The 72,089-nt window shown below is 41.4% G+C and overlaps 1 protein-coding gene and 1 non-coding gene across 7 annotated transcripts; both read right to left on the bottom strand.

Moving 5' to 3' along the window:
* Window positions 1-13,618: 13,618 nt before the first annotated feature.
* Window positions 13,619-36,239, bottom strand: EIF4G2 (eukaryotic translation initiation factor 4 gamma 2). 6 transcript variants are annotated; one of them, XM_070763125.1, is made up of 22 exons: window positions 35,937-36,234; window positions 34,410-34,517; window positions 33,896-33,961; window positions 32,014-32,139; window positions 30,635-30,737; window positions 29,797-29,928; window positions 29,642-29,708; window positions 29,404-29,555; window positions 28,699-28,809; window positions 25,186-25,269; window positions 25,012-25,110; window positions 24,758-24,899; window positions 24,494-24,654; window positions 21,263-21,373; window positions 20,663-20,788; window positions 16,599-16,703; window positions 16,290-16,505; window positions 15,928-16,186; window positions 15,551-15,755; window positions 15,132-15,343; window positions 14,740-14,861; window positions 13,619-14,431 (listed from the first exon to the last, which is right to left on the bottom strand). In XM_070763125.1, exons 8-22 carry the CDS (start codon window positions 29,485-29,487, stop codon window positions 14,366-14,368), a joined length of 2,103 nt encoding a protein of 700 aa, XP_070619226.1. In that variant the 5' UTR covers window positions 29,488-29,555; window positions 29,642-29,708; window positions 29,797-29,928; window positions 30,635-30,737; window positions 32,014-32,139; window positions 33,896-33,961; window positions 34,410-34,517; window positions 35,937-36,234; the 3' UTR covers window positions 13,619-14,365. The 6 variants fall into 6 exon arrangements, with proteins under 6 accessions (XP_070619226.1, XP_070619241.1, XP_070619235.1 ...); XM_070763140.1 differs by having other exon boundaries at window positions 32,014-32,082; window positions 35,937-36,213; XM_070763134.1 differs by having other exon boundaries at window positions 35,892-36,149.
* On the bottom strand, window positions 21,004-21,224 carry LOC139158244 (small nucleolar RNA SNORD97). The gene has a single exon (XR_011557642.1). It is a non-coding gene; the product is annotated as a small nucleolar RNA SNORD97 (small nucleolar RNA).
* Window positions 36,240-72,089: the final 35,850 nt, after the last annotated feature.

Genomic DNA, 72,089 nt, shown 5'->3' with positions numbered 1-72,089 from the left:
AATTACCATATTTTTCAGAGTATAAGATAGATTCCCCTATTTTTCTCCCAAAAAACTAATGTGCATCTTATACTCCGGTGCATCTTATACTCTAAAAACTATGGTATTTCCCTTCAAACTCCAGGTGCCAAGAATAATATTTAACAGAAACAGCAAAGACATAAAGTCTGCTGTCTGACTATTTTAGTAGCTTGTATGTTTTGATTTGTAATTTGGAAACGCTGCAGAAATGATAACAGAACAGGTTTTGGTATTGCTATCTTAAATGAAAAAAGAAAAATTTGGCATGTAGCATTCTTGTATTTTCACTCTTGAATAATTTTAAGGAGCTCTAAAAGAAGTAATTTCCATTTGTTGTTAGCAATAGGTAAACCAGAAATATGGGAAGGATCTGATCAAATGGACTAAGAGATAAAGAAATGAGTAAACACAATGTAAAAATAGATATAATAGTATTACTTGGTTCAAATTTTCCTTAATGTGATGACTGATACGATATGTTCCAGCTAGTCTCTGCAGAGAGTTGGACATCTGATATTTATAAGGATGTTGTAAGATTAAAAAGTCATGATTGGCCATGCCAATTATGGCTGTTAGGAATTGTGGTGCAGCAAAATCTTGAGTTAGAAACAGAAACAGAAGACTGACAGCAAAAAAGACCTCATGGTCCATCTAGTCTGCCCTTATACTGTTTCCTGTATTTTATCTTAGGATGGATCTATGTTTATCTACTACTCTTTCAGTAAAATAATATTTTCTCATGTTGCTTTTGATCATTCCCCCAACTAACTTCAGATTGTGCCCCTTTGTTCTTGTGTTCACTTACCTAAACACTTCCCTCTTGAACCTTATTTAACCCTTTAACATATTTAAATGTTTCGATCATGTCCCCCCTTTTCCTTCTGTCCTCCAGACTATACAGATTGAGTTCATTAAGTCTTTCCTGATACGTTTTATGCTTAAGACCTTCCACCATTCTTGTAGCCCGTCTTTGGACCTGTTTAATTTTGTCAATATCTTTTTTGTAGGTGAGGTCTCCAGAACTGAACACAGTATTCCAAATGTGGTTTCACCAGCGCTCTATATAGCGGGACCACAGTCTCCCTCTTCCTGCTTGTTATACCTCTAGCTATGCAGCCAAGCATCCTACTTGCTTTTCCTACTGCCCGACCACACTGCTCACCCATTTTGAGACTGTCAGAAATCACTCCCCCTAAATCCTTCTCTTCTGGTTGGAGTTGGAGATTTTTCATTCTCATTCCATAAAGTTAACCTACAAAGCAAGTTATACCAAAGTCCACCAACAGAAAGGGAGAGGCCGTGACAAATGGAGCATTATAAAGAATGCCAAACTTATTGTTGAAATTCTTGCCACTTCATTTTTTCCCCTTCAAAATGTCCTTTCCTTTTCATACAAGAAGCCTGATTGAGAAGCTTGGATTGAAGTGAAAAAGTTTCTTGGAGATAAAAAGCAAAATATTTTCAAGCAAAAACTCCCCAAGAAAGTCCAGTTGCCTTTTGGAAAGCACTTTTGGGCTCTTTCATTGTTTTTCTTGTTTTAGTTCAAAGTCTTCATTCTTTGGGAGAGAATAGTTATTTTTGCTTAGGAAATGCTGCCAAGGGCTACACTGATCAACTTTCACCACCTTTACCTCTTGCCAGCTTCAGCTTCCTTAGTTCCTGTCCAACAGAACTATTGACTGTATTTAACAGAGAATTAAGGAAATGGAAGTTAACTTTATTACAACTGTATTGAGTGGAACAGGAACTTCCATGAAGCAGCAATTTTTAGACTGCAAAGTAGATGAAGATTCATGATATACAGTAACTTAGCTATCAAAATGAATTTGATGCTATATAAATTAAAGGTTCTGTCCATAATGCAATTCATTCTCAAATGAAATGAGTTATTCTGGAATCGGTTCCATTGAAATTAGCAGATTGCTCAAGGGCAGTGGTGAAATTCAATATTTTTTCCTACTGGTTCTGTGGATATGGCAGGGGAAGGATATTGCAAAATCTCCATTCCCACTCAGGGGCTAGACAGATGTGGTATTTGCCGACTCTCTGAACTAATCAAAATTTCTGCTATCAGTTCTCTGGAACATGTCAGAACCTGCTAAATTTCACCCCAGCTCAAGAGGAATATGGAATGCATTTTTCAGAGGACTATGAGCAAATGAACATTTTGTTAACTCTTGAGAGTAGTTGTGGCCCTTATGATGGCTCTATATAATATATCATTAGGAACCGTGATGGCACAATATTGCAGCAGGCTAACCACACTGTCAGGAGCTCAAGTCTCACTGACATAATAATAATAATAATAATAATAATAATAATAATAATAATAAAGCATAGACATGATGCTGTGGCACAGATGATCCACTGGAACTTGTGCCGGAACTACCATTTCCCAGTGGCAAAGAACTGGTGGGATCATAAGCCCGAAAAAATGGTTGAAAATGAGCAAGCAAAACTACTGTGGGACTTCCGACTTCAGACTGACCGAATTCTGAAGCATAACACACCAGACATCTTGATTGTGGAGAAAAAGAGAGTATGGATCATCGACATCGCAATCCCATGAGACAGCAGAATTGAGGAGAAGCAGCTAGAGAAATTAGTGAAATACGAAGATCTAAAAATCAAGCTGCAACGACTCTGGCATAAGCCAGTGAAAGTGGTCCCAGTGGTACTTGGCATGCAGGGCGCAGTGCCAAAGGATCTCAGCGGACATTTGAAAACCATCGGAATTGAGAAAATCTCCATCTGTCAATTGCAAAAGGCCGCTTTACTGGGATCGGCAAACATAATTCTCTACTACATCACGCAGTCCTAGGTGCTTGGGAAGCGCCCGACTGGTGATGAAATACGAAATCCAGCATATAGTGATCTCATTTGCTGTGTTGTATTGACATAATAATAATAATAATAATAATAATAATAATAATAATAATAATAATAATAATAATAATAGGTTCCATTGAAATTATTGTTATTGTTGTTGTTGTTATTATTATTATTATTATTAGGCTACATTATTATTATTATTATTATTATTATTATTATTATTATTATTATTATTAATTGGATTTGTATGCCGCCCCTCTCTGAAGACATTTTCTCTTGACTGTATACTACAGTAAACAGGCAAAAAAGCAATAATATAAAATACAGTAAAATAAAGAACAATAAAATACAGACCCTCCAAATACAGGAAGGTTCTATTGCTGATCATCTTCTTGTACCATATCCTTCATTGAATGTTGGTGATCCTATATCTATTAACAGCCGCATAAAAAAGTGCTGCCGTGTTTTGTCCAAACCAGTCCCTTAGTTTTTGAAGCCGTGATGTTCTTCTGCTGGGACCTGGTTTGCTTTCAGTCTTTCCTTGGAAGATTAAATGAAGCATGTGTTGTGGCCCACCAGCGGCCTGTGTAGCTGGCAACAAAGTCAGACAGCAAGGAGGCTGGGGAGGAACCTGGACAGGGCTGGAGTCTGGAGAAGACTTGGTGCTAGAAGCAGAGATCTGGGATTTCTGTGCTGACTCCAGAGCCTCCAGAGGCTGACATGAACAAGGCAGAGGAACAGGGGGAGCCTGTTCATAATGCCCAAATGCACAGAGCTTCCAGAAGGCAACAGTTATGGAAGAAAATGACTACTCAGGAATAAGGCTTGGAGATGATTGGGCCCTCTCATAGGCTATAAAAGTGAAGCAAATGAATGTGCTTGTTGCACGAAGCAACTTTGTTCAATTCATGTCTCAGCATTTCAGTTCTGACTCCATGTTTCTGTTTGGTCTTGCAATGTTCCTTGCAAATTAGGCCTTAGGCAGTGTGTCAAGAGCAGCCATGGGCCCCAGCCGGAACGTCCGTTCTGCCGGTGAAAATGGAGCACATAGGCTTGCTCTAGTTGCTGTCAGACGTGCACGCACTGGGCACGCGCAACAGAGCGATTCAAATAAAAAAATACTGGGTTCTGCGCATGCGCAGAAGCAAAGAAACCAGCAATTTTGGCTGCTGGAAGGACGTCCATGCGTGAGATTCCGGCTGCTGCACATGCGCAGCAGCTAAAATCTTGCTGCGGCGCCTAGAGAGGCAGCTGGTGAAAACAACCTGCCTGAGCTCTGCCTATGCGCCTGCTCTTTTGCACCGCAAGAGAGAAATGCACAAAGACGCCAAAAGCACAAAGCAGGCCGCGTGACCAGAGCTTGGGGCCACCTGGCCTGCATGCTTTTGGCGCCCTGCAGGAAGTCACTGGAGCAAGATAAGGTCCGGGCAGGCCGCTTGCAGGTGATTGGGGCGGCCAGGAGTGAGCGGGCAGTGGGGGGGGCTCACAGCAGAGTGGGCAGGCCCCTTGTGGGGGTGCCGGGGGGTGCCGGGGGCTCCCGGCATGGTGGGGGCTCCCGGCACGGTGGAGGGGCAAGCTGACAGAGCTGCTGCTCGCCGGCAGGGCAGGCCATTTGTGGGAGTGGTGGGGGCTCACAGGTCTGTCAGCTTGCCCCTCCACCATGCCATGAGCCCTACCCTGCCACGAGCCCCCATCACTGTCACACCACTGCCACGAGCGGACCAGGCAGCAGTCCTTACCTTATTTTGCCAGTTGTATGAGAGCGACCAGCAGCTGTTCTGTCTATTTTCTGGGTTTTTTTGCTTCTGTGCATGCGCAGAAGCAAAAAAAACCCCGGAAATCATGCACACATTTTTGCACAAGATTTGGCTTCTGTGCATGTGCAGAACCTGAATCTTGTGGCAGGTGTGCGCGTGCTCCCATCCAGTAGGTCCGGGATTGGTAGCCCGCCCCTGGTCAAGAAAGGTAAAAGTTGGGGAAATCAGCCTTCTGAAAGACTTTTGTTGAACTCATTAACATTGTTTGGGACTTATTACCATAATGACCATAATTCACAGCCGTTAAAATAAAAAGAGGTTTTTTGGGATTCCGTTTGTGTTTTATTATTGATCAGGCAGTTTACATTAGAACAATATGATGTATTTTTCTGGATGTCACGTCACATGTCCAAAATATTCTAACTGGCTTTTTTATGGTTTTGATTCTTTCCCTTGGCTTTCCCAGGTGGCTTATCACCTCATTTCTGATTTTTTTCAACCCAACTTATATGTAACAGCCACCTGTAAATCCACATTTCAAGCGCGTCTAGTCTCTTCAAATGGCTTTCTGTCAGAAACCAACTCTCCACTCCATAGCGCAGGATAGAAAAGATGTAGCATCTGACAAGCGATATTGCTGATGTAAATAAATCCAATAGGAAAATGTTCCTCTGTTGTTTACACAGATTGCAGTTACTTCTTAATTCTCTAACAACCAGGGACATTTCTTATGCCATCTGGCCACTGGCCAAGAAAAATATTATGGGTAAATTAGTGTCTCTTTAACAAGAAGCTCACTGCTCTAATAGACCTGCTAAATCCAGAGATTTGTTAATGCCAGTCAGGTCTTTACCACCATTTCCATGACCCTGATTCAGCTGTGCCTTCCCATTCATTTATCAGACAGATCAATAATAATTAGTTAGCCAAAGCAAGCAGGCTAATCAGAAAGATGGAAGATAGCAACATACTTCCTTCCTCCTCTGCACTTCTCACCAAACAATTGATTAGCAATAATGTATGCTTTAGTCTGTGTTTCACAGACTCTGTCTATAACTTGTTATCCAATTTACAGACATTTAAAAGGGAGCTGTCAGTTTCATTTGCTTCTTTCTAATACCCCTCTAGCTACAATTGTCCAAAAGTCCTTCTTAAGCAACTGAATGGGAGCTCAGATCTTCTCTGCTATTATTTACACATGTCCTTTTTATGCTGCTGCATTAACCCAGTTTCATGCTGTGAAATGAGGCAAGCAGCCCGTGCGAGAGAAAAGCTACACTCTGCTATTCGTTCATGCAACTATTATGAAGCTGAATTTATCATAAAATATTTGAGATTAAACAGAAAATGTTATTTTTAACGTGTTTTTATATTCTTAGAAACATAGAAGACTGACATCAGAAAAAGACCTCATGGTCCATCTAGTCTGCCCTTATACTATTTTCTGTATTTTATCTTAGGATGGATATATGTTTATCCCAGGCATGTTTAAATTCAGTTACTGTGGATTTATCTACCACGTCTGCTGGAAGTTTGTTCCAAGGATCTACTACTCTTTCAGAAAAATAATATTTTCTCACGTTGCTTTTGATCTTTCCCCCAACTAACTTCAGATTGTGTCCCCTTGTTCTTGTGTTCACTTTCCTATTAAAAACACTTCCCTCCTGGACCTTATTTAACCCTTTAACATATTTAAATGTTTCGATCATGTCGCCCCTTTTCCTTCTGTTCTCCAGACTATACAGATTAAGTTCATTAAGTCTTTCCTGATACGTTCTTATTAAACATTTATGACACGACTGCATTTGGGATAAATTAAAGAAAAGAAAAATATGCCGCTTTAATATTGTGATAAAAGGATTATGAAACACATGCACAACTACAGTATCATCCAATTTGATTGGCATCCAATTGACTCCAATTGGGATACAAGTCAAAAACATAAATAAACCCATCATAAATGCCCTTCTTTGATGGCCAAACATTACAATTGACATGGAAAATATAATTCCTCCTGAAAACAGAAAAGCCAGAGTGCTCATCTCAACACCTTCTAAAGAGCCCATTGCGAGGAGGTCAACTTAACCCCAGAGCAGAGGCTGTTCCAAGATATCAAGGTCATTCTTGATAAGGATAGCTTCTGGCCCCCTTTCATAGAAGGGGGCCTTAAGCATTACAATATGGGCTAGTTCTATTCAAGAGAGAGATCTTCATACTTTTGTTGCCACTTCCTTGGCTCAAATGTTTATTTCCCTAGGATTGCATGGCTATCATGTTAGGCCCAAAAAAGGCACATCAGAATAACAGAATCGGAAGGGACCTTGGAGGACATTTAGTCCAAGCAGGAGAACCCATACCAGTGATGGCAAACCTTTTTTCCCCCCAGGTGTCGAAAGAGCGTGGCTGCGTGCTATCACGCATGCGTGAGTGTCCACATCCATAATTCAATGCCTGGGTAGGGCGAAAATAGTTTCCTCCCTCCTCCTCCCCGCCAAGGCCCTCTGTAGGACGGAAATAGCTTGTTTCCCAACTTCTGGTGGGCCCAGTAGGCTCGTATTTCGCCCTCCTCAAGGCTCCAAAGACTTCCCTGGAGCTGTGGAAAGATAACAACGCCCTCCCCTATCCTCCCGGAGGCTCTCTGAAAACCCAAAACGCCCTCCCAGAGCCTCTGTGCAAGCCAAAAATCAGCTGGCCGGCACACACATGCACATTGGAGCTGAGCTAGGGCAACGGCTTGCATGCCAGCAGATATGGCCTCACGTGCCACCTGTGGTACCCGTGCCATAGGTTTGCCATCACTGACCTATACCATTTGAAACAAATGGTTGTCCAAGCTCGTCTTTCAAACTTCCAGTGTTGGAGTGTTCTTGCTTTGCTGGGAAATGTTCTCCATAGCAATGTAGGAGATACTTTATGGTCATGTAGAAAAACCTTGGTCCCTGGCTTCTGCAGAGGCATATGCCACTGTACCTTGCTTGACAGTGCATTCTATTGTACTTGTCGGTGCTTATGTGAGCATTTTAAACAACCTTTGAAAGAGTATGAACGCTGTGCTGTATATGTTCTGTCCCAGCAACAAGCCCCCCCCCCCCAAAGAAACAGGGCTACAAACGCCTGATTTTTCAAGATTTAAGCATGTAATTCTAACTTTTTAGGAGCATTGAGGTTTGGATTTAAAAAATTCAGCAAAAATCAGGAAATAAGTATTTTTGGTGCCAGCTGCTAATTAGAGTTCCCACAACGGGCCATAGTCCGAACAGAAACCAAAACAAACACATATTTTCTTTGATCACACACATCTCATTCACGGACTCACTGAGTTGCCAGGAAGCGTTACATGGCTAAGCCTTAAATAGCTTAAGGCAGTGATGGCGAACCTATAGCACGGGTGCCACAGGTGGTACGTGGAGCCATATCTCAGCTCAGCTATCGGTTGCCCTTGCTCAGCTATCAGACGTGAATGTGTGTACCAGCCAGCTGATTTTTGGCTTGCACAGAGGCTCTGGGAGGACGTTTTTGGCTTCCAGAGAGCCTCCAGGGGGATGTGGGTGGGTGTTTTTACCCTCCCCTGGCTCCAGGGAAGTCTTTGGAGCCCGGGGAGGGCAAAATACAAGCCTACTGGCCACACCAGAAGTTGGGAAACAGCCGTTTCCAGTCTCCAAAGGGCCTCCTGGATGAGTGGGGGAAGCTGTTTCCACCCTCCCCAGGCATTGAATGATGGGTGTGGGCATTGTGCATGTACGATAGCGCGCACATGCGCTCTTTCAGCACCCAAGGAAAAAAAGGTTCACCATCATTGGCTTAAGGGCATGGGCAATTGTTCTACAGATCCATTCGTGCAGAGATCTCTTCTTGCTTAGCCACTTGTGCCTTCTGGCAGCTCTCCGTGCCCTAGCATCACTCATGTGCACCTCAGGATGTGCAGAAGGCCCTGGTTGGCTTTCAGCCTTTGACACCACATTCTCTCCAACCTCCTGGTTATCAGACTCAGGTGCCAAGTACACAAGCCTAGGGTACCGCGACACAACCGTCTCTTGATTTTCCGGATCTATGACCAGCTGCGCAGGACGCGGTCAGGCCAAAACAGTATAGAAGATTGATTTAAGCCAGGACAAAGCTGTTGAGGTGTGTGCAGTTAGTTCTTTCACCAATATGTTCATTAGAAGTTTATTTGCTGTTTCTTCTAAATAAATATTTCTTCTGACATGTGTATGTACTGTATATATGTACGTACTAATCATATGTATATGACCACCCATCTCATGGAAGGTGACTCTGGGTGTCCTACAGCAACCCAATGAAACATCATTGCATAATAATCACTGAAAAAGCATTAAAACTGTAAAACAGGAATAGTGGGATATTAATAATAGTGGAGTCACTGCATGAGTGTATCTGTCCTCCTGGATTCTAAGACTGCTGCTTTAGGCAGATTTTAAGGCACTTTTGAGAACTTGGAAGTACTGTAATGATACTGACCATCTTTCTGTCAGGGCCACCACAGCAGAAAAGGCCCACTGTTTTAAGACTCACCTCCCTAGACCAGGGGTAGGCAAATTTGGCTCTTCTGTGACTTGTGGACTTCAACTCCCAGAATTCCTGAGCCAATCATGCTAGCTCAGGAATTCTGGGAGTTGAAGTCCACAGGTTATAAAAGAGCCAATTTTGCCTACCCCTGGTCTAGACAATGGAACTCAAGATTGACTAAGATTACCTTTATTGTGATTTTTGACAGTGAGCACACACATAGTGCTGCTGTAATGTACCCATAGTCCTTTTATTACTTCCAAGAACTTGTGCATAACATTAGTTATCACCTTGACTGATCAGACCTTCTAGAACAGATTTCAGTTGTTCTCTGCCAGCATCTTTCCCCCCTTGGAACAATGGAGTTAGATTGTTATTGATCTACCCATTACACCCCACACAATCTCTTTGGGCATTTCTTCAGCCAAGGCTATTTTTGAACATGTGTTTGGTGCAACTTTAGGAGTCTAGCGATAGTGTTCATTAAGTCCAACTGAAAGGTGGGGTAGGATGTTGAAACGGGATCATTGAGAGAGCTTCATCTAACTTCACCCATGTTTCCTAGAGCAATGATGGCGAACCTATGGCATGGGTGCCACGTGGAGCCATATCTGCTGGCATGCGAGCCATTGCCCTAGCTCAGCTCCAACATGCATGTGTGCTGGCCAGCTGATTTTTGGCTTCCAGAGGGCCCCGGCTCCAGGGAAGCCTTTGGAGCTTGGGGAGGGCAAAACATGAGTCTACTGGGCCCAGCAGAAGTTGGGAAACAGGCCATTTCTGGCCTCCAGAGTGGGGGAAGCTGTTTTCGCCCTCCCCAGCCATTGAATTATGGCTGTGGGCACTCGTGCATGCATGCTCTTTCGTCACCCAAGGAAAAAAAGCTCACTGCCTTAGAGCCTACAAACATCTACTGGACAACTCTTCTAAGCTTTATTCCAAATCCACACATTTTACTTCATAGAGCCAGTGATTGCTGGCAGCTCTCTGGCAGGGGATGCCTGGCACGAGTGAAACAAAAGCAGGGGCTATTCACTAATTATTTCCTTGATTGTCCTAGAATAAAGATGAAAAATACAGTTCACTGGCCTTGTTCCTGTGGCAAGATGTGCCATTGAGGGCAACGCAACTGGTACTTATTCAGTTCCAAGACTGGTGGATAGACAACACTCTTGGCAAAAGTCCTTAGACTTTTGGTGGTTTGCTAATACTTGACTGTAAACCATACAATACAGTAAAAATCTCACAATCCTGTGTCTTTACCAAGTTGGTTGTGTTTTCACATTGTAATTTTATGTTGCACACTAGTGCCGGGAGTTGCCTGACAGTATGCTTAAATCACCATAAGGTACCTGAAAGATAGGAATTGTGATTCAAAATACTTGAGGGAAATTAAAGTCTGTTTCTAACATTATTTCAAACGGAATATTTTTTCAGTCTTCACTGGAAACTCCATTGTGTAGTATATTCTAAATATATCTATACAATCCTATTGATTATCCTTTTAGATTGCTAGTTACTGTGCTTTTCTTTTAAATTGTTTTTTCTTTCAATTTATATTATTTCTTGCGATACTCGGTAATAGCATCCCATGGTTTTGCTCTTCTACAAATTACATATTTTGTGAATCTAATGTGAGATGTTTTAGTTAATTTCAATGGGCCAAAAACGTGGCCAAGTCCAATCTATTTAGCAATTAGTACTGCCAGATCTGACCTGAGCCAAATAGCAATTACCATTTTCAGTCGAAACATCTTAATTATAATTAAGGAAGTCACTGACATGAAGTTTAGATTTACTTTCAAAAGTATTATTCCCAATTCCAAATTACTAGATTGCAAATTGGCCATAGTAAATTTGTGTACAAATTGACATTCTGCACATCAAATGATGCATAGAAGGCGTCTTCTTCATGGATCAAAACTTGTTGGGCTTGGAAATGCTCCTGGAACGTGTTCTGGCTAAAAAGGTATTCTGGGTGGGGACAGCAGGGAAAATAAAAATGAGTGGGTGGGGGACAGGTAAATGGAACATGCTGGTCAGACGTGAGCAAGCAAGAAATCACTGCTGCTGTAAAGGTGATGGAATCAGTGATGGTTCAGTCATACATGTTGCTTTAATTCAGGAGTGGTATGGAGATGAGGTAGTCCTGGCTGACACTTAGACCAGACGGAAAGGAGGTCCATCAGCCTTGCCCTTTTTCCCCTGAAGATTCCTGCATTTTTCTCAGATGAAAGACAGAACCAAATTGTTGGATCATAATCTTCACTAAATAATCCTGCCCGAAACTCTAGCATGCATGTTTTGTGCAGGGACTTAAATCCATTTTCCAGTTTGTACACACCCCTATTCTAGTCTATTCAATAGCCACATGGGTACAATTCTTATTCTCAAACCTACAGTTCAAAAACACCTGTCAGATCTCTGAGATCTGACTGAATTACTTGTTATCATCAATACAACTGTTTATTTCATAGCCAATAATTACAAGCATATGAACCACAAAAATGGCAAAAACATGACAAAAACACACTATCTGGCATGTAAAAAAAATATAACTAATACCTTATATTATCGAAGTAATAGACAGGTTATTCTGCTTTTGTAAGGTTTCTACATATATTAGACCAGTCTGTAAAATGGAGCTGATAAAAGGCTTGGAAGAACAGGTTAACTACAGATAAAAGTACAGTAGATTGTGTTAATCCATTTTTTAGTTTGGATTTTATATATCAGCTCCAAACCTTTTTTTTAGGGTTGCTGAATAAACCATGGCTAAGTGTATAAACTAAGCCATAATGACCAACTACAGAACATTTAAGATAGTAACTTAATAGTGCCTGCAAAAATAAGAGGAAAAGCAGCATACACTAAACCAATTCCTCTTCGTTAATAACAAAATTTAAAGATGAGTTTCAACTGCCACCCAATTTTAGGTTATAGATGTAATTATTTTCTCCAGAGTATTTTGATGATAGCAACACTGAATCCAAGGTCAGTAAAGGCCAAAAATGGCATAAACTCTCCTTCCACCTTGATACCCATGAGCCTGGAATTTACGTACTGCAAGTGCAAGAGTATCAGTTGGACATAAATGGGTAATTGAAAAATACTGCTTTAATAATAAAGCCATTTGGAATATTGTGGGTGTATTGGACTCTGGAAAATGCTGTCCCGTTTATCTTTTTGATGGAGAATAGATCTAATCAAGCAGGTTGGCAAAGTAGTTTACGACAGGCAGTGTAGGGAAGTAATTGTATTCAGAAAAATATACTGGGATTATGCAATATTTGTCCATATAAAGTCAAATGGAGACAATAGCTAAGAATACATTTAGATCATTCAAGGCTAATACACTGCTGAAAAATAATAATAAAGGGAACAATTAAACAACAGAATATAACTCCAAGTAAATCAAACTTCTGTGAAAACAAACTGTTCACTTAGGAAGCAACACTGATTGACAATCAATTTCACATCCTGTTGTGCAAATGAAATATTCAATGAGAATATTTCATTCATTCAGATCTAGGATGTGTTGAGTGTTCCCTTTATTTTTTTTGAGCAGTATACTTAAGACAATGTTAAGTACACAATAATCTATGTAGTCCCTGCTCCATTTTGGCACTAACCGGTTCATTCCAGTGATGTAAAATACTGGAGCTATGAGGCAAATTTCCTAAATTTTAGGAAGATTCTATAACTTTACTTTGTCTTCTCCCAACTCCTTATCTATTAGAATAGGGAAAGACTTTTAACACATACATCATTTTAGCTTCCCTTTCTTTTGTAAATTTTTTCAGCAGAGTAACCGACACTCTCTCTTACTCTTTCAAATGTTGAAACACATGTAAAGGGAACCCAACACTTTTAAGGTAATATAAATGTAAACAAAACAATATGGCATTGAATGTTGACTATTTGGATCTGAAAATAGAAAGCTATTTAGGATTTCAAGCTAGTTCTTCAGATGCCATGTTAATGTTGCCTGAGGTTTACAATTCATACAATAATAATCATAGAATTGTAATGCCAAATTGTGCAGCCTTTTCCCCCCAGATGCATTGAACTTGAACTCCCAGAATGTTTAAAAAATTTAAAAAGTTTAAAGAATGTTTAAAAAATACATTTTTAGGACAATAGGAAACAACTAATCTTACCAATTTACCTTTTCAACACTTGGTTCTTTCAGTTGTCTTACCCTGGTTTAGAAGATGTCATAAAAAACTTTAAAAAAATATCAAGCACTTTCCAAATGTGTTAGTATTACATGGATCTCAAACAGCATCATGATTCTGACATACGAATCAATGACAAGAGATTTCATGATTCACAATTGGGAAATATTGAAACAGGGCTGTTCTCTCCAGAAACTTTACCATACAAGTTATACCTAATTAAATGGGATTGAGGGAAAGTCACATAATTCCTGCTTCAGAATCTATTTTCAAAGAATATATAAAGAGCAGCCATTTCAACAAACATTCAAGTATCACAATGTTTATTGATAGATACAAGTATATAAAATCAGGGCATGAACATGTCTTGATAAATTAAGTAGACTTAATTCCAATACTATCATAGGGACCAATTCTGTTTCTCACCATTTTATTTCATACCCACAAAGACCACTTCCAAGGGCATCTATCCACCTCTTCAAACTGATCATTTTTGTGCAAGTAAACCATGTTTCTTTTTAAAAGACTTGTGCACTTGCCCAGGCTCAAGGATATTAAAATCTAGCACATAAAGCCCATTACTAGAGGTAGAAATACAGGCAATATACTATTACGGCAACCACCATCAATTACAGTTAAGGATTCTCTGTAACAACCAAATGGATAATCAAATATTGCAACAACTCAAGTATTACACTGAGCAAAGTGCATTTCTACAGTATTCAGTGTTGCTATTCAGATTTCTAACGAACAGCCTATGGTAACTGGCATCAAAGAAGATCCTTACACAGACTGCTTCTGAACTTATGATGTAATTATTGCATGCTGCTAATACACTGTTATCTAAACATTAAAGATATTCTAAAATATTTTATGATAGACTATGATTAAGACATACTACAAAAACCCTTATGCAGAAACAAGTCCTACTGACCCGCTACTGCTTTAAATATTGTGAAAATATTACAGCGGAATGAGTTTTCGCAGTGGTTAGGTCAAATGCAGTTACATCATAGCAACAGTATGTTTGCACAATTTAAGGCTTTGGCTGGTTTAATCAGCATCTTCTTCAGATTCTTCTTCCTCTGCTGTTTCCAGCCAGGTCAACCACTGGTTTACCTGCAATTAAACCCAAATACTATTATTAGAATGAGAAAAAGGAAAAGTGAAATTAAAATGTATCTGGGGATTAACTACTTATACAAATTATTGAAAACAGGAGGCATAATCTCATGACTCTAATTTTAAACTTTATAGAAATCTGATTTTTTACAGTATATTCTGTTTTCCCTAATGCTGCAAGCCGCCCTGAGTCCCCTGGAGAAGGGTAGCCTAGAAATCCAAATAAATAAATAATTAAAAAAACTACTAGTACAATGAGGTGTTTTGCTTAAACCTTTTGTTAAAAATATAGTAAGATAATTCACCTGGAACAAAGCTTTGCCTTTCCCTGGAAACTCTTGAGTAATATCTTCTTTCCATGCCAGAAAAGCTTCTTCTTCAATGATTTCCATATCATAGAAATGCACAAAGAAGCGCAGCAACATGCCTGTAAGAAAGATGTTGAATTTTTTACTTAAGGTCTTTTAAAGCACAATTTTAAGCTATTTCTTTAGCATTAGTGGCACTAAAATTTACTATTGTTGTCATTTCACTTAGTCTCAAAAAAATGTGGTTAAGCAAACCTGACACCAACTTATACAAACCCCCTCCTCTAACTGCATGAATATAGGAACATCTCCTTGAAATCGCTCTCATCCTGATGTCATATCAAATGCTCATGAAACAAGTTTCATGAAGCCAAAGGTTTTATTCTTACCTTTTGGAAAATTGTTGTTGTAGCAGTGCACTTGGAGTGCATACAGGGCACTCACTTGTAGATCAACATGGTCATGAAGGAATTTCTGCATAACTGGCTTAAAAGAAAGAAGCAGCTGTTTTTCTTGCTCCAACTGTTCTTTAGAAGGAGTAGACGAAGAATCTGGTTCATCATTAGGTGGATTTACTTCACTAGAAATATACTGCAAGAAACTGAAAGAATTGGAAGGAAATTGTTTACCATACTCATCCATGTAAAGCAACAGAAAAGCAAGATTTTTCTTTGTTCAGCATATATAAATAGATAATAGAATAAAGAAACAATCCCACCATAAACAATCCCACCATTGCTATAATCAGCTTATACTATCTTTAGTTCATGCGTGACGTGCAAAAATTGGTTTTGGTTGAATTTCTCACCTGGTCATCAAAATATTAACAAATCCCTTATCTACATGTAGTTTTGGTGAAATGTTGTCTTTAATCCATTTATAGATTGCTTGAGGGGATGGGTCCAACTTAATTTGCTTCAGTAGCTCCTTTTCCAGTTTCAGAAGTGGAAATAAGAAGCTAAGTCCTTTCCCTTCCAATATCTCCAGCATACGATCCTTATTCTGATCAATCTCTGTAACATATAGATACAAAACTGTCCCAAATATTCTTTGTGCTTGTCAATTTAATATACTATACATTCATACTTTACCACACATTAAAAAAACATTTTCTAACTAGATGTTTATTATAGTTACCCATCTACTTCCTAATTCCCTCCCTATACTAGTGTACTCATTCCTTACCTGGCAGCATCTTTTGCATGTTCACTTTGCTCTGTTGGAAAAGATCAGTTAGCCATTCTCGATCCTGCAGCTTGGCTAACTGCTGAAGGCAAAGTAGGAAGAGGGGAAAATGGGTGCCACTTTCCAATGGTTGTGCTAGTTCAGAGATGCTCACGAGTTCTGAAATTATGGCACGAGCTGCAAACTGTGCTAGATAGGATTTTACCAGAGGGATGTCTACCTCTAGTTTAGGGCACTGGTCCAATACATTTAGGAATGCCTGAAAAAAAGTTTACTAGCATTAATTACCTTCTCTCATGTCTGGTTCTGACAACAAACAATGCAAAGACATTTCAAAGTGTACTTATGAATATATGCATTACCTGCATGAAGTTCTCACTAGTAGCTATCCCTTCCTGCTTAAGTAAATTGATTAATGCACTTGCTTTTTCTTTATCTTCATCTGATCGATCTAGTGATTGAAGTATTATTTTGCTCAGCATCTCAGATATAAAATGTTTTGGTGCCCTCATTTCTCTCACACTGTTAACAGCATCATTGGCATTTCCATTGTTCAAATATTCAGTTACAACAGTTTCCTAAAAAAGGAGGAAAAAGGTTTTTTTTTAATTTTCTCCAATTCTTTAGAATTATCATATACTGTAGTTTGAGAGCAGACTAAATGAACTTACTGTTAACTTGAGCAGCTCTTCCTTGGAAGGTGGTGGCTTTTTAGTTGTCTTTGCAGGCTTCTCCTGAATAAGTGGCGGATTTGTTTTGAGACCAAGTTGAGGTGGCTTAAAAAACAAAACACCAGAGGTTTACAGGTGTGTTTATTAACACTAATACATGAATCTTAAATACTTGCTAGTTTCAACCTGCAATTTTAAGCATTCTTTTACCAAATCTTAATTAGTAGAGCTCAATGACACTGTGGCAAAACAATCGAATCCTGGAAAGGCTAACAAAGGCTTTGACTTTCATGAATGTCCTTAAGCATATATATTGTGAAAAGACACTATTATTAGTTGTCCCAATTAAATCTCACTGTTTACCTGGATTTACTCCCAAATTAGCGAATATTGTGGAATTACCCCACTTGCCACTGATGCTGCTGAACCCTCGTGGGTCAGCCATCTTTGCTTTTTATCTCTCTCTTGGTCAAGGCAGTCTTGTTCCAAAGGAACCTTGCTGCGGCATCTTTATTTCTCTTTAAATTTCTCTGCTGCTTGGAGTATACCCAGCCTGAACTGGGCAGTGACTCTACCCCCCCCCCCCCCCCCCGGGCTGTCTGAGCATTTCTACTTGGGACCTCGACTCTGCCTGGAGTCAAGATATGTAGCTCTTTCGGAGCCCCAGAAATTTTAGCTTTAATATTGCTTCTGATATTATTTCATAGAAACATAGAAGTATGACGGCAGAAAAAGACCTCATGGTCCATCTAGTCTGCCCTTATACTATTTTCTGTATTTTATCTTACAATGGATATATGTTTATCCCAGGCATGTTTAAATTCAGTTACTACTACTCTTTCAGAAAAATAATATTTTCTCAGGTTGCTTTTGATCTTTCCCCCAACTAACTTCAGATTATTTAACCCTTTAATATATTTAAATGTTTTGATCATGTCCCCCCTTTTCCTTCTGTCCTCCAGACTACTGTATACAGATTGAGTTCATTAAGTCTTTCCTGATATGTTTTATGCTTAAGACCTTCCACCATTCTTGTAGCCCGTCTTTGGACCCGTTCAATTTTGTCAATATCTTTTTGTAGGTGAGGTCTCCAGAACTGAACACAGTACAGTGGTCCCCCGAGTTTCGCGACCTCGATCATTGCGAAACGCTATATCGCGATTTTTCAACCCGGAAGTAAAAACACCATCTGCGCATGCGCGCCCTTTTTTCTATGGCCACGCATGCTTAGATGGCGCCGGGCAGATCAGCTGCTGGGCGGCTTCCCTGGGTCTTCCCCCTCTTGCTGGCGGGAGGGCGAGCGGCGGGCATCAGCGAGGAGTTTGCGTGGGCGGCGGGGAAACCCCAGCGCCGCTTCGCAGCTGAGTCCTGAAGCCAAACGCGGAAGTTCGCTTCAGGACTCAGCTGGGAAGCGGTGCGAGCGAACGGCGTGGGTGGGCGAAGGGCGGGCGTGCAGGCAGGCGGCGGACAAGCGGCGGGCGCGGCAGCAGCGAGGAGTTTGCGTGGGCGGCGGGGAAACCCCAATCTTCGGCTCCTCGCTGCTGCGGCGGAAGTAAAAACATCATCTGCGCATGCGCACCGCTACTTCGCGAAAAACCGATCATTGCGAGGGGTCCTGGAACGGAACCCTTGTGATAATCGGGGGACCACTGTATTCCAAATGTGGTCTCACTAGCATTCTATACAGTAGAACCCCGACTTACGAGACTAATTGGTTCCGGAAGGAGGCTCGTAAATCGGAACGCTCGTATGACGAAACATTGTTTCCCATAGGAAACAATGTAAAGTCAATTAATCCGTGCAACAACAAAAAAAAACCGCTGCCGCCGAACGCGGAAGTTAGCGTTCGGCTTCAGGAGACAGCTGCGAAGGTGCGCGCGTGTTTTAAAACGTGGCAGCCGGCCTGGGGGGCTCGGGGGGAAGCCCCCGAACCCCCCAGGCCGGCTGCCACGTTTTAAAACACGCGGGATACGAGCGCCAAGGAGCTGTCTCCTGAAGCCGAACGCGGAAGTTAGCGTTCGGCTTCAGGAGACAGCTCCTTGGCGCTCGTATCCCGAATGTGAGCTCGGGAGGCGAACAAAAATGTCGCTCCCCTCCCAGCTCTTATCTCGAGTAGCTCGTAAGTAGAGCTGCGCGTATGTCGCGGTTCCACTGTATAGTGGGATCATAATCTTCCTCTTCCTGCTTGTTATACCTCTAGCTATGCAGCCAAGCATCCTACTTGCTTTCCCTACCGCCTGACTGCACTGTTCACCCATTTTGAGACTGTCAGAAATCACTACCCCTAAATCCTTTTCCTTTGAAGTATTTGCTAACACAGAACTGCCAATACAATACTCAGATTGAGGATTCCTTTTCCCCAAGTGCATTATTTTACATTTGGAAACATTAAACTGCAGTTTCCATTTCTTTGACCATTTATCTAGTAAAGCTAAATCATTTACCATATTACAGACGCCTCCAGGAATATCAACCCTATTGCACACTTTAGAGTCATCGGCAAATAGGCAAACCTTCCCCTATGTCACTCACAAACATATTAAAAAGAATAGGACCCAGAACAGACCCTTGTGGCACACCGCTTGTAACCTGACTCTGCTCAGAATACTCGCCATTAACAATAACTCTCTGATGTCTACGCTTCAGCCAGCTGCAAATCCATTGAACTATCCAGGGATTAAGTCCAATCTTCACTAATTTATCTATCAGCTCTTTATGTGGAACAGTATCAAAGGCTTTGCTGAAGTCCAGGTAGGCAATATCCACGGCACCACCTTCATCCAACACCTTTGTGACATAGTCAAAGAAATCAATGAGATTAGTCTGACATGATTTGCCTTCAGTAAAGCCATGCTGATTTGGGTCCAATAAGTTATTGTTTTTTAGGTGCTGATTTATCCTCTTTTTGAGTAGAGTCTCCATCATTTTAACTACAACGGATGTCAAGCTAACTGGCCTGTAGTTACCAGCTTCTTCTCTACTGCCCTTCTTGTGAATAGGCACAACACTGGCCATTCTCCAATCCTCAGGAACTTCTCATGTTAACAAGGATTGGTTAAACAAATCAGTCAGGGGGGAAGTAATGACAGATCTGAATTCTTTAAGAACTCTGGGGTGGATGCCATCTGGACCCATTGCCCTATTTATCTTTAATCGTTCAAGTTCTTCTAAGACATCGGCTTCTAAGATCACTGGAGCTGAATCCGTACAGCTGGAAGCAATGCTATATCCCTCTATAGTATTATTTTGTAAGGTGTCTTTTGAGAAAACTGAACAGAAGTAGCTATTGAAATGGTCAGCGATCTCCTTATTCCCATTAATGCATGTATTATTCCCGGTACTAAGCTTCGTGATGCCGCAGATTTTCTTCTTATCACTAATATATCTGAAGAAGGTTTTATCCCCCTTCTTTACAGATTTGGCAATTTCTTCCTCTTTTGAGGCTGTGGCTTTCTGTGGCTATTGGTGAGCCCGCCAAACAGCTGTAGCCCAGCAACCTATGCATTTGCATCAGGGATTTTTAAATCGCTAACCTGGCAATCAGTAATAGCTGTGCTGCTTTTTCGGAAGCTTGTCAGGCAGCTGTGGGGCTAAGTAGTAAGTCAGGCAGCTCCCTAGACTAGCAGAGCCTGCCTAGTCGTTAGCAAGTTGCGAAGTTTATTCACAGTGTTGGAGCTAACTGATCTGAAGAATCTAAGGAAATCTGCTCTTCTTTATCAGCACCGCTTCTGTACGTCATCTGCTGGAAGTCAGACTCAAAACTGGGGCCAAAGACCTGATTGAGTCAGATTCCAAGCAGAGGGAGCAGTTAACCCATTCCTTGAATTCTCAACTCAGCACACTGGAGAATGACTTAAGGGAGATGTGCTGCAATGCACTGAAGTGCCTCTAGAAGACACAATAGCCTCAGATATGCAATCATCACAATAGAAATTAGGCTGTAGTCTTAATTGTTCCCACAGCATTATTTTAATACGTTAAAAATGCATATGCTTCATAGAAAGCAACTGGTACAATGAATATATTCAATAAATCTTTGATTAAAATATTAGAGAAACATTTACCTGTCCCAGAGGTGGCGTCTGAGTACGTTGTGGCTGTGCACTGGGAGGAATCATAGTTATCTGGGGCTGAAGCTTTGGCACTTGGTTTTTGTTTACTACAAAACACTGAGCAGGTCTGAGACTAATCTGTGAAAAGAAGCTGGGTATTAGAAATATGGAGTATGGTTCTATTATGTTAGCAGTGAAAACTACCCATAGAAGAGTTGCTTGTTATTTACAAACACTGCTAAGTTATAGCAACAATATTTTTGAGAAAATAATTCATTACAAGTTTATAATGGCTTTTTGTATTTTCATCCAGCAACATAAATTACTTCAACAGCTCGTTTATGATTAACGCATTGCCCTCATATCTCATAATCTTGCTCATAGGATGCTGGAAACTCCAGGGGGGGGTGGCGGGGGGCGGAGAGGAAGAGTGAAACTCCAAGAAAGGGGGGTGAGAGCAAGAGGAATGAAGTAAAAAGATAAATAACTGGGGGGAGAAAGTGAATAGCAGGAAGGTAGGAGAGTTCCAGTATTGATCCTCGTAATAACGCGTCTTGTTATAATCATTGGGCATCTTTTAAAGACTGTGCCTATTCTTTTTCAAGGGCATACCTCATCTGCATTAAGCTGTCCCTTCTTAGAAAACCGTGGAGGCATATCCTTAGACTGTCCTTGTTGAGACAGAAGTCCCTGATTTTGATTATGGTATAGTTGGCTTTGCCCCTGTTTTCAAGACAATGAAAAGAAAAATAAAGACTATAACAGCGTAAACTTTTCCTTATCATAAAAATATGTTTTCATATATTCTATGTGTACTGCATTTTACATCTTGTTAGGATTTCTTCTACCATGATGAAAATATTACTGTCTTACCTTCCAATCAGTTCTAATTTCAAATTTTTCCTCACAACAATTCTGTCAGGTAGGTTGGATTTAAAAAACTTGCCCCCAGGTTGTTCCCTGATCTTCCCTGGCTAAGAGTGAATCTAGGTCTCACTAATTATAAGCTAGCATTTTAAATATCTCAACTGTTACAGATGGGTTGTTTTATAAACAAGTTGATTCAATTTAATCTAATTAAAAGAGAAAGTATTAATTTTCAGGTTTATGACTCAATTCCAACAATTACATCGGTGCTTCCCAAACCTGAATCAATTATCCCAAATTGGATAAAAATGGTTTTTCTTTTCTCATGAACCCATTATCCATAACAGGTATATTTAAATTGCCTTTAAAAGATTGCCACCATGTACTAGAATATATTTTAAAATCTCTCAATTTTTCCTATTAAGACAAAAATTGATGAAATCATCAATAGAAATTTGTTGAAATGACAAAAGATAATTTAATATTGTCTTTGTAACACAGGTAATCCTCAAATTATGACTATTCTTCCATTCACCATTCAAAGTTATGACATTACTCAAGGGAAGGGATTTAGTAGTGGTCCATTTAAGTTAGATTAAGACTTTCTGATAAGTGATTTTTAGGTCATGAAGGAAAATTATATTATAGAAACATTCATAAAGAAAATGCATGATATAATATCGGGACGCTATTAATTATGCTTTGGATTTCACATAAATAACGGAAAAATATGTTCTTTACTTTATTCTAAATTTTAGAAACTGTAGAAAAATATTCTAAATGGAAGTGTAGCTTGAGGAAAGAAGCAGAAAGACCTAGATCAATCCCACTTTATTCCTGTGTGCTCCTGACTGACACTGGGGGGATATTTTAAAAGCACACCAGACAGAATATGGAGACAAAGAGAAGTACTTTTGTTAAATACAAGGGGAGTTCCATGTTTTGTTTTTACCTTCTAGAAGATGGGAAGTATACAAACATCAGGTGCAGACATAATGCCTTTTTGGAGAAGCAGCTAGGGGTACTAGACACAAACTACCATATTTTTCAGAGTATAAGGCATACCTTTTCACCAGCCAAGAGGGTGAAAACCTGGGTGTGTCTTATACAGAGAACAATGTATATTGCAAGAAAGCCACATCAATTTTAACAGCATCTGTACAAATATAGTCTGAAATGTAACAGTGCCATGTTGTAGTATAAAGCAACTGAGTTAGACCTTGACTTAGCTATCTTGGAGAGTAGTGTGATTACATTTAAGAAAACTTTTTGGCATTAATATTCTGCCATAATGTGCATTTCTTCAATTCTTTGCTATTTCTATGGGTCTGGCAAACATGCTTAGAAATATATAGCAGTGTATATCATCTGTAGTTTACTGTGAGGCAAAGGCAGACTTTTTTTCTTTCCCCAAACTAAGATGTCTTATACTCCGAAAAATACGATAATCCATCCAGCTGTTGTGAAAAATGTATTGGACCTCAAAACATGCTTGAGGAACAGTAGTGGCAAGCTCCAAGAAGAAAAAAAGCAAGCCAGGCAGAGGAGATTGGAGAGATGACAGAATGATACAAAAGAACGAAACTTGTAAAACCGAGCTTTGTTTCCTTCGAGCTTTGGAATAGATTCCCTGCTGTTGTTGTTTCTGGACTTCTGGATGAACTGCAGCTGCCACAGGAGGCAAAGATGGCTACACAAGTTCTGCAAAGCGGACAATTCCAGTGTCTGCCTTGAGGCAACAGCAAAAGGAGATGCTTATTTGAGACTTCCTATTGAGGGACCAAAGCATCAATCAGCAATGAGCTAGCGGTCTTATCAAGAGAAAGGTGCTGCCTTTCACAGGCTCACATTTGGGATGTATTAGAAAATGTCTGACTCCTAAACCTCACTGAAGAATAGTCCTTTTTACTCATTCTGGTGGGAATAAATAGCAGTGTTGAAAGCATTGCAAGATTATAAAGCATTGGGCTGTTGTTTAAGTTTAAAAAGAAAAACAAAACATATTGAAGATATTAGAGATATTATTTGTTAATTACTTGAAGGAATATTAATGATTAAATTAAAATATAAGAAAATTGATTTATCTGGATGATAAAATTAGAAATTAGGCAACATGGAAAAATGATGCATACCGAAATGAAATAAGTACGAATTTAGAACTTTTTGTGATTATATGTTATTATATATGTTAACATGATACTGCCTTTTATTGTAATGAAAATCAGATGGTACATTGCATTGTATGATTGTAGGTGGAGAGAAAAAATAAATTATTCCCCAAAAACCTTCCTTGTTGAATGAAGGCTGTGAACCCTGAAGCAAAATAAATTTCACAAGGAAAGTTAAAAGCAACGTAAAAATTTGGGGGGGGGGGGGGTGTTTCCCCCAGTTTTGTCAGAGGAAGAAAACCATGATGGACAACTAGATTGTCTGGGACCAGACATATCCAAGAGCCTTAAAAGAGTTTAGCTATGAAGAATGATTGTAGTGCCAAAGGAGTAGTAGGACAAGTTTGGGAAGACGACTCAGGTGACTATAGACCTATAAGCTTGTTGCTGATATTGGGCAAACTCCACAACAGAAATGACTGTTAATCATTTAATCAAGTGCTTATAAAGATGACATAATGTAAGCTGTCTGCATTACTGTTTAAGGATATAAGCTTAGCTGAACACACACAAGAACACAAGGCTCTGTGTTGTTCAACAGACTTACAAAATGGGTTAAAAACAAGAAAAGATTAAGTTTTTGCCTAATAACAAGACAAATTAAGAGGACAATATCAGGATTCAAGAGGTGACAAGATGAATTTTAAGAAGAATGAGCTGTATGTGAAATGTCTGGTAAATTGCAAAAAGATTATGAGCTAATAGCATAATGCAGCTCCAGGAAAAACACAATTTTAATTTGCATTAATGATAGTACAGTTTGAAGATCTAGAGAACTATTTCATTCTCTTCTAACAAAGTCACTTACTGGATTTTTCAAGAAGGATTTGCCTAGCTCTCCAAAGTGGGATTGAACAGGAGCCATGAGGTGTCCCCCATGGCCATTGAAAAGTTGATTTGACCGGTGTCGCCCCATGGTAGGTGAAAATCTGTCTTGAATAACTCCCGGACCAGTACCAATTCCACTACCTGAATTTATAAAACACAGAAAAGACAAGAGGATTTTATCTCAGGATATCTTTATCAAAATAATTAATGTAAGTAAAAAAAAAATCTTCTCTTTAGTAATTACCAGGCATTTGTCCAAACATATCAGCAAGCCCTCCAAGTGGATCCCTGTCAAGTTTCATCCTGGGTGGCATAAACGGTCCCTCCAGAAAGAAGTCACTTCTCATTCCTTGAGACAAAGGAGGAGGAATAAAAACTCCCAGATCCTTAAAAAGAAAGTCAGTTGGAAATCAAATTAAAAGCAGCATTTCTTAATACATTTCTCATTATATTAATGAGCTGCACAGCTAAATAATCCGTAACTTGTGAAATACTTACTTTCACAGCATCTTGACGGATTTGATTGATAGTCTTTGGTCCATTGTCAAGAAAAGCTTTGCGAGGAATCCAATTGTGTTCTCTCAACTCCACAGTATCCTTCAAGGATTTAACAGATTATTAGCTTGAAGGCATATGCTAGATTTGTCACAGTAAACAATTTTATACTCTTACCTGCAGCAGGAAACGAATCCTTGCCGGCAATTCCTTACACATCATCAAGGAGCGCATACGGGCAAAGTACTGATCCATTAAGGACTGTTGAGAAATAAATTCATTAAATTTGGCAAATTATCAAACAGAACAAACTTAATATGTACAAGTTATTTTTATTTGCTAATTAAATATTGTTAACTTCAATATTTTATCTACAACAGCCTATCCTAGAAAGGTGCATACTAATAGCATAAATACAGAAATATACGTATAAAGGTAAAGATTCCCCTGGCACATATGTGTTAGTCGCTCTCGACTTTAGGGCATGGTGTTCATCTCCATTTCAAAGCTGAAGAGCTACTGCTGTCCAAAGATATCTCCAAAGCCATATGGCCAGCATGACTAAACACCGAAGGTGCACGGAAAACTGTTCCCTATTTTTCTACTTGCATTTTTACAGGCTTTCAAACTGCTAGTTTGGCAGAAGTTAGGGCAAGTAATGGGAGCTAATTCCGTTACGCAGCGCTAGGGATTCGAATAGCCGAACTTTCTGATCAGCAATCCCAGCATCTTAGTAACTGTGTTCCTATACAGAAATAGACATTATTCCTTACCTGAATGCCTCTTCTTGTCTTGTCTGGTGGAACCAGCCTTCAGAATGGGTTTGACCTCAACCAATCAGCTTGAGGAACGAGTCAATGTGCATGCTTGCCAGGATCCGCCCAGTGTAGCCCAGATCTGACACACCCTGAAGACTTAGACTCAAGCGTGGCAACTCAGTGCCAAATACATGACTGAATAGACTCCCTCGCCCAACTTGAGAACAAAAACCTTGTAATACCTAATACACTAATATAGTACAGATACAGTCAGGGATGGGAACTGAGGGATGGTTCCACTGGTTGAGAAGAGGCATTCAGATACGGAACAATGCCTGTTCTCCATCCTGGAGTGGAACCAGCCTTCAGAATGGGACATACCAAAGCAGAGGTCTGGGGGGGGGGGGCGGGAGTCATCCTTGTAAATGTTCACTACTTGTTGTAATACTCTCCTGCCAAAGGCGGTATAAGCAGAAGCATGAGAATCAATTCTATAGTGGTGAATGAACTGAGACGGGTGAGCCCATGTGGCTGATCAACAGACCTCCTCTAAGGATGCCTGTATCATCCAGGTAGATGTAGTGGCTGTGCTTCTGGTGGAAAGTGCCATGGGACCTTCGGGAACAGGCAGGGAAGCTAGCTGACAGACTTTAGCAATGGTACTTCTGATCCAGTGGTCTATGGTGACCAACGAGGCTCGGTCTCCTCAGGATCTAGGGTAGAAGCTGACGAAGAGGGCCTGTCTTCCTGAGGTGTTTTGGGTGGTGTAGATAAATTTTGAGCACTCTGTGCACGTCCCGAGCGTGCCAATGGTGTTTTGCTGGGTGTACCGGACAGGTGCAGAAAGATGGAAGAATGAGCTCTTAAGATCGATGGAATATGAAGTTTATCTCAGGGAAGGACGGATTGAGCCAGGGAACCACCTTGTCCTTCTGGAAGATGCACAGGTCCTTCCTGAAAGAGCCAAGTTCTGACATATGTCGAGCCGAAGTGATGGCCACTAGGAACGCCAGTTTGAAGGACAGATACTTTAATGAGGCCTCCCTAAGAGGTTTGTAGGGTGGGCCTATTAAAAGACGCCAGTACTAGGGGGAAATTCCAAGTGGGGTAATGATGGATCATCGGTGGCTTAATGTCAGTCACCCCCTTGAGGAAATGGCGGATTGGCGGAAGCTTGGATAACGATTCACCCTGGACTAATGAAAGGGCCGCCACCTGTCTGTGAAGAATGTTTGGAGCAAGGCCTTTCTTAAGGTCATGTTTCAGAAACCTCAGTATTTCGGGTAGGGGAATACTGAGTAGAGAAAACCCTTATTTGGAACACCAGTCAATTTCCAAGGAGTCAGTTGGAGCCAGGCGGGGTCTGGGTGATGTAGAGTTCCCTATCTGAGCATGTCTTCTGGAAAGGGTAGCTACCACGGCCAGCTGACTGAAAGCACTTGGAGGTTTGTAAACCAAAGGTGGTGTGGCCAGAATAGGGTTACAATGATGATTTCCGCCTGTTCTGACAAGATCCTCTGCAGGAGTTCTGGTGTTGCCAGGAGTGGTGGAAATGCATATAATAGCCCCCAGGGCCACTGACTCCTAAGAGCGTTCACCGTTTTTGCTCCTGGAGACAGGAAATGGTAAAAGAGTTGCGTGTTGGTGGGAATCACAAAAAAAGGTTGATCAGGGGAGTTCCGAATCAACGGCATATCTTTTGGAATACAAATGGCTTGATTCTCCACTCCACCTGATCCACCTGTTGACAGCTGAACCAGTCTGTTTGTGTTGGAAACTCCCGATATGTGATCCTAAGGTGTCTCTCTACCCGCAGGCCCAGCTTCATTGCTTCTGCTTGCAGTAACATGGAACATGTGCCTCCGTAGAAATGTTGCCTGTCAGCACCAGGACATCGGCACCCGTCATAAGGTGCCGAAATTGTTTTAGGGCTAGGGACACAGTTCCAGCCAGGAGTGTGAAGATTCTGTTTCCGACCACTGACCTCGTGCCATGAGTCCCTGGGAGTGAGCTCCCCATCCTGTAAGGCTTGCACTGTTATCACCATAGTTTTGTGAGAAATGATGAAGGAGCTGCCTTGAGGATGGGCCATGACTTCTGAGTCCTGACTACTTGGTTTCCTGTTGCTCTGATGCTCCCCATAGATTTCCATTTGGGAATGTTAGTGGCATCAAGTGCTGTTGGATTCCTTCTATGGGCACAGGCTGTTGTCCTGCATCAGTTTTTGGGTTAGGAGCTGCCTCCACCTCTGCTTGTGTTCTATTGCAGGGTTTCTGGAGGACACTATCACGTCTCTATTCTGCCTGGAGAGTAGCTTGCGATGGCTCCCTATGCGATCTCCTGGACCTAGACATCCAGCGTTCTGAAAACATAGGTGAATGATCTGGGGAAGAGAATTTCTGACAGGTCCCTATTGGTTTTCTTGCTCCTCTTTCCCCCCACCTTGCCTTCAGTGGCATACTGTTGGAGGTGGGGTTTGGAAGTCCTGCCCGATATTTAAAATGGCTGCCTCATTTTAAACTCACAGGATGAAGTCAGGGGGAGGGGAAGTTATTTCCTACCCAATCGATGTGCTGCTTTCCAATCTGTCCTGCCGTTGGATTTGAAGTAAAGCGATCCCACATGATAGGAAGCCCCCTCTTCCTAAAGTAATCTATTTTAAAAAAATATTTAATTCCTAATTTAGATCTAAAGGACACTTTCCTCAGGAGGGAGTCCAGCCATGACCTTCCCGCTGAAGGAAAGGGTCAGATTTGGGCTATACTGGGCGGATCCTGGCAATTATGCAAATTGACTGACTTGTTCCTCGAGCTAATTGGTCGAGGTCAAACCCATTCTGAAGGTTGGTTCCACTCCAAGATGGAGAATATGTATGTATGTATGTATGTATGTATGTATGTATGTATGTATGTACGCATGCAATGCTACTTACCTTGGCTTTTGCATGGTCTAGTCTAGGTCCTACTGTCCTCATTATCTGACAGAGGCACTCCAAATCCTCCCCCATATCCTTGAGTTGGACTCTCTTCTTCTTTTCCAAAAGCTGGGTAATTTGAAATGATAGAATAATTAAAAAAAATACTGTCATTTTACAACTTATTTTTATAAGACGTTTATCAATAAAATCATTATTCAATAACATTAAGCCATACACCCAAGCAGCAAAACAAATGTTTTCACTCAAGAACCTATGGCCACACAACATACACAATTCCATTTCTGCCTAGTGTTTTATGCAAATTTAACATTAGATTTTATCTATAAACTACTGCAAAATGTTAAGGATTCCTCACACCAGCACAATTGGTTCCTTTGATTAGCAACATTTTCATGAGAAATCCAACCACATGAAAATACAATGAAGATAACGGTAAGGATCCTTTAGTTCTGACTAGTGCTTTACATTGGCGATAACATGACCTAGAATTTTCTAAAATTTACCCAGATTTCTCAAGAAGATCGAATAGATTTTAAGGTTTTGTTAGCCAATGTGAAAAAAGAATAATTTTTATTTTAACAGTGTTTGCACACTATGTAGTCACTAGCAGATACCACTTAATCCCCCCCCCCAAGTACATTACTAGCTATCTCACTAATGAGGTTTACATAGTCAAGATTAAAAAAAACACCTACTTACTGTTTTGATGCACTTATGAAGGATAGATTCATGAATAAGATCAAGCTTGCCAAGTTCTCCAATGAATTTGATGTTTCCCAGCATCTTGATCTTAGCAATAGCTCTCTGTTCCTCCTCCTCTGGGAGGAGGGGGCCATCTGTCTTATCATAGACTAAAAATAGAAATAGATTTTAGACACTGTTCCACTTATATGACAAAAAACAAGCAAATCAAGAAATACAGTATTCTGAAACTTACTATCAACATTTCTGGTTCGGTTTTCAAATTCATCTTGAAGTTTAGAAATTAAGAGGCGTCTGAATGTCTAGGATTTAGAATGTAAACATTTTAATGTCTTGTTTTTTTTAAATACCAATTCTCATATCTTTAGTCCAAAAGAGAATTATACTCACTGTGCTTTGCTTCTGTCCTGGATGACTCTCTGCGGATGGGCCATCAAAGTTGGGTGCATCTTCTGCCAGTCGCAGACATAGTTGAGCATATAGCGAGCTATACTTTGGCTCTTCAAGGGCTTTGTCTACGATCTGAGAGCAGAGACTTCATAAATTATATGGAAGTTTAATATTTAAAACCTGAATTTTTAAATAATCCTAGCTAATCCTATCCAGTTTTACTGATGTTTCAAAAATTCATGACAACTATGCAGTGCAAGAAACTAAAATGTAGTTACGATTTCCTACCCTGCTCTTCCTCTAGACAATTAAGTAATGGGACAATCGGTATTCAAAAATACATTCATCTACCAGATAACCATGTCCAATAAATAAAATCTAAAGTATTTTAACGGGCACAACAGTGGAAGGTAAGCTGAATTTCCATGTTGATTTCTACCCTTGGAATCTGTTGGATATTATCTGAAGAATCATGACACCTGAAACACACCAGCTCAGCGTTTTTCCTCAGGCACATCAAAGCCATATTATTTGCTATGAACAGTATTCTCTTGCACTTCGAAATTTCTATCTTTACTAGTAAGATAGGAAAAAGCTCAAATGATTTATGTAATCTTATATAAACATATATAGGAAACAGTGCCATCACATAGTGATCATTTGAGAATAATTCATTCTCTAAGTTGCTATTTTATAATACAACTCTTATAATATTCATGTTCACAGTTCACTGAATACGCAAACTGTACATTTTAGAAACTTTGAACAATTATACCTGCTGTACATAATAGAAATTTTATTAAACAGGATTTTTTCTAATAAATGTATGTTATCTTACCAGCAGTATGATCCCCTTTAGGATGAGTTTAGACTCTACACCCACATTGAGGAGCTCAAGGCATAGCTTGTCAAACTTTTCAGGAGTAAGCTTATTTAGTATGCTAAAGGAAAGGAAACAAATCAAGAGTTTTATTAGTCAAGATTCGACTTGTTTACTGCAGTTTAACTTATAAAACTTTTTGCTAGTATTAATCTTAAAACTGCAAGCAGTTTTCAATTTTAATCTGTTTAATCTTATATTATATTAGTAATTGTGTAACTGATTACTCAAAATCAATCTAGATTATAGACCAGAAACTTTGAATGTCCAGATTATAATGCTGGTTTGGCAATAAAGCAACACACTAGGTACAGGTTAAGTGGGTCCCAAAAATCAGGAAGGCTAAGAAACGAGGATACTGAAATAAAAATGTTAAACTAAAGGAAAAATATGGATCCTGAGATGAGAAGTGGAGAACTCAGGGGAGGAGGAAGAGATAAATAAAGCAAGGTATTAAGACAAGAAATGCCTAATATGAGTATCCTTTTAATAAAACCAAGACATTAAGAGCGGAATTACAAAAAGGGAAAAAATGGGTGGAGAATAATATAACAGAGATAGGATGACTAAACAGTGCCAGGTAAAACAATGCCATAAAAATTAGGACTCTGAATAAACAATGAGTGTAAAATACAAGAGAATGCAGAACAGAGTAAAAATACAAAGCCTTGAGCCTAGATTCAAAGCAGTCGGGAAACACACAAGCAAATATTATTGAATTGGTGTCAAGAGTCCAGTGGATCTATCAGAACAGTAATGAATTCTGAGAACTATAATTCAACAACATTTAGTGAATCAGTAATTCCTCCTACCCTAGACTCTGCTAACTCAACATAAAAACAATATACCAAATGAACAGAATATAGCAGCAGCTGAATTTGGGTTTTTTTTTTGTTTCTGCCTGGAATCATGAGTTTAAGAACTGTCATCAACCATTCTTAAGGCTACATAAGAAGCTGAGTTAGTTATAGTCTAATAGACTGGATCTATGGGGAAAATCCCCCACAAATAATTTGTTAATTTTTTCATTTTATCTCTATGTTTTTAGATAGGTAGGGTGATTGGCTTAAATCACCACTATGTTTCAATGGCTAAGAGATTATTTGAACATGTGTTCTCCATATCCAACCCACCTAGTCTCTATACCATGCAGGCTCCTTAGATTCTACGCTCAAAGAACTCAAGAACAGCTTTAGAAAATTGTGGCTTTGCAACTAGGAAAATCTCAACTGGAAATAAATGGCTAGGAAAACAAGTATACATTCCGTGTCTTAGATGTGATCACACCTTGCTTTATAAAATTTCACTGACAATTAAATTGTTACCTCAAAACTTACCCTCTTACTTTCCTGAAGATTGCATCATGTCGTTCTTTGTCATTTGCGGAGTCGTCATCTCGTCTAGTGCTTCGTGAAGGAATCCATTTCTGAGCGTTTTGCCCTGGGGTTTTCCCCAGGAACTCGCTTTAGAAATAGAATATTAATTCATTAAAACCTAGCGTATTCCCATATAATCACCCCATTCCCCAAGCAGTGTTCCATTTGCTTTCTTATTCCTAAAGATAAATGCCAGGATAAATTTGACTCAAAAGTAGAGCATACTAAAAGCAGGCATCATTCCTACATGCAGTCCTTCTACTAATGCTATTTATATGCTAGACAAGGGCAATAACTGTCAGTCCTCCAAAGGTAAAAAAGACTTTCTCATTATTGTGAGGGCTTAGAAGACTCTAGGCCCATGATGGTGAACCTATGGCACGCACGTTGGAAGTGGCATACAGAGCCATCTCTCCGGGCACGCCAGCTGTAGCGCCTTGCTCCCTGGGTGCACCAGCTGGTCTTTGCATGCATGGGAGCGCCAGAAACCAGAAGCTCAGCTTCCTGGCACGCACACTGGGGAACTGCTCTTCCGGTTTCTGCCACACACACCCCTGCTCCTGTTCACCAACACTGCTCTAGGCACAACCAAGTAGTGCGCTGAAATATTTAGCATGCACATTATTTCTAGCAGTACCAGCTAAGGGCTTAATTCTAGCACTAGGTTTTCCTTGGTACACACGTGTGTGTGTGTGAGATGAGGGATTACAGGCCTGTAAAGCATAAGGAACACATTTGTTGACTTACTTAATGTATAAAATGCAACACATAATACTGCTTTAATGGCATGTTTAGATAGCCAGCATGAAGATCTGTTCGGACTAGACAAGGTGTCACATGTCCTCCAGCCAAAATTTCACGTGAAGCTCTTTAGGATAGGTGACATCATATAATCTATGTCAAATGTTGCTTTTCTAGAACAACTGATCTTCCTCAAGGCTAACCTGCTTCTGCTTAATTTTTTTGATCTGTCTGAATTCTTTCTTCACTCTATAATCTACCAGCAGTTATCCCAACATTCAGTGTCATCTGATTGGTTGGATAGGATGCTCTGACTCTCAGACCATGCATGTCTGCATCAGATATTACCATATTTTTTGGTATATCACACACCAGACTATAAGACACACCTAGATTTACAGGCAGAAAATAAGAAAAAAAAAACTTTTTGCCCTCCCCAACTCCCAGAAGCACTCTGCAGAGCTCTGCATGGCCTTTTTTGGGGGGCCCAAATCCCATGTGCATCATGTTTTCATCTTCCCCGGTCCCAGAAGCACTCTGCAGGTTAAAAATGGGCACATTTTGGTGAAAACGGGTCATGCGGAGCACTGCAGATTGCTTCTGGGGGTTGGGGAGGGCGAAATCATGATGCACAGAATATTTGGGAGGTCAAAAGCACCTATATTCGGTTTATGAGACACACTTAAATTTTCACCCACTATTTTTTGGGGGTGTGTGCAACTTATACTCCAGAAAATATGATACATTAGACAATGACTGCTACATTCTTGGAGTTTAAGATGGCAAATAGGCTTCAGAATGGGTTACCAGCCACTTATGTTTACAGTCCTAAAATAGAAGGAAGTTGTTTCGAATTCCAAATATTTCCTATTGTGGAATACTCAAAATGTTTGGATTTCATACTATTGGGATATTATGCATGCTTTCATGTATGCTGCATTAGAGAGAAACAAATACCAGACAAAAACTGTAACAACAAAACAGATTCATTTCATACACTTTCAATTTACATGTTTACAATGATTTTAACTTTACAGATTAAACAATGCATCACAAATCCATATAACAGCCAATATAGAATAGCAGTTAGCATGCAATATACCTGTTGCCGGCAGTCTTGGGATAGTGCTGAAGCGCACCCCTACCTCCTCCTCCGCCTGAAGAAGCACTATAAATAAAAAATAACTGCTAAAGAATTTTTTGTTTTATAAGTAGGAAACCAAAATTGTGTAGTTTAATCAGAACTATTTTATAAACTTGATTTTTGAACTTTCTTGGATAATTAGTTTCCCCCCTCTTCTGCACAGTTTAGCATTTTCTGGTAAACTGATCTGAATCAATTAATATCTGTTATATGAAACTAAAACCAGATGAAGAATTATCATATTTCTGAAGTCTCTATAAACACAACAAATACACACAAGATTCTTATTTGTTGCCTTTTAATATATGGTCTGTAAATCTGTAAAAATTCCACTAATTGTGCTGTGGTAAGCCATGTATTTAATTTCATTAGTTGTGACTAACTGCAAAAGAAAAGAAACCTTAAAGTGCTAAGCTATTTTTCTTCAGACAAAAATGCTCCTTCCCATCTGTTTCACTGCAGTTTTACTTACCTGAAACGAGAAGCACCCCCTTCTGCAATCGCACTCTCCACTTTGGCGGCTTGGCAATGAAGAATCTTCCAAAGAATAATAAATTGACAGGATAGGGAAAAACAAAACCTAGAGGGCAAGAGTTAATAGTATAAGTTTTTGATTAAGATTTAAACAAAAATAGTTTTCCAAAAGTTTTTGGTATTCAGACTCTAAATAATCATCATTTCCTATAAGCTTATATAGTTTGCCATTCCAGAATTTTAATTGACACCAGAGCCCAAGGTTTTTCCTCATCTGCATCTCAAGTCACCCTTTCCTCCTACTGATTCATATACATATGGAGATTATTTCTTTATACACACATATATGAAAGTCTTACACATTACATACATTTCAAATATTTCACAACAAATGCTATGTATAAGCAAAATCTAAGCAGTCTTACTATCCATATTGACACCGGTGTAGTATTTTACTACCCAATACAACACCCAACAAACATAATAAACATAGGCAACTTGATAAACTCAACCCAATACCAGTAACTTTCAATACCCTAAGATATACATATATATATTTATATAGATCATATATATCAGTCAGGATTCCTCACATCAAAGAAAGCGGAAGCAACACAAATACATTTTTCCAGGCAGGGACCCCTATTTGTGTCCCAACTTAAATTGCAGCTCTTTTTTGCTTTAATTAAGACGACTTCGAAGTTAAGCAAAACACAAAGGCGTCCAAATCCCACCGAGGCCCGCTACGTTTGTAACCTCCGCGGTTATTATTCCCGCCACTGACCTAGCCTTAAAAATAACGCCGGCAAGGCAGGAGAGAGATGGCGTGGAGAAACCCACCTGAAGACCTAGAAAACCTCTCGGTTTAATCCCGCCAATACTGGGAACAAACTATAGCTAGCTTCCAGCATCCTGCCCAGGTCATCCTCGATCCCTTCCTACCCGCGCTGGGCACCGCCCGACTCCAAGCTCAGGCGCAACCCCGGCAATAGGCCCGGCCTTTGTTCTCGGTTCATACAGATGGGGCATAATTTCAACTTTTCCGGAGCGAGGGGAGAGCGGCGAGAACCAAAATTGTTAGAACTATTCCACTGAGGGACTAAATACAGTTCTATCTTTCCTATGGAATAATAGGAGTCGCGGGCGAAAAATATTATGTGCTCTATTCGTCGAGCCGCGCGGAGAGCTAAAAGGCAGAGGGGCTATCCCGACACCGGGTTTGATTTCTGCCACAGTCACGACTTTCACTCCAAACCGGCCGCCTCTTTCCTTCCCTCGCACGCCGGCTGGGCGAAGACCGGTGCCGGCCGCCATTTTGTTATCGGCAAACGTGCGAGACCAATATTGCAAACGAACAAGATGGCGGCGATTTTAGGTAGCCGCCATTTTGCATACCAGCAGCCGATTCTTCATTAGCCGCCTTCGCTCGCCCCCCGCCTCGAATACCAAATCCGAGCAGTACCAGCCCCGTCGTCCTCACCTCACCCCGATTATCAATCTTTGCCAACGACGATCATTTCCTCACCTTCCCTACAGCCTCGTCAGCGTCCCCAGGACCGGCGGCGAGGGCTGGGAAAAGGCGAGAGAAGGGAGGGGGAGAGGGAGCCGGGGATCGGGGCTGGGAGAGGGAAGGGGGAGAAAACGAACGGCAGGACGGGTCTCTGATTCACCACAGCAGCTACCAAGCGCTTCTTTCCGTCACCTCCATAGAGATCGGACCCAACTCTCCGCCGCTTCTAATGCGTACTGAGACAGCCCCACTAACATTATTACACAGCGTGCAGCTAAACCCTCCTCAACAAGCCGGCTTCCAATCGCCGTCTGAGACTTTGTCGGAGTAGCCAATCACAACGAATAAAGGAGGTGGGCCCAGGGTAAAGGAGGGGGAGGAAGAGAGGTTGGTTGACGGGAAGCAGCGCCGCAGTGCAGCATCGGATTCACAAAGACCACCACCTCCTTTCTCCTGCGTAGAAAGCCGAGTCGAGGAGTAGATTGCGCAAATGGCGTACCGGGTTAATTGGGACAGGCTGTACGCCGCTCCCCCCCCCCCCCCCAGCGCCGTATTGCCTTCAGTGACAAGAAGCTGGAAGGCAAGCTCTCTCATTGAATTTGAGATGCGGCTGGTCTTCGGGACGGTTTCAACAGCGTGCGCCTTTTGCAATGGCACGCAGATGCCCCCTCCCAACACAGTTCCAGGCGAACCATTTGGGTGGGCTTTGTCTTTGTAAAAACGATATGCTTACAAGCAGCGGAGGGAATGTAGTTTAGAAGAGGTACCCGAAAAATCAGGACGCCGATTCCAAGGAGGGATGAACAGGGCTGGGCGTTCTTAAGGAAGTGCCGTGATTGTGCTCTTTCCGATATGAAAAGCAGTTACTGAACACGTTTCCTCCCCTCCTTTCCTCGTCTGATCCAAATCCATTAAAAAAAAATCAGGCTGAAGAACAATGTTCTAGAAAAACGGCTCAAGGCTTACCTCTTGGCTCTGACCGCAAATGAACTGAATAATGCATGATCTTTTAGAATAATTTCAGCAAGACTCAGCACATCTAGCTGGGCTCACAGTCAAAGTGCTGAAAATCCTACAGGGTATAATGCTGCTTGCTACATATCCGTCTTTTACATGATGTAAGCATTTGCCCCGAAACACACATCTCACTTTGGGGTTTTGAACACATTTTGAACGCTTAAAACCAAAGTATCTGGTTTTCTGTATCAAAGAAGTAAATACTTCATGATTTCCTGATGGGAAAAAAATCATTTTACTTAAAGCGGTTCTTTTTAATTTCAAGAATGGTGGTATGATAATCCAGCTCATACCACTACCAGCAATTTCACAATCATTTATTCCAAACCATGCTTGTGCAATAGTTAATGACTTCCCACCTCATGACTCCAAAAAACCACAAATTTAACACATGAATCTTAGTTATGAAATTATGTGCTTGTCAGAGTCCAATATGAATTTTGAAAAACAATACATAATGTATTGTTATGTTACTTTACTATGACCAGGTAATATATGAAGATAATCTTTCATGGTTAAGGTCTCTTGGCTAATAATCATATCTTACTATGTAGGACCTGAAGAAGAAAAAAGGAACTAGCAAAGGAGGTACAACTGGAAAGACTGCTGTTAGCTACCGTGTTTCCCCGAAAGTAAGACAGTGTCTTACTTTCTTTTTACCCCCAAAACCCCCACTACGTCTTACTTTCGGGGTATGTCTTACATTGGAAAAAAATTGAAAGGGTCGTGTTCCCGAAGGCATCTCCCCAGAGTCCAGAAGGGCAGCCACGGGACAGGAGCCTCGTGAGCCCTTTTCCAAGTTCAACCTCAGGGCTCCAAGTGGCGTGCACGTGTGGAGCCACAGACGCGTGTCGGGGAAGCGTGTGTCTGGAGGGGAGGAGCTGCTCTGCACAGTTGGGCAGCCCCACCTGCCTGCCGGAAAGGAGGCGGGCGAAAGAGGGCGCAGCTCCGGCCGCTCGCCTCGGAGCTGGTCGGCCTCGCTGGCCGCTTGCAGCCGAGCCTCGGCAGGACTCGGTTGCTGGGACGAGCACCTTCGCTGCAAGCCGCCGCCCGCTCGGCTCGCTTCGGACCAGCGCCGTCCTTCGCTTTGCCAAGCCAGGGAAGAGGCGGTGGCGCCACGGCGAGGCGAAGGCGAGGGGCGCACGGGGAGCTTGGAAGCAACGTCATCGGGCTCCCCCCGGCAATACCTCCGTGTTTCCCCGAAAGTAAGACATATGTCTTACTTTCGGGGAACGGCTTATATTAGCCGACCCCCCTGAAACCCCCGATACGTCTTACAATCGGGGGTGTCTTACTATCGGGGAAACAGGGTAGCAATAAAAACTTGGAAGGAATTTCACTGTACATACTGTAGTTTGCTTCTAGAACAGGGGTCCCTGATCTTTTGGACCTCAGGGATCACTAAATTTATCATTTTAAACCCCACAGACCACTAATATGGTCTGCCTAATGACTGGTAGGTGGGCGTGGCTAGGTGGTCATGTGAGTGGGTGGGCATAGCCAACTTGATGTCACTCACGTCATGGGATGCCTCACCAGGTTCTATTTGCCCCTCCTCTTCCAGTCTCTCCTCGCCTGCCCACCCGGACTCCTTAGGGCTCCAGTAGAAAGCAGTTGTTGGAGCTAAGCAGCCACCATGACAAAAAACAGCTGGCTCAGTTCAAATCCTTGGGACTGCCTTCTGCTGCACCAATCCCAGCGGCCAATTAGGTCCTACAGAGTCGGCCTTCTCTGGGTTCCGTCAACAAAACAATGTCGTTTGGCGGGACCCAGGGGAAGAGCCTTCTCTGTGGCGGCCCCGGTCCTCTGGAATCAGCTCCCCCCGGAGATTAGGACTGCCCCCACCCTCCTTGCCTTCCGTAAACCTCTGAAAACCCACCTATGTCACCAGGCATGGGGAAATTGATTCCCCTGGCTACCCTGCTTTATGTATGGTTTGTTGAGTTGTGTGATTGTTTTTTAATAAGGGTTTCTTAATGTGTTCTGTTTTTAATATTGGATTTGTAGACTGTACTGTTTGTTGGAAGCTGCTCCGAGTCCTCGGAGAGGGGCAGCATGCAAATCAAATAAATAAATAAATCGGATTTGACCAAGAAGGAGGCTCCTGAGGACTATGAGCATAAGCTTTCCAAGCAGAGGGAAGATCTGCAGAGCGCAAGGCCAGGTATTGTTGCCTGGAGGCTCAGCAGCCTCAGATGGTCAGCCAGTTTCTGGCCATGATGCAGTCCCTTTTGACTGTCAGCAACCAGCAACTTCCCTCCAGCCTTCACCCAAAGCCCCACACCAGAGCCTGAATGAAGGAGCCCTTAAGTTGGAATTTCTGCCCCCCTCCAACTTGCACAAAAAGACCCCGAAGGGGGAAACTCTCTACAGCAACACATGTATGTATCTGGCCCATAGGCCATAGTTTGAGGACCCCTGATTTAGTGCAATATAAAAAATGCAACTAATTTTTCTGAGGACCACCAACATTTTCATGTAGACCACAAGTGGTCCATGGACCACCAGTTGGTGATCGCTGTTCTAGAGAAACTAACTGTTGTATCCTGAAATGGCTACCTTGTAATTCCTGTAAATAGTTTGTTCCTCTTTCAGCGCTGTCTGAGCCGAAGCAGGAAGTCGCTCCTGATTGGCTCAGACGCGGCCGGCTCTAGCTTTGGCGGGAACCGCAAATATATAAAAGGAGCGGTTTCTCCAGGCAGAGCCAGTCGGTACTCGCTGAATTGTCACTTTGCCTTGCTGAGCTGTCACTTATTCTCTGAGCTGAATAAAAGTACCGATTGCTTGAACCCTGCCTCTGGGTCTACTTCACTGGCGACGAACGGACGGAAGAAACATCGCGTGCAACATGAACAAAGTCCAGATCGGCCAGGCTCCGGAACTCTTCGATCCCGAGAAAACGACCTGGGACGAATACATGGCCACCTTCGAGATCTTCCTCGAGGCGGCGGGAATACAGGACGCCGAAGCCGATCGCAGACGGGCTATTTTCCTTAATTACTGCGGCCCAGAAATCCGTGGACTGGCCCAGACTCTCACCGAACCGCAACAAGCAAGAACCGTAGCGTGGGACGTCCTACAGGAAAAGCTAGCGAGCCATTTCAAACCGACCAAACCAGCCATGGTTTTTCGGCATCAATTTTCCATGATGGCTCAGAAGGAAACCGAGTCTATCAACCAGTTTACAATGCGGCTTCGAACGGTACTTGCTCAATGCAAGTTTAAAGACCCGGAAGCTCGCCTCACCGACGCCCTGGTTTTCGGCATGAGAAGCGCCACAGTGAGAAATAAACTCCTCACCGAAGAAGAGCCGACTCTACAGACCGTGATTAAACTAGCGCAAACCGCAGAAGCAGCCGACGCAGCAGCTAGAGAATTGAAAGAGCACGGAAGGCGAGAACTCATTGCCAAGATTGACTCCGCGTCTCCCCGCGCCGTGGAAACAGACGACCTCAGCCAACCAGCTCACAGCGGGGACAACTGCCTCCTGGTACAAGACCAGCCGAGACACCATAGAGCTACTCACCCAGCCCCCTGCGCGGGCTGCCGGGGAAATCACCAGCGCTTTCTATGCCCTTTCCGAGACGCTACATGCCGCCGCTGCAACCGTAGAGGCCACATCGCCATCGCATGCAGAGCAACAGCACCAGAAGAAACATTCGCCACACCGCAATACCAGCGACCACAAAACCAGACCCCCCAATCGCGAGAAAGGAGACCATTCCGCAACTCGGGTCAAAGGAACTACTCAACCGCTAACCGCGACTACTATAGAGGTAACTCTCAATTTTCCGTGAATAACACGGCAACCAAAAAGGGGGCTAAAATTGTTATCTCACTGTTACTAAATAACCAGCCTTGCTCAATGGAGCTGGATACGGGCTCTAGATATACCATCATGCCTTGGGAGAAGTTTAAACTGTATATGCCTAATGTGTCTAAGGCTGATCTAAATCAAACCTCTTTGGTGATCAGAGACTTTCAAGGGGGGGTAATCTCGGTCCTGGGAACAGCAAATGTACCTATTGCATTCAAGAATGTCAAATGTACCCTTCCCATGCTTATTGTAACGGGGGCCAAGCACTCTCTTCTGGGTTTAGCGTGGATGGAACCGCTGGGAATCGAAATCTCGGGTGTGTGTAATGTAAACTGTGATAATATGCCTAACTTTGTGAAAGAGTTCCCTGAAGTCTTCAGCCCCACCTTGGGATTGTATAAGGGGCCCCCTATATCATTCTCTATTGACCCCAAGGTCCCACCGGTCAGACTAAAACCTCGCAGGGTCCCCCTTCCGCTTCTCCCCAAACTAGACATACAGCTGGATAAACTCATTAGCCAAGGTATTTTGGTCCCTGTGGAACAAGGGCCATGGGAAACTCCCATAGTTACACCTTTGAAACCAGATGGGTCTTTAAGAGTTTGCGCTGATTACAAGTCGACCCTGAATAAGGCACTCCAACACCACCACTACCCCATCCCGGTTGTGCAACAACTCCTACACTCCCTGGGGGAGGGGAAAAGGTTCGCAAAGATCGACCTCGCGCAAGCTTACCAGCAACTTCCGGTCGATGAACAAACGGCAAACGCACAAACAATTGTAACGCACAGGGGGGCTTTCAAATGCACGAGGTTACAGTTTGGGGTAAGCATAGCCCCAGGAATATTCCAGAGCATTATGGAACGCCTATTGTCAGGGGTAAATGGGGCCATTCCATACTTTGATGACATCTTAATTGCAGGGGAAAACCAGGAACAAGTAAACAAAAGAATAAGGGAAGTACTTAAGAGGTTACAGGACAAAGGTTTAAGAATCAAGCCTGATAAATGTGTCTGGGGAACCAACAGTATAGAATTCCTAGGATATAAAATAGATAAGGAAGGTATCCACCCCACAACAGAGAAGCTGAGAGCAATTAGAGAAGCCCCAGAACCACGAGATAAGAATGAGCTGCAGGCATTTTTAGGCCTCCTTAATTTTTATTCCGTTTTTTTAAAGCAGAAGGCAACAGTAGCAGAGCCTCTCCATCGTTTACTCCAGGAGGAAGCCCGCTGGACATGGGGGAAAACTGAACGTGAAGCTTTTTCTCAAATAAAGAATTTATTAACTTCTAAAAGTGTAGTAGTCCAATATAGTGCTTCACTACCCATTAGGCTCACGTGCGACGCTTCGCCGTACGGCATAGGAGGAGTCCTAGCTCACGTTCTACCTAATAAGACAGAGGCCCCAATAGCATTTTTCTCAAGAACCATGACCAGCACAGAGAGGAATTATAGTCAGTTAGACAAGGAGGCTCTAGCTTTAGTAGCAGGGGTAAAGAAGTTCCACAATTATATTTTTGGAAGAAGTTTTGAACTAGTCACTGACCACAAGCCCCTACTAGGTCTGCTAGCCCCCAACAAGCCCACTCCACCTTTTATGTCTCCAAGACTAATCAGATGGGCTCTTTTCCTCTCAGGGTACCAGTATGAGCTCACCCACAAGGGGGGGAAGGAAATCAATCACGCAGACGGCCTCAGCAGGTGCCCCATAACAGACTTAGTGGAAGACCCTGTTCCTTCCACAGATGTGCTAATGATAGAACTCGAGGATAATCCACTAACCACGGCCAAAGAGGTAGCTGCACACACGCAGCAAGATCAAATCCTTAAACAAGTGGTGAACTGTGTTCTAAAGGGATGGCAAAATGATGTTGTGAAACCTGAATTGTGTGATTTTAAAAACAAAAGACTTGAATTATCTTATGTAAAGGGTTGTCTGCTGTGGGGGGATAGAGTGATCATCCCCAGAAGCCTAAGGGAAAAGGTACTCAAAATGTTACATGTGGGTCATCCTGGGATTGTCAGGATGAAGAGCCTGGCAAGGGGGCATTTATGGTGGCCAGGGCTGGATGCTGACATTGAAAGTTGGGTCTCAAAGTGTGAACCGTGCCAGGAGTCACGGCCTAGTCCCCCCAAAACAACTCCGGCTGAGTGGGAACAGCCTGCTGGTCCGTGGTCTAGAATCCACATTGATTTTGCTGGCCCAGTGGGGTCCCAGTATTTCTTAATAGTGGTTGATGCCTTCTCCAAATGGGTGGAAATAATAGCAATGAACAACATAACCACAAGTGCCACCATCAAGGTATTGAGTAGACTGTTTGCATCCCATGGTTGCCCAGATATCTTAGTGTCTGACAATGGGCCACAGCTAACAGCCAGGCAATTCGAATTGTTCCTAGATGGCCTAGGGGTCAGGCATGCCCTCATCTCGCCTTATTCGCCCTGGGCTAATGGATTGGCAGAACGTTACGTTCGTGTGGCAAAGGAGGCATTGCGCAGGTCAGGCCCTGGGGATGTACAACAAAACTTGGACCAATTCTTACTCACCCAACACATTACCCCTAACTCGCACACACATGTAAGCCCTGCAGAGTTATTGATGGGAAGGAAATTGAGGTCACCACTAGACAGGTTAAACCCAAGGTTCTGTGTTAATAATAACCAAATGTGTGTAAAACCTGAAAGAGAAATGTATTTGGGACAAAATGTATATGTAAAAAGTTTTGATGGAAATGTAAACTGGATGAAAGGAGTTGTTGTTAAGCAAAATGCACCAAAGACTTATATTGTAAAACTAGAGGATGGTCGTTTGTGGAAACGACACATAGACCACATTCGGAAGCGAACAGAAAATCAATTGCCACAAACCGCTGACATGGACTCTCCCCCTTCAACAGACTTTAGCACATTGCCCGAGTTAAGAAACACGCAAAGAGACTTATCGGGCCAGGGGGAACCATCCAGCGACGCCGAGCCATCCTCATCCTCCGAAGCCTTCGTTGGGCCCGCCAGGCCAAGTCTGCCGCGCCGGGAGAACAGCGGCGAGCCATCCTCTACAGTCAGTGGCGAAGGAGAAATTGAACTGCGCAGGTCAGCGCGAGTTCCACAAAGGCCCCACCGATTGGACGACTTTGTCACATGGCTTTCATGATGGATGTGTCCAACTATGAGGGGAGGGGTGTTGTATCCTGAAATGGCTACCTTGTAATTCCTGTAAATAGTTTGTTCCTCTTTCAGCGCTGTCTGAGCCGAAGCAGGAAGTCGCTCCTGATTGGCTCAGACGCGGCCGGCTCTAGCTTTGGCGGGAACCGCAAATATATAAAAGGAGCGGTTTCTCCAGGCAGAGCCAGTCGGTACTCGCTGAATTGTCACTTTGCCTTGCTGAGCTGTCACTTATTCTCTGAGCTGAATAAAAGTACCGATTGCTTGAACCCTGCCTCTGGGTCTACTTCACTAACATTCCTCCATTGAATGTTTCCCCATTTCCCTGCACTCACTTAATACCGCAAAACTATCATGGCCTTCCAATTTTCTTTTTTTACAATAAAATATAGAGGGGGTAGGCAAAGTTGGCTCTTCAACTTCAGTTGTGGACTTCAACTCCCAGAATTCCTGAGACAATCATGCTAGCTCAGGAATTCTGGGAGTTGAAGTCCATATGCCATAGAAGAGCCAACTTTGCCTACCCCCAATACAGGCTATATCTAAAATATCCTATCACTTGAGGAATGGACATACTAAATACAATATTTCAAATTCTCTTATCTAACTATGTTCGTATTTCTTTAGAGCAGGGGTCAGCAAACATGGCTATGGAGACACATGTGGCTCTTTCATCTCTCTGCTGTGGCTTCCTGTCACTCAAAATATGTGTCACAACCACCAATGTGTGATACCCCCGGCACGCTATTTATTGAGCTGTTTTCTTTTCAGTGGGAAATGGGTCCAAATGGGTCTTTGAGTGTTTATATTAGATTAGATTAGATTTATTGGATTTATATGCCGCCCCTCTCCGCAAACTTGGGGCGGCTCACAACAATAATAAGAAACAGTACATAATAAAAATCCAATGCCCACCAATCTAATTACAATTTAAAATTAGTAATTTCCTAAAACAATCCCAATATATATAAAAAACAGGCACACAGTCAATCAATCAACACAACAACATGGGCAAGGGGGAGGTGTTTTAGTTCCCCCATGCCTGACGGCAGAGGTGGGTCTTAAGGAGTTTTCGAAAGGCAGGGAGGGTGGGGGCAATCCTAATCTCAGGGGGGAGCTGGTTTCAGAGGGTCAGGGCCCCACAGAGAAGGCTCTTCCCCTGGGTCCCGCCAGACGACATTGTTTAGTCGACGGGACCCGAAGAAGGCCGACTCTGTGGGACCTAACCGGTCGCTAGGATTCGTGCGGCAGGAGGCAGTCCCGAAGATATTCTGGTCCGGTGCCATAAAGGGCTTTATAGGTCATAACCAACACTTTGAATTGTGACCGGAAACTGATCGGCAACCAATGCAGACTGCGGAGTGTTGGAGTAATATGGGCATACTTAGAGAAGCCCATAATTGCTCTCGCAGCTGCATTCTGCACGATCTGAAGTTTCCGACCACTTTTCAAAGGTAGCCCCATGTAGAGAGCGTTACAGTAGTCGAGCCTCGAGGTGATGAGGGCATGAGTGACTGTGAGCAATGACTCCTGGTCCAAATAGGGCCGCAACTGGCGCACCAGGTGAACCTGGGCAAACGCCCCCCTCGCCACAGCTGAAAGGTGTTTCTCTAATGTGAGCTGTGGATTGAGGAGGACGCCTAAGTTGCGGACCCTCTCTGAGGGGGTCAATAGTTCCTCCCCCCAGGGTAATGGACCGACAGATAGAATTGTCCTTGGGAGGCAAAACCCACAGCCACTCCGTCTTGTCTGGGTTGAGTTTGAGTTTGTTGACACCCATCCAGGCCCCAACAGCCTCCAGGCACCGGCACATCACTTCCACTGCTTCGTTGACTGGACATGGGGTGGAGATGTACAACTGGGTATCATCGGCATATTGATGATACCTCACCCCATGCCCTTGGATGATCTCACCCAGCGGTTTCATGTAGATATTAAATAGCAGGGGGGAGAGGACCGACCCCTGAGGCACCCCACAAGAGAGAAACCTCTGACCCCCCACTAACACCGACTGCGACCGACCGGAGAGGTAGGAGGAGAACCACTGAAGAACAGTGCCTCCCACTCCCAACCCCTCCAGCCGGCGCAGAAGGATACCATGGTCGATGGTATCGAAAGCCGCTGAGAGGTCAAGGAGCACCAGGACAGAGGACAGGCCCCTGTCTTGGGCCCCCCAGAGATCATCCATCAACGCGACCAAAGCAGTTTCCATGCTGTAGCCAGGCCTGAATCCAGACTGTTGAGGACCTAGATAATCGGCTTCTTCCAAGGACTGCTGGAGTTGAAGTGCCACCACCTTCTCAACAACCTTCCCTATGAAGGGAAGGTTGGAGACTGGACGGTAGTTATTAAGCACGGCTGGGTCCAGGGAAGGCTTCTTGAGGAGGGGGCGCACAAGTGCCTCCTTATAAAGGGGCGGAAAGGACCCCCTCCCCAAGGAGGCGTTGACAATCTCCTGGACCCAGCTCCGTGCCACCCCTCGACTGGCCGAAACCAGCCAAGAGGGACACGGATCCAGTAGACAGGTGGCGGAACTCACAGCTCCAATGGCCTTGTCCACTTCATCAGGTGTCACCAAGTCAAACTCCTCCCAGACAGATGGACAAAGACGTTTAGCCCCAGTCACCTCGACTGACTCATTGTCAGTCGACTCTGTTTTACAATTGGAGTCGAGGTCCGCTCGGATCCGAGCGATTTTATCAGCGAAAAACATGTTAAAATCCTCGGCACTACTCTGCAAGGGCTCCCCAACTCCCCTCTGATTAAGAAGGGAGCGGGTTACCCTAAACAGAGTGGCCGGGCGGGATTCCGCTGATGCAATCAAGGCGGCATGATACGCGCATCTTGCCGCCTTGAGCGCCACTTTGTAAGTCTGAATATCAGCTCTTACAAGTGTTCGATCGGATTCGGACTTACTCCTGCTTTAGAGAAAATATCTGCCTCGTAGAGGTCTTATGCATTTTTTCTACAATGATACTATACACACATATAGAAGGGGTACAGTTTATTATGTCATGATCTGAGACATCCTCTAATTATTAGCCTAAATTTTAGGGTAGGTGCTAATTTGAGATACCATTTTGTTAAATTCTGGATCACCAGAAATAGTTTTACATATGACTCAGCACTGAACACCCACACACTTTCTTTTATACAATCTAAATTTATTTCCTTGCTTTACCAGATTCAATCTCATTAAGGGTAAAGATAAAAGTTACCTTTGTACATATGTGCTCATTGTTCTTGACTATAGGGGGCAGTGCTCATCTCCATTACAAAGCTGAAGAACTAGCTCTGTCCGAAGACATCTCCTTGTTCATGTGACTGGCATGACTAAAAGCCAAAGGCGCATGGAACGCTGTTACCTTCCCACCAAAGTGGTCTCTATTTTCCTACTTGCATTTTTACATGCTTTTCAGCTGCTAGGTTGGCAGAAGCTGGGACAAGTAATGGGAGCTCACTTTATTACATGGTGCTAGGGATTCGAACCGCCAAACATCTGACCTTTTTGATTGACAAGCTCAGCTTATTAACCACGGTGTCATATAAATATACAGTACATTAAAAAACTTTGCATGTAAAATACTTATCTTAAAATAATTAAAAACTAGTACCTAGCCACATAATTTTGATTTTAGACAAGGCTTTAGATATGACACAAATACTGACTTGTGGCCTTGACTCTATGGCTCAATTAAAAAATTGAGGATCTGAAGTGCTGGCTCTGAATAGATTGATAAACCCTGAACCGCCAATGTTCACTAGCAGGATTCTGCTGACTGGATAATACTGCCTCTCAAAGATCAAATGAACTATCCAAAAGATCAGTGTTGTTGTTATTACTATTCATAGTACTATTAGTTAAAGTAAAATGTATTAAATTATTTTCATATAATAAACTTTGGGAATCGATGGACAATCTAAAACTTCAAAAAGAGGTTGACAAGGTAAAGAATTTGGGGAGCCCTATCCTATTGTATGTCTTTGAATGGCCTTTCAGTTGTGAAATGTAAAATGAGATTTATTATGGCATACTTACCAAAATGCTGATACCTGGATTAAGTAGTTTATGAGACACCGAGGGAACTATTTTTTACTTCTTTGTTATCAAAGGGAACCGTTCCTCTTCCCTACTGAGTGAAAAACAAAAAGGCAAAGTTTAAAATACCGTAAGTATCTTCAAGTGAATTTAGGTAATGACAATTAATATCTGCCACTATTTGTTTTACATAATCTTTGTCAAAAATATGCATTTGCTTCAACATATTCGTAAACCTACATTGTCAGGGACAAAGTCCATGTTAATTTTACATAAGTATTTTGAAACGAATTATGTACAATTTTAATTGTAAAACTAAGGGGCACATTTTAAAATTGCAAATGGTGATCGCCATGTTATAGAAAGAGCATTGCAGTTCAAAAGAAGCAAACAATAATGGCTTATCATTCCATACACTGTATACAAACGTAAAATTGCACTGTAATTCTTACAAAACCTAAATATACCATAGTTCTGTGACACATTAAAAATATTCCAAACATTGTCAAAAAAAAGAAAAGGAACAGAAGTACAATAGGGCTGGCATATCCTCTCAGTTAGTAAATGGTATTGATATCAGGGTGGAAATGTTTTTGTATGGAACTTGTCTTTGAAACACACTGAATCTCAACATAACTTAATAGTATGATTCATGCTATAATTCCACATATTTATTTGAGAGTAAATACCATTACACTCAGGCTTCCCATTTAATAAATAACAGCCCAGGCTTTTACTGAGCAATACATATGGGGGTTAAGATAATAAAAACGTAACTTTAAAAACTGATTTATAATAATGATAGCACTATGCAAAATAAAACCTCATGAGCCAAATCTGTTCATCTGCCTTATAAACCAACCACTATTGATATTTGAACTAGAAATAGCTATATTAGGTAAAGATGAGCTGAGAAAACAGCACCACAAGCAATATACAGCAGGAATGAGTCATTCTTTTGGTGTGGCAGCCCTAATATTATGGCTGTATTGCTAAGAGTTTTCTAATGGAACTCTGAATAAAAGGATCACTGCACTGAAGCAGACCTGTAACATGGTGTGTTTGGTGGGCCTACAGCTATAGGCTTATTATTTTATGAGTGACTACTGAAATTGTCTTCAAAAGATTAAGTACAGATAGTCCTCATTTAGTGATTATTCAGAGTTATTATAATGATGAAAGAGTAACTTAGTAACCTGTCCTTTATGATGTCAGCAGGTCTGTAAAGCAAAGAAAAACTAAAATAAAAAGATAAGCATAGTTGCGATTTTACTTACCAGCTATGGCACTTAAGAACCAACTTGTTGGTTCTAATTGGGGTTGCTAAGCAAGCTCTACCTGGGTATGATTTCCTTCTCTCTCCTTTTCCCCTCTCTTTCCTTTTCTGGTGCTCAGCTAAGCTTTTAGTTGATCACATAGCCAGCTCCAAGACAATACTTGTTGGATTGTTAGCAGCCCAAGGTATTGTGGTAACCGAATGAGTTGTATTACTGTTTCTAGCCGAAGGACTTATCTAAATATGTTCTGAATCAGAGTTGGGTTCCTCCTGGTTTGCACGGTTCCACAGAACTGGTAGCAAATCATTGGTGATGTCAGGATGACATCATGGAGCCGGTATGGTTGGTGCCGGTCCATCGATGCTGCTATCTTTTTGGGGTGATTTTTTTTGGGGGGGTGATTTTTGGGGGTGATTTTTTTGGCTGATTTTTTCTTTTGTGAATGTGTGGAAGCTGATTTTCTGGCAATGAGTATGGGCCAATATTTTTTTTTTCTTAAAAAAATTGTTTTTGGAATTTTTGGTTCTGTGCATGCTTTTTGGTACTGAGGAAGTGAACCAGGAGTGAGGTATGTTAGAACCCACCCCTGCTCTGAATGGGATAAAAGTGAATCAGAAAAGGGGAAGATAACCTACAGAGAGTCTAGTTTGAGACTACGGATAGAAGGCTACCGTGTTTCCCCGATAGTAAGGCAGTGTCTTACTATCTTTTTACCCCCAAAAGCCCCACTGTGTCTTACTTTGGGGGTATGTCTTATATTGTCCTGGGCACCGGGGCCGGCTCGTCTTCGGGCTTTGGCCCGGGCGAGGCCTCTTCTCCTCCGGGCGGGCGGCGTTAGGCGTCCACCCACCCCCAGCCCCGTACCGCTTTACGGGCCGGACGATTGGGGGGGGCAGGGGGGACGCGAGGCAAAGGAAGTGAAGGGAACTACGGGCGCCGGGAAGGCGCGGAGCCAGGTGCGAGCGTCACGGCGCGCGTGTCCTTTCAGATCCCCCCCGCCGTTTCCCGCCTCCACTCACCAAATTGACAGGGTGAAGGTAGCCGTTCCCGGAGGGCTCTTCTTGCCCGGGTTTTTTTTACGCGCCTTGCCCGCCGCCGCGCCCCGGTTTTGCCCAGGGAGCCCCGCTAAGCCTTCTGCGCCTGACTCGGCGAGGCGAGAGGGAAGAAGGAGAAGCGCAAGTGGATGCGGAGCGCCCGGGAGGCATTTATCCGCCCGGGAGGCATTTATCCGTCCTTCGCTTTGACGGCGCTGGTCCGCCCGCTCGGCTCGCTTCGGACCAGCGCCATCAAAGCGAAGGACGGATAAATGCCTCCCGGGCGGATAAATGCCTCCCGGGCGCTCCGCATCCACTTGCACTTCTCCTTCTTCCCTCTCGCCTCGCCAAGTCAGGCGCAGAAGGCTTAGCGGGGACCAGCGCCGTCCTTCGCTTTGCCAAGCCGGGGAAGAGGCGGTGGCGGCGAGGTGAAGGACGGCGCTCCCCTCCGCTCGGCTCGCTTCGGACCAGCGCCGTCCTTCGCCTTGCCGCGGCACCACCGCCTCTTCCCCGGCTTGGCAAAGCGAAGGACGGCGCTGGTCCCCGCTAAGCCTTCTGCGCCTGACTCGGCGAGGTGAGAGGGAAGAAGGAGAAGCGCAAGTGGATGCGGAGCGCCCGGGAGGCATTTATCCGCCCGGGAGGCATTTATCCGTCCTTCGCTTTGACAGCGCTGGTCCGAAGCGAGCCGAGCTGGCTGGCAATTGATGGATTATTAAAGGCAGGCTTGCAGTGGTTCCATGATGGCCCATTAAGTCAACAAATCATCTTCAGCCTACATCAATGATGACGAACCTTTTTTTTCCTTGGGTGCCAAAAGAGCATGCGCTTGTGCTATTGCGCATGTGTGAGTGCCTACATCCATAATTCAATGCTCGGGGAGGGCTAAAACAGCTTCCCCTACCCCCTGGAGACCGTCTGGAGGCCAGATACGGCCTGTTTCTCAACTTCTGGTCATCCCAGTAGGCTCATGTTTTACCCTCCCCAGGCTCCAAAGGCTTCCCTAGAGCTGGGTGAGGGTAAAAATGTCCTCCCCCATCTCCCAGGCTCTCTGGAAGCCAAAAATGCCCTCCCAGAGCCTCTGTGCTAGCCAAAAATCAACTAGCCGGCACACAAATGCACATTGGAGCTGAGCTAGGGCAATGGCTTGAGTGCCAGCAGATATGGCTCCATGTGCCACCTGTGGCACCCGTGCCATAGGTTCGCCATCACTGGCCTACATGTTCATGCTTCATTTAACTCTAACATCTCCCAACGATCACTCCTTTAATTTCTGTAGAGTTAGACTGCCGTTTCCCTCTCTTTATTTCATTAAATTGGGAGTAGAAACATTGCAACTTGGTTTTTATGAAGCTAAATGATCAGTTTACCTTTGCTACAAAGTTTCCCTGGACCACTAGAGCAAAATAAAAATAAAGGAACAGTTCTGTTCCTTATAGCTTTTGATTATTGTAGCACTGGAGTCCCAATAGTGCAATGATGAATATAAGTAGATATATTATCCATCTGTAGAGGTATTAAAGGAAATAATGTGGGAAGGGATGGTATGAAGAGATCCATCTGTGCAAATTTGGGAAAGCAAAAGGCACGTGTGTGTATTATGTGTGTGTGTGTGTGTGTGTGTGTGTGTGTGTGAGAGAGAGAGAGAGAGAGAGAGAGAGAGAGAGAGAGAGAGAGAGAGAGAGAGAGAGAGAGAGAGAGAGAAATAGATTTTGGTGGTACTATCCCTAAATTGAAAGGACAGGCACTGCTAGACCAGGGGTAAGCAAAATAGGCTCTTCTATGACTTGTGGACTTCAACTCCCAGAATTCCTGAGCCAAACATGCTAGCACAGGAATTCTGGGAGTTGAAGTCCATATTAACCACTCCAAACTTGAGTGTAAAAAATATGACTCAGTAGTGTCAACCGCTAACCCCAACATTTTTCCCTTAGACTATCCACGATTGACCTCTCCAGGTTTCTAAGAGATCAGCAAGGGGCGTGCATAAGTGCACCAGTGTGCCTTCCGTCCCCTGTCCAATTGTCTTTCCTTATCTCATTTATCTTTTCTTCCTTTCATATACTGTATGTTCTCCTATATTTTTATATCTTTTCTTCTATCCTTTTCTTTATTTATATTACTACATATCTATTCTCTTCAATGTGTATTATGTATTGGACAAAATAAATAAATAAATAAAAATGTCATAGAAGAGCCAACTTTGCCTACCCTGGTGCTAGACTGTTCCACATAGGAGCCAGTCAATGAGGTTCATCCAACTTGCCTGGTGAAAGGGCAAGAAAAAGGAGGTCTTGCAGTGCTCTTGGTCCAGACTGAGAACCAGCCTAGCCCCACAGCCAGCCCATTGCAATCTAGACTGGGATTTCCAAAATTGCTTTACAGTAGGACAAAACAGAGAGCATTATGGGAGACAAGCAGTTTGGGTTGCTGTTATGTCACTAGAAGCTTGGAAGTTTTCACTCCAGTCTGACAAGCAAGTGGAGCAAGAAAATTCTGATTGGCTCCTTCTCAAAAGGACTCCCTATTTAAACCCCTGCCAAAGGCAGGCAGGGACTGATGTTTGCTCATTATAACCAATAAAGAGCTGAAGTCTCACTGCCAGTCTCCTGCCTCTGAAATTTGAGACACTCTCTGAGGGAGTTTAGAAACAGGAAATATGAACAAACAAATACAGTAGTGGCTAAAATTGTGGGAACTTTTTAGGAAAAGTCTATGCAGTATTTTTGAGGTTCAACGGCTAATAACACCACTTTTCTTTGGAGTAGTACCATAAAGTTATAAATCAATGGAAAGATAATTTAATCAAGAATGTAATGCAATAACTTTGATGAAGGATTTGCTATTATAATAGCAGTTATAAAGAAGAATAAAAAAACCAAGATATACAAAAATTATCATCATAGAAAAAAAATGTTTTTCTTTTGTCATGTAGGCAGAGTCTCTTAATTCGTCTATCATCACTTGCTGTTGTGTACCTTTTCCTGCCTTTACCAGTGTGGTTTTGTAGTGACTGAGTTTCCTTATACTTCTTCAAAAACTTAGAAATGCCACCATTGGTTAAGTTTCCACAATTTTTTCTTCTAATTACTTTATAACTATAGCTTTGTTCACTTAATAATACTATTTTTCATCACTTTCTGGGCAGTCCATCAACTCTTTGCACTATTACTTTAATTTTATTATGTTTTATAATATCAGTAAATGAAAGAACACAATAAATCCAACCAACTTGATAGCGATCACATAATACACTGAAAAATGTCCTCCTCTCAGCTTCAATACATGACATCAATAACTGAATCCTACCGTGATCTGATTAACTCATTGCAAAAACAAGATGATACCTGATTAGCTTTCTAAACATTCATGCTCATTGGCTACAATCAGATGCAGGGAAGCTACCTGATATCAACCTAAGCAAGTTGTACTTCCTTTTTCTGATTATTTGGCTATAACCTTTCATAGAATACAGATAATTGAAGAACCTTTGCTGCATTACATTCTTGATTAAATTATCTTTCCATTGATATATAATTTCATGGCACTACTCCAAAAAAGTGGTGTTATTCGCCATCAAACCTCAAAAATGCACGGCCAATGAATTATCCCCGGCCCGGATTTGCCGCAGGGCCAGGGAGACACGGCCCTTGGCGTAGCCGCCATTTTGTGGGCCGGGATCTCGCGAGATTTCGCAAGATCCAGGCGATCTTTTGGTCATCGGCCCTGGCTGATGACGTCGTCGGGGGCGGAGCCTGCCAGCCCTATAAAAGAGGCTGCGCAGGCTTGGGGCCTCCTTTTTGCCCCAACGACGAGCAGGCAAACACCCTCCCACCCTCCCTATCTTTCAGTGTGCCACTGTGGGTCGCCCTTAGGGGGCCGAATATGAATTTTTGGTGGTCTCTGTACTTTCTGCGACCGTTTTTTCATCTATTCCACACTGTGGTGACGGATGGATGGTTAGGGGGTGCTTCGCTCCCCGATTAGTCTAATTGGCTTACCTTTGGTCATTTGGGTTGGCAGGTTAGGGGCGGAAATTGGGTGGTGTTTAGCAACTGCGTGTTCTCCATTGGGCATCTTTGGGGATGATTGACAGTTTCTCTCCAAGGGCTCATGGTGCCTTTAGTTCGATCTGAGCAATTGGGGGGAACCTGCCTTTGGGTCCCACCCATTTCTATCCCCTTGTAGGTGCTAGACGGCGAGACCTCCCACATGCAGGTGCATGGCTGGGATCCAGGTGAGGGCGGGGCCCTTCACCTGGATCAGCATGGAGCTACGCCCGTAAGTTGCCCCGGAAGTTTTTCTGACGGCATTTTCCGCCCCAGAAGTAATTGTTTGACCCTGCGGGTCCTTGGTAGGTTTAGTTAAATTTATGCTAATTTAATGAATAAATTATGCTAATTTGATTAATAAAAATGACCCAGTTTTTAAATCCAACTCTGTGTCTGTGTTGTTACTCCGCCTCTGCTGCAATACATTTTCCCCAAAAGGTTTCCACAATTTTGGCCACTGTTGTATATACAGAAAAACAAACTTCAGTTAAAAGCCACACTTTTACCATCTAATCAGTATATTTATTGATCAATTTGGACAAGTAACCAGTTTGCTTGGACTTTAGCCCAAGTATGCTGAAGAACAAACCACTTGAAAGACTGGGAAATAAGTATCGAGACAGTGTCAATGTAAGCTTTATCTATTTTACATACAAGACCGAAAGCAACATGAGTAATAATGTGCAAGATCCAACACGTCAGGCCCCAATACTTACATTAATCTAATGGAATGATTCAGCAGGTTATTTAAAACTATTCACATATTTGTCTTTTTAAATGTACTGTTTACACACATTTTTAAAGATTTGAGAAGCAAGCCAATACTTCTTATCTTAACAGAATTTTTATACTACTTAACTGTTCTGCAAGCCCCCCCCCCACTTCCTGGACAATTAAGAAAATAGCTAAGCAAAGTGTTGCATCCTGTAATGGCTACCTTGTATCTCTGTAAATAGTTTGTTCCTTTGTTGAAGCGCTGTCTGAGCTAAATCAGGAAGTCGCTCCTGATTGGCTCAGACGCGGCTGCTCTTGCTTTGGCGGGAACCGCAAATGTATAAAAGGAGCGGTTTCTCCCAGGTAGAGCAGACGGTACTCGCTGAAAGTCACTTACCTTTCCTGAGCTGAATAAAGGTACCGTTCTCACCTAACCCTGTCTCTGGGTCTACTTCACAAAGGGTTCTGGAGGGAGGAAAACCTATATATAATGATATGTGGGAATGAACTTGGGGGACAAAAGGAAGAGCAGCAATCAAATAAGAGGTAGCTGAGCCTGTAGAAAGAATGGGGACATGACAAATATGTCAGAAGTGACACTTCCTAATTTTTTGGCTGTAAATAGTGGATAGTGAATAGTGGAGAAACTTACTTTCAGACTTGCAAGAGTCTGTTAATACAGGTAATCCTTGACTTACAATAGTTCATTTAGTGATTGTTCAAAGTTATAGCGGCATTGAAAAATGTGACTTATGACCGTTTTTCAGAGTTACAATCTTTTTAGCATCCACATGGTCACATGCTCAAAGTTCAGATGCTTGGCAACTGGTTCATATTTATGACCATTGCTGTGTTCCAAGGTCACATGATCACCTTTTGTGACTTCTGACAATCAAAGTAAATGGGGAAGACAGATTCATTTAACAACCGAGTTACTAACTTATCAACTGCAGTGATTCACTTAACAGCAGTGGCAAGAAAGCTCATAAAATCACTTAACAAATCACTTAACAAATGTCTCACTTAATAACAGAAATGTTGGGCTCAATTTATTTATTTATTTGTTTGTTTGTTTGTTTGTTTATTTATTGGATTTGTATGCCACCCCTCTCCGTGGACTCGGGGCGGCTAACAACAGTGGTAAAAACAGCATGTGACAATCCAATACTAAAACAGCTAGAAACCGTTGTTATACAAATACAAGAAATTAACTAAAAGTAAATTTATATATCTTATTTTTTCTTGTCTATCCATTTATAAACATTGTTCCATGTTTCATAGAATTTAGTATCTTCTTGATCATTTAAACGTCTTGTCATCATATCCATTTCAGCGCAATCTAATATTTTTGCTATGACTTCTTCTTTGGGGATTTCTTCCCCCTTCCAATTTTGCGCATATATTATTCTAGCCGCAGTTAGTATGTGTATAATTAAATAAAGAATTTCTTGTATTTGTTTTTACCTGGGTAATAATAATGTTAATATTAGTTTAAATGTATCATTTGATGATTATGGTATATTAGTTTATGTATAAGCAACATACTAAGAATTTTGGTTTATATACATATAGTAGTTAAAATTTGGAAAATTCTAACCCAAATTTACTAGACTTTTTAATATTCAATATATATTCAACTATGTATTCTTTTTCTGTATTTGAATTTATACTTTCAAGATAAGCGGGGGAAATGCACCCCCACTCTATGTTTAATGTTTGTATGTCTGTCTGTTTATTTTAAGAAAATTAATAAAAAAATTTATTAAAAAAAGAAAAGAAAAAGAAAAAGAAACCGTTGTTATAAAACCAATCATACATGCAAACGTACCGTGCATAAATTGTAGAAGCCTAGGGGGAAAAGAATATCTCAGTTCCCCCATGCCTGATGGCAATTGTGGTCATAAGTCAAGGACCACCATATAACCTTAAATAAATTTAGTGCTCCTCAGTATTCTTGTTGGGACTACCTCACAAAGCTGATATATTCCCAGATTGCACGTACTTGTTTTTTATTTATTAAACATAAATTACCTTGGCTTTCTAGAATCCTATATAAGAGACGAAAGACAAGTCAAGATTCTGTCCATTCATTTTAAAAGAGAGACATATTCCTGCTTTTCAGTATTTTTAGCCAGTGATTAAATACTTAGAGGGAGAATTAACATATTTACCAGTAAGATAATCTTTCTTTCATTTTCCCCCTGTAAAATGAGGCCTTTCCCCCCCCCCCCCGCTTTCCCTTTTGAAAAATGAATTCTGTCCAACAGCGAAATCTATCTACCTTCCTTATCAGTTTGGAATAGCGTGATTTGCTTGCATGCCACTGTCACATGTGCTTTTTTCACCCTCTGTGCATGTGCAGAAGGCTTTTTGCATGCGCAGAGGATTAAAAACAAGAAAATGGTGACATCCGGACTGGTGGGCAGAGCCTTGTACTGCTGCCCCTACTAGTTCTCTGAATCACTGGTGACCGCTGCTACTGGTATACCCGAACTGGGCTTAACCAGTAGCATTTCACTCCTGGTTCTCTCCCCTAACAGCAATATAAAAATCCAAGTTTTTAGTGTTTTGGATAAATATAAAGTTTTGGAAGGCTATGAATGGAATCTTTATTTTTAATTTTAAAAAAAATATCTAACAATCTATGTTATGAAACCATACATATAGTGTCTTTCATTATTAAATTCTATTATGAAAACTCTTACAAAGCAATCTGCAGTGGTGTTGATATGTGAGATTTTGTTGGGGAGTGGTAAGAAGAAAGTCAGCTAGACAATGTTGTTTGGCAGGGCCAAGGGGAGGAGCCTTCTCTGTGGGGGGGTCGGCCCTCTGGAATCAGTCCCCCCCCCCGGAGATTCGTATTGCCCTCCCCCTCCTCACCTTCCTTAAGAGTCTTAAGACTCATTTATGCTGCCAGGCTTGGGCCCATTAGATTCTTGCCCCCTGGCCAATGAATGTGTTGAGAGAAAGTTGATTACATGAAATGACTGTTTTATGGTTTGGAGGTTTTTTTATCTTAAATTTAATTAATTGGATTGAGATGTTTCATATAGTTTTATTATATGTTGTAAGCTGTCCCAAGTCCTCTGAGAGGGGTGGCATAAAATTCCAATTAATAAAATAAATAAATAAATAAATAAAATGATTTATGGAAACCCTGCAAAGAAATCCAATGGTTCTCCTATCTTTAGGGAAATATAATGGAACAGAGGTAAAACTGAGTACATTAAATGGAATTTATTCTGGCCATATGTGATTCTCAATCCCTTTTCAAACAATGAAAAATGATGTTCCATTTTCTTGGTTATTACTGACATTATAAAAGTACATGTAACAAGCAAGCAGCATGCTTCCCATGATCCTTGGAAATTAAATTAAAAATTAAAAACTCAGTCCTAATCAGTCTTTTGGACTTTCAACCTCTTGCACCTTCAATTTCCAGATACACGGCTATTCTCTATGTGGTGTATACCAATTGTTTTCTTGGATTCCTCAGGAAGGGGTGAAAAACCTTCTGTCTCTGGTTCTAGTAGTGGTTAACAGTTATCAAGATATTAATCCATAGTTAACTGAACCATAGTTTGATAAATTAGTGCAATTTTGGAGATTCAGTGAATTCTGAACTATTTACACTGGTTGGATTCAGAAAAGAAAAGAAAAGAAAAGAAAAATTAAAATGTAGTAGTCTGCTTTACAACTATGTATGTTGTAAGAATAAGATGACTAAGCTCTTCTGTAGTACATGGACAAAAAGTAAAACTATTTATACAGCTTCTTCTGTTCTCATTCAGGATCATAGATCATTTTTCCCTTGCCCCATCAATCACACGCAGTTGACAATGTATTGAAAACGTTATTGTTATTAAGCTATTCTTAAATTATTTAACTGTTTCTGAAATGGAAGGTGACAGTAAGCAACAAAACAAAATGCACCAAAAATGGTAGCATGTGCATGCTATGCAAATTATTATAACATCATTACACTCCCCTCCCCTAAAATCTGGATAAATTTCTGGAGCCGGAACTATGATGTATATGATGTCATGGAATGATCCATGATTTTTTATCTAATAGTTTTGTATATTTATCATCCAGAAATCTAACAGATTGTGTTACTTTTAATTAATTATTATTTGTATGTCAGAAAGAGATTTTTCTGCTAATTTCCCCCCCTATCATGTAATTGGTGACAGATTCAAAAACAAACTTTGGAGAGGTTGGCATTTGCAATGTTAATCATTTCTTTTTAACAGTCAGAACCTTCTTTGGAATACTATTTCTACTTGCCTAAATCTTTCGTTGTGTTCTCTGATACACTTTTGTGGTTTAAATTAACTCTACTAAATGACCTTTTAGAAAGAGCCATTTCCAAAAAGGTAAAAGCTACAGAAAATCATTTGCATTTAAATGGCCAATCCCAAGACACTGAATGTATTGTCCCAAAAGTAAAGCTATAGGTTTCCCTTAGTTTAATTTTACCTCTTTCCAAACTTGTCTATTCAAGTCATATAGGAATCATTATTATTGTTTTATAAACAATAATGCAACATCGGCACTTAGAGCAATTATAGTATCTTGCTAACTGTGTCTAACCCTCTTCATATTATCCCAGTGATTCAGACATTGAATTAAATTAGAATTATGGGACAATCTTTCTGTATATATATATTTATTTTATTATTTTCTTCCATTTATCTGCTCAACCAATTCAATTGATATGGGCTGGCAAAATATGCATTCTTTCTATTAAACAGCAGCATTTATTGAGATCCTGTTGCCCTCTGCAATGGGGTGCCCCTAAGATCTTCCTGAGATCAAGGTAACTCATATCCTCTGATACCGTGAACCTATGGTATGCATGCCACAGATGGCATGCCTAGAGCCATATCAGAGGGCACGGGAAGCATTGCCGTATGTCAGCTCCAGCTATGCGCGTGCTCGCCAGTTGATTTTCAGCCTTGGGGAAGGCTGTTTCGACCTCCAGAGGCTTTAGGAAAGCTTCCCTGAAGCCCCAGAGTGCAAAAAAGTGTCCAATGGGCAAACTGGAAGTTTGGAAAACAGACATCTGGTTTCCCCGCTGTGCTGTTTTTCACACTCTGGAGGCTTTTGGGAAACTTCCTGAAGCCCCGGAATGCAAAAAACAGCCTAATGAGCAAACTGGAAGTTCAGGAAACAGACTTCCAGTTTGCCCGTTGTGCTGTTTTTCACACTCCAGGGCTTCAGGAAGTCAGTTTTTCCCAACTTCCGATTTGGCCGTTTTTTCACCAAACCAGGCTTCAGTGAAGCCCATGTGCATATTTGGAAATAGAGGGAATTGTGCACATGCGCAGGGGCAGCATGGAGGGAAGTGCATGTGTGGAGGGAAGGAAATGGCTGTGGGCATGTGAGCGTGTGCTAGCACATGCTCACACCCTCTTTTGGGAAGCAAACCAAAACAGGTTCGCCATCATTGCTCTGATGTTTCAGAAAGCCTTACATCTTCACCCAGGCCTTTGGTGAGCAAGTTACGGTAAGTCTTCTAGGTAGTGTGGATTTCCTTCTTGTTGCCTAATTTTTGTCATCTTTTGTTGCTAGTTTTTATTATTGCATTGGTTAATTGTGCTCAGTTTTTTTTCTCAAGAAGACACAGCTCACCTTATTCATTGAAAATTTCAAAGAAATTCCCCCAAATGTCTTTGAATGCCATTATCAGTTGCTTGCCTTATTGTGTCTCCAATGTCAAAAACAGTTTTTTCTTTCATATGAAAAACCATTGATTCTTTAAAATTAATTTCAAAGGCTTAATGTTAAAAATTAAATGTTACAATGCTTTTTGAGCATTCCATCCATTCAAAGCTTTTAAGTGGGAAACCAAAATCGCCTTCCTTTGTGATGTTTTGAAGTGGATCTCTGAAACCATCAAACAACTTTTAAATATCTATAACTAAAATTTGAAGTCAGAGGAGGGAACCAATGATAAGCAGCCAGCTCCACGTGCAAACAGTCTGGAAGAGCTGACAGATGATGAGCAGCTAGATGCAGCACTATCCGACACATTGTGTTGTGGCAGAGGAAATGGGACAAAGCAGCAACCAGCACGCACAGCTACAATTGCTCTCTGAAAATGTGGGTGTGGGATTACAGTGGTACCTCTACCTAAGATTGCCTCTACTTAAGAACTTTTCTAGATAAGAACCGGGTGTTCAAGATTTGTTTGACTCTTCTTAAGAACCATTTTCTACTTAAGAACCCGAGCCCAGAAAAATTTCCCAGGCAATTTGAGAGAGGCACGAAGGCCCAGCCAGTTTCCTGCCATTCCCCCTTTAATCCTGGCCATCTCGGACTTTTCAGTGCTGCCAGAGGAGCCTTTCGGTGGCGCTTAAGGAAGCTTTGGTAGTCCAGAGCGAACAAAGCATTTTCCTTTCTCTGGATGCTTGGAAAGGGAATAAACCTCTGCCAGTGCCCAGAGGGGAAAAAAATGCTCCCTTTGCTCTGGGCAGTGACTGTCCTCCTCCTCTTCTTCCTCCTCCTCCTCTTCCTACCCAAATTCCAAGTTTTTATTTCTTTCCTAATGTCTTTGCACTCATTATTCGCTGTTACATTGATTCCTATGGGAAAAATTGCTTCTACTTACAAACTTTTCTACTTAAGAATCTGGTCACGGAACGAATTAAGTTCTTAAGTAGAGGTACCACTGTACTGCCTCCTCCAATGCAAGAGCCCAGTAGACTACAAACAGAGTAAATCAAAGGAGCTCTGAGAAACTGCTTGCATGGAAAGAGTCCCACTTCACTAAATGAGCTACAACAGGTTGCCTTCTATTAAAATGGAGGAGTAACCTGACTTTGAACCTGGACCAGCTGACAAACTGCTATAAGCTCTGACCCTCAGACTCAACTTGACTACTCTGATTCATGCTTCCTTGATTTAGCATTCTTGAAGCCAAACTTGTTGAACTTTGTGGAAAACCTGTCTCTAGGATACAAATATCTGTGTGTGTTTGTGTTTGAAAACCTAAAGAGAACAAAATACTCTTTGTGTGCTTGTGTGTGCTTGGGTTAGGACAAATCTAATAATGCTACATTAACTGAAACCTATGATAGTAAGGGGGACATAGTTCCTGCCAGTGGAAAAGCTCACCCACCGACAAATGTTACAGAGCCTTAATGTGGCATTTTTTTTAAAAAAAAAATGTGTGTGTGTGGGTATACATTGCAGTAGAGCCATACATGAATTGGCTCAACTGTTCAACACAGATGGCAATGTGAGAACGCAGATGTCTGGAATAGAGACTATAGTAGTACAAAGACTTCTGGAGGAAGTACTGAAGCCATTTTATGCCACTTCTTTCATTTTATTAAGCCATTTTGCCAGGTTAACAGCTTATCCTATGTTACATGTGCTATTGTATTTATTTTTTCTGTTATCATTGTAGAGATAGTTTTAATACTGTTAAAATATGAATATAGAATCTTGTGGGGATATATTTACACATACAGAGGTTGTGGAAAGTTTGGCGTGTTTATAAGGAAACATTTAAAGTGAATAAGAAATCTCTTTAATTTTCACTATTGAAAGTCTGACACTCTGAAGTTGTCTGTTTGATAGACATGAAAATATACAATTGGTTATGTATATCTTATGCATATTTGATGATGTACCTTTGAAGAAATTTGAAATGAATTGAAGCAAGATTGGATGTGATAGAGTAAGGAGGTGAATTCCAGAGGAGTAAGAGGCAATGTAGCCTAGATATAAACTGTATGAGAAAGAGGGTAAAGACAGCCCGTCCATATTAGTTCACAGAGTGTATTATAGACGCAGATAGTAGAATGCTTAGTGGCAGTATTTTGTCTATAGATATGAAACAGGAAAGAACTCAGCTTAGAAAAATCACTGCATGTCTTCTTGGTTTGGAGCCTGACATTGTAGAGGTATATATAATGATGTACAGTATATTTGAAGATGTATATCTGAAGGTGTATATTTCATTGAGAAGTATACCCGCACATCAGAGGAACAGCCATGGGATCATTACACTTAAGATGCATAGCAGAGATTGTAATGCAGAATCTAGAAATCAATGCAATCCCATGCGTACAAGTATGGATAATGTACATAGATGACATTTTGTCATCATAAAAAAAGTCAACTAGAAAAGACACATGAAACAATGAAAACATCTTCAAGGGAATAAAATTCACAAGGGAGGAAGAAAACAACAATACACTGCTCTTCCTGGATGTCATAATCAGCAGAGGAAGTGGCAGAAAATTGATATATCAAAAAAACATCACATTAACCAAGTTCTCCACTGTAAAAGTAACACCCAACTCACACAAGGGGAACTAAAATTAATTAACAATTAAATTAACAATTAAATTAAATTAAATTAACAATTAAATTAAATTAAATTAACAATTAAATTAAAATTAACAAGTGGAACTAAAATTAAATCTAAAATTAATATAGTTAATAGTGTATGTGCCATAGATATCAGTCCTTCTACCAGGCAAAGCCAAACATTTAACAGTGACTGGCATATCATATGCACTAATCAAACAAGTGGCAAGAAAGTTGGAGCAGTCAGGCACAACGCAGATCAGGTAGACAGTAAACACAAGGGCAATCAAAATGGACTTAAATATCTATGCACAGAGTATGAGGAATAAACAGGGTGAAATTCATGTAAATGAGGGAAGATATGATGTAGTTGTCATTACAGAAATTTGGTGGGATGAGACTGACAAATGGAATATACAGCTAGAGGGATTTAAATTATTTAAAAGAAATAGACCAAATAAAAGGAGGTGGAGTTACACTATATATAAGGAATAACTACATTTCTACAGAAATAGAGCACAACAATAATGAAAATTATGTTAAATGCATTTGAGTCAATATTAAAAGGGGTGGGGGAAATGACATTGCTATATGTCTATACTATAGCCCACCCAACCAGACAGAGGAAGTAGATGAACTTTTTGCTAGTCAGCTAAGTAAGGCATGCAGGAAGCACATCACAATAGTAATAGAGGATTTGTATGCCACTCTGAGTCTTCGGAGGGGGGTGGCATAAAAAATTAATTAATTAATAATAATAATAATAATAATAATAATAATAATAATAACCTTGACATCAACTGGGAAACAAACTCTGCACCAAGTGTAAGATCCAACAGGTTCCTAACAAACCTAGCAGACAAATTTGCTACCCAAAAAATAGAGAAGGGAACAAGGGGATCAGCCATATTGGATATAATTCTCACCAATAGAGATGAAATGATAGAAGCTATTTAAGCTACAGGTACCTTGGGGGCAACTGATCATGCAATATTGGAATTCAACATTATGAAAACACAAGCAGTAGAACAAATTCAAACTAGAGTCTTGGATTTTAAGAGAGCTAATTTCAATAAACTTAGAGAGAGCTTTGGAAGGATTCCATGGATGAGAATCCTCAAGGGGAAAACAACTCAAGAAGATTGGGAAATTTTGAAAAGCGAGATTATAAAGGCCCACTCTAGCACAATAACAATGAAGAAGAAAAATATATCCCAAAAGAAACCAGCATGGCTGCATAAAGAATTCTGTGACAAATTGAAAGACAAAAAGGAGAAGTATAAAAAGTAGAAAGAAGGGGAAATAACTAAGGCAGAATACCAGCAAATAGCCCGAGCCTGTAAAGATGAAATGAGGAAAGCTAAGGCTCACAATGAATAAAGGCTTGTGACAGAAGTAAAAAGTAACAAAAAAAGCTTCTTCGAACATATTAAAAATAAGAAAAAAGTCAAGGAAACAATTGGTCCATTGCAGAGAGAAAGTGGCAAGAAGGTAACAAGCAACAGGGAGAAAGCAGAACTACTTCATTCATCTGTCTTTACATAAAGGAAAAAAACCCAGTCCAACCTATCAAAAACAGTACCACAAAAAACATATAAGGAACACAAGTTAAAATAGGGAAGAAAATGGTAAGTGAACACCTGTCTAACCTAGACAAGTTCAAATCACCAGGACTGGGTGGATTAAACCCCAAGGTTCTGAAGGAACTGGCAGATGAGATTGCTGAACGACTGAACTTTATCTTTCATAGGTCCTGGAGCACTGGGGAATTACCAGAGGACTGGTAAAGGGCTGCTGTAGTTCCTATCTTCAAAAAAAGAAAAAAAAAATAGATCCAGGAAACTACAGACCTATCAGCCTGTCTTCAATACCAGAAAAGGTTCTGGAAAAGATAATCAAGCAATGAACATCTAGAAGCAAATAAAATAATAACCAAAAGCCAACATGGGTTTGCCAAAAACAGATCATGCCAGACTAATCTTACTGCATTCTTTGACAAAGTGACAAAATTAGTGGACCAGAGGAATGCTATTGATTTAATTTAATTGGACTTCAGTAAGGTATTTGATAAAGTAGATCATAACCTACTACTAGATAAAGTTGAAAAATGTGGGTTGGACAGCTACACCAGATGGATTCAAAACTGGCTAACCAACCACACTCAATGCGTAGTGCTCAATAGAACTGCATCTACATGGTGGGAAGTATGCAGCGGAGTACCCCAAGGCTCTGTTTTAGGCACAGTACTCTTCAATATCTTCATCAATGACTTGAATGAAGGGATAGACGGGTAACTCTTCAAATTTGCAGATGACACCAAACTGGCAGGAATAGCCAACTCTCCAGAAGATAGATTCAAGATATAGAAGGATCTTGACAGACTTGAACATTGGACGCTATCAAACAAAATAAAATTCAATGGTGAAAAAAGTAAGATTCTACATTTAGGCAATAAAAACAAAATGCACAGGTACAGTATATGTGATACCTTGCCCAACAATAGTAACTTGGATTTCTAGTGGACAACCATTTCAATATAAGCCAGCAGTGTGCAGCAGCTGCCATAAAAGCCAAGATAGTTCTAGGCTGCATTAACAGAGGGATAGAATTAAGATCACATGAAGTATTAATACCACTATATAAAGCTTTGGTAAGGCCACACTTGGAATACTGCATTCAGTAAAATGGATGTTGAGATTCTAGAAAGAGTGTACAGAAGAGCAACAAAGTTGATTTGGGTACTGGAGGCTGAAACATGAAGAACAGTTGCAGGAACTGGTATACTTAATGAAAAGAAAGACTAGGGGAGACATGATAGCAGTGTTCCAATATCTCAGAGGTTGCCACAAAGAAGAGAAAATCAGGCTATTCTCCAAAGCGCCTGAAGGTAGGACAAAAACATAGGGTGGAAACTAATCAAGGAGGGAAACAATTTATAACTAAGGAGAAAATTCCTGAAAGTTAGAACAATTGATCAGTGGAACAGCTTGCTTCCAGAATTTGTGAATGCTCCAACACCGGAAGCTTTTAAGAAGATGTTGAATAACCATTTGTCTGAAGTAATGTTGGGTCTCCTGCCCAACAGGGGTTTGGACTAGAAGACCTCCAAGGTCCCTTCCAACTCTCTTGTTATTATGTTATTATTATTAAGAACTGTGTAAGAATATCATTCAAGTTAGCACAAACACATGGAAGCAATCCAATATATACAGTATATTAAAGGAAGCAGTATGCTCCCTCCCATATTTGAGTATACTGGGTGACTCCACAGAAAAACATCTAATCTTTCCCCTGGCTCAGCTGATAAGAGAGGAGAACTTGTGTGTAGAGGGTAAAACACTGCCTACAAGACAAGGAGTCAAAGTTCGAATCCAAGAAGGGCATGGCTAACTGATGAGAGCTAAATAGCTTGAAATAGATCTATACTAGTCTCCCTTTATTTCTTTATCAGTTGTATGTATGTATGTATGTATGTATGTATGTATGTATGTATGTATGTAAAGGAAATGGACAGTTTATACAACACCTTCCAACAAACTGGGTACCCACACAAATGTATCAAAAAGTGTCTGATTACTTAATCCACTGCACAAGCTGGAACACTAGGGTATTTAATAGCACAATCAAGATAAAGTATGCAAAAATAACACTGCCATACATCAGAAATATTTCAGAAACAACCAGCAGACTATTATAACCACACAGCATCATCATAGCACAACCAATTAAAGCCCTCCATAATATCTTAAGGAAAACAAAAGACCCAGTGGCCCAAGAAGAAAAAAACGGGACTCAACTACAGCTATTATTTGGAACAGATGGAAAGAGTGCCTATATGAAACATCAACTAGCAGTCAGAAGACAAATTGGACATTTCTTAGTTTCACAATACATGGATAACTACATTTTAAACTCAGAAACTGAGCAACCTAGTCCAAGCTAAATCACTTGAGAATTCCTGAAGCTTGACATTCGGATAAATCAGCCACCAACAGAGACATAATTGCAGTGTTCTGAGGTCCCTCTAGGGGCCGCTCTAGGGGCACAGTTGTTGATAAATACTGATTGGTTGTTTGTATTGTGTGCCGGTATTTAAGGAGCTGTCAGAATGTTTTTTCCTCAGACAAGTTTGGTTATGCTGTGAGTTGAATAAATAATTATAAGTCATCACACCTTGTATCAGGCCTCAATTAATTGCCAACTTGCCATTAGACATAGCAATAATGATAAACAGAATTTACTACCCGATTCAAAATAATGATAAACAACATTTACTACATAATTCAAAAATAAAAAGCTAAAAAGGAAACAAAAAAAAATGCAGAACATCTTCTTGCCAGCAATCAAGACCCAAATAAGCAGGAATTAACACCAGGTTTAACATTAGACAAACAATTAAACAATAAACAGCAGCCTAATTAAATAATTATGGTCTCAGACAAACAGTAAAGCAGTTAGCCTAATCAAGGAATTACCAAAGAGAAAGTAACACTCCACCAACATTGACAGAATAAGCTATTATAACATATAAACAGAAAGCAAACTCTGCTCCCTATTTTTTTAAATAGATCATAGGCATCTCACACAAAATGTTTCACTTAAGCAGTAAATAACTTATATTTTCATTTTGTGTGAACCAGACTATTAGTGCTGCGCAGACTAAAAAGTATCTATGCTTATGTTTTCTGGGTGTGATCTGATGCTAATCTGGATTTTGCATAACACAGACAAATATTCAAATCTATCTGTAGTCAGTTGTAAATCCTGTTGCTACCGGTTCACACTTGTGCATGCACACAACATTTCTGTGCATGCAGAAAAATATCCCAGGCAGGTGGGTGGAGCCTCCCGTAGCTGCTGCTACTGATTTGGTGAACCAGGCGGAACTGGGAGCAGCCCACCACTGAAATGTATGTATCAGAGCAACAGAAACATTTACATATGTATATAATCAAACTGAATGCTACTTAAAGAGATAGTCTATAACAGTGTTTCCCAACCTTGGCCACTTGAAGATATCTGGACTTCAACTCCCAGAATTCCCCAGCCAGCATTCTGGGAGTTGATGTCCAGATATCTTCAAGTGGCCAAGGTTGGGAAACACTGGTCTATAAATAATCAACATAATATGGAATTGTAGAGCCTATACAGCAGATCTGAATAGTTACCTGATGCAAAATACAGTACATATATATTATGATTTGAGGACTAGCCTTTGGTTATTTTCTATTCCCAATATGACAATAATAGAAAGACCACAACAAAAGAAGATGCAAAATGAAAATTTAACAATTCAGTGATTATTCTTTTTGAGGAACTGTGCTTAAATCCTATTCAAAATAACCAATTTTCTATGCAAAAGACTCAGACTCAACCCTGACAAGACGGAGTGGCTGTGGGTTTTGCCTCCCAAGGACAATTCCATCTGTCTGTCCATTACCCTGGGGGGGGGGAATTATTGAACCCTTCGAAGAGGGTCTGCAACTTGGGTGTCCTCCTTGATCCACAGCTAACATTAAAACACCATCTTTCAGCTGTGGCGAGGGGGATGTTTGCCCAGGTTTATAATTGCATGATTTATAATTTATAAAGAAGTTTGATTGCTCTAAAACCAGTGTTTTAAAGATACAATTTACTTGTTTTTTAAAAGGTAGGTGGAAATGTAATACAGTACAGTATTGGAAATTTGTAGGCTTTTAATTTTCCTTTATTATCATACACAATCCTGCCACTTGATGTCCCTCTAACCTAAGCTAACATTAAAATGCCTTGCCAAAGCTCAGAAGCTTATGCTGTACTTTGCTGTTTGGATTATTAGTATTTTTTACATCTCTGTCTGCAAAAGAGTTTTGTGTCATCTCATGTAATTTCTTAGTGTCGGAGTGGCTGTGGGTTTTGCCTCCCAAGGACAATTCTATCTGTCCGTCCATTACCCTGGGGGGGGGGAATTATTGACCCCCTCAGAGAGGGTCCGCAACTTGGGCGTCCTCCTCGATCCACAGCTCTCATTAGAGAAACATCTTTCAGCTGTGGCGAGGGGGGCGTTTGCCCAGGTTCGCCTGGTGCGACAGTTGCGGCCCTATTTGGACCGGGAGTCATTGCTCACAGTCACTCATGCCCTCATCACCTCGAGGCTCGACTACTGTAACGCTCTCTACATGGGGCTACCTTTGAAAAGTGTTCGGAAACTTCAGATCGTGCAGAATGCAGCTGCGAGAGCAATTATGGGCGTCTCTAAGTATGCCCATATCACTCCAACACTCCGCAGTCTGCATTGGTTGCCGATCAGTTTCCGGTCACAATTCAAAGTGTTGGTTATGACCTATAAAGCCCTTCATGGCACCGGACCAGAATATCTTCGGGACCGCCTCCTGCCGCACGAATCCCAGCGACCGGTTAGGTCCCACAGAGTCGGCCTTCTCTGGGTCCCGTCGACCAAACAATGCCGTCTGGCGGGACCCAGGGGAAGAGCCTTCTCTGTGGGGGCCCCGACCCTCTGGAACCAGCTCCCCCCTGAGATTAGGATTGCCCCCACCCTCCCTGCCTTTCGTAAACTCCTTAAGACCCACCTCTGCCGTCAGGCATGGGGGAACTAAACATCTCCCCCTTGCCCATGTTGTTTTGCCATTGATTGATTGACTGTGTGTCTGTTTTTATATACATTGGGATTGTTTTATAAATTTATTAATTTTAAACTGTAATTAGATTGGTGGGCATTGGATTTGTTATTATGTACTGTTTTATTGTTGTTGTGAGCCGCCCCGAGTTTGCGGAGAGGGGCGGCATATAAATCCAATAAATCTAATCTAATCTAATCTAATCTAATCTAGTGTCACTTAAGCCATAAGAAAGCTGCTTGTTAATTAGACCTGTTTGCCTTTCAGCAATTTCAACAATGCTGACGGTCTGAATTCAAATATAAAATATGCAGACTTTTCTTGCTTATTGGTAGTTCACTTACAGAATATAAATGCTCCCTAACACTCCTTGTTAAGTACTCATACTTTTATTTGGGGTGTCCCCATTCCACTGCTTAAATTCTTATTAGAAATATAGTTAGAAATATAAAAATTCCTATCTGAACTGAAAGGAGAAAACAAGAAAAGAAACATGGTAAAGCTAAATAAATGGATAAGGAACTCCATTAAAGTCCAAATGCCTCAAGGCAACCAAATCCTACCAATCAAATGACATACAATATCATCATCATCATCATCTTCATCATCATGGAAAACATGGAAGTCAAGGTGGAAATGTGGGATGACAGAAAGTAGAATTCATTGCCATCTCAACTCCTGTAAATTTTCATAAATGGGGAATATAATGGCACGTTAAAAGCCTTCTCAGATGTGCACACCCTAGTTTTCAGATGGCAGATGTCTTTTACAAAACTCTTCTTAGATAATTATATAAATGCTGTGACTAAATTACATTCAATTCAGGAAGAAAACAACTCTAATTTAGTTGCATCTGCAAATTTTGTTTTGACGTGAAAATTAAGCCAGTTTGAAAAAAATAAATGTGGATAAATGAGGTAAAATTATTCTGAAATTCTTGGGTGACAGAATTCCACTCTTTGAAAAGAGTAAATAAAAATAGAAAGCATTGCTGTATGCCAAGCACTATAAATACCACAGGCATTTCTTAATAGTTAGTTATTTCTTTATTTTATTGATTAAGGAATGGATTTGCATTGAGCTCAGCGATAAATAGTTATTTGTTGTAGTAAATACTTTCCCCCCCTATGTAAGAGATCTCCAACCCATCCAGTCTCTGAGGAATGCTAATTAATTATACCACCAGAAGGCAACAAAACCCAAGTACTAGGTAGCCAGATATATTTAGCATTCTACAGCATAATTTCACTAAAGAGTTACTTATATAAACATTTGTAAAAATTAAACTTTTTCTGTGTACTAGTCTTTTTGTTAAGCATTACAAGTTGTTGATCCCTCATTTTTATACAGCGCTGCATGTGTGCAGATAAACAACGGTTTTCATGAAAGCAATCTCAACAGATAATAGGATACATGCAGCTGATATTGTCTGTGTTAAGAAGCAAATCAGGGCTGGTTTTGTTGGTATGTGATAAGCTAGGCCTAGGAAGGTGAAAGAATCTATCTAAAGAGGAGGATAGCTGTCACAATGAAACACTGAACAGGTCTTGGAAGTTAGGTGGCCTGATAGATAGTGACTGGCCAGAAGCCATCTTCTTCCTCCTATTTTCCCCACCACAACAATCCTGTGGGATGGATTAGGGTTAGGCTGAGAGAGAGGATCTTGCCCAAAGTCACCCAGCTAGCAATAGAAAAGTTTATATTTTCCATATGTCACCACTTTCTAAAAATAGCAAAAAGTTGTATTTTTTTAAAAAAAGATGACAATTTAATATAAAATAGAAAGTCTAACAGCAGCACTTGTGGCTTCCCATTTTTGATGCTAATCTTATGTGGTGTCTATAAACATTTACTATCTAGTAGAGAACTAGTAAATATTGCTTGGCTAGTGAATATACCTGACAGAAAATTTAAATTCTAAACCAATAATTGCAGTTTGACAAATGTTGTTTGTCTATTTTCTGGCTAAAAACAATAAAAAGCAAACCTGATATGTGTTGTATAAGAATGAATTGTATTTGGATCAGGAATCTCTACTCACAGTCACTCACGTCCTTATCAACTCGAGACTTGACTACTTTTATGACCTTTACATGGGGCTACCCCTAAAGAGCATTT

This window comes from Erythrolamprus reginae, chromosome 1, assembly GCF_031021105.1.
Source record: "Erythrolamprus reginae isolate rEryReg1 chromosome 1, rEryReg1.hap1, whole genome shotgun sequence".
NCBI lineage: Eukaryota > Metazoa > Chordata > Lepidosauria > Squamata > Dipsadidae > Erythrolamprus > Erythrolamprus reginae.
Note: the sequence above shows the minus strand (reverse complement) of the source record. Positions and strands in the feature narration are given on the sequence as shown.

Bases quoted from the DNA above. Each gene is read 5' to 3' on its own strand.
- EIF4G2 (XM_070763125.1), bottom strand. From the start codon at position 29,487: ATGCTGGGAAACATCAAATTCATTGGAGAACTTGGCAAGCTTGATCTT. The intron at 25,270-28,698 runs GTAAGTAGCATT...ATTTCTCAACAG, and splicing joins TAGACCATGCAAAAGCCAAG to TCCTTAATGGATCAGTACTT. The intron at 14,432-14,739 runs GTGAATTATCTT...GTTTAATTGCAG, and splicing joins AAGGCAAAGCTTTGTTCCAG to GTAAACCAGTGGTTGACCTG.